Raw genomic sequence first — 72,089 nt, forward strand, 5'->3', positions numbered from 1 at the left:
GGCGTTAGCAGGGAGGTGCTAGAACCAGACAGAGATGAACTCTCAGCTCTAAACGGCATCCTATGTAGGGGAAAGAACACGGACATTAGGAAGAGTGGTTTGGAAGGGTGTGTACACCCCACTCCCTAATTGAAAGGATGTGCCGAACTCATCTCTGCTGCTACTTTTCCTATACCTAAGGGGGGAAACAAGTCCAAAGAGAGGCTGGTGGAATGTGTCTGAAAATGTGAAAATTCGCTTCCCATTACTTTCTTCAAGAATATAACACCTCATTCAGACTGGACTACTCTTCCTGCTCCAACGTATTTGACTAAGAACATCTTTCCAGAACATCTATTGCACATGTCACCATGGCCATGGGAACTTTCTTCATCAGTCTCTCTCTGCTGAGCTCTTCTTTTTGGTGCTTCTCTTACTCTGCTTTGATTGAAGTGTATCTGTGTATTTGTGTCAACCTCCATTGCCTAGTAAATGTGGCTGAATCAATGTGACCGAATAAATGCCTCCCATTCCTGTGTTTAGTTACTGTTCTAGTTGTTATAATGATTAGAATTTATTAAATGTATTTATTAAGTGCTAAGTGCATTTATTGTTCACAAAACTATTAAAAGATAGTTACTATTATTTTCTAATTTTTAGATAACATATATGTGTGTGTATATATATTCATATATGTATATGTATACATATACATATATACGCCTAACAGATTACATATATATATATATATATATATATATATATATATATACACACACACACACATATATATATTTGTTGCTTTTGCTCTTGCTATCAAATTGAAAGAAAAAAATTGTATTGGGGTTGGGGGGACATTGAGTGCATCTTCCTCGTTCCTGATATTTCCTTCTAAGTGAAGGGTTCTCCACTAGAGTAACACTCTTGGCATCTCTTCATCTGCTCACTCCTTCCCTGGAGGAAAAGTGACCTAATCTGGTGAATTTGGAAGGGAAAGTGTAGCCTGGTCCCTTCTTTGTCCTGTTTCTCTTGGAGTGAGCCCACATGTGGGGAACACAGGCTCTGTCTTGCCCCTCTAGGTCTCAAGTTTTACAGGGGCAGAATCTGTCCTGCAGGGGACCCTGCCTCAGCCCAGCAAGGTCAGTAACAAGTGGGTAATTCCCCACAATTCTGGGATTCAGAATGAGAAAACCCACTTGTCCCCAGACTAAGCCCCATCCACCAGCTTTAACCATAACAAAGGTAATATTTTGCTCTACATCTGCTTTCTTCTTCCTTCTTATTCCTCTGTTGGCTCAGAGTTCTAGCGGGAAAAGGGGTGCTATTTATGGAGTGCCCTTATGCCCTAGCATCATGCCTTGTAAAATCTTCATCACTCCGCATGCTCAGTGACTCAGGTGTGGGGCAGTGTGCGGGAGCGATATGACCCCCTCCCTTGAGTGTTCAAAACATATCTCTTGTCTCCTGAGTTTGGTTTTCCTCTTCTTTGTGTGTATGAAAGTGGACACCACCATCCTACCCCTCGCCCTCCATCATGAGCAGTTAATAGGAGCGAAGAGGCAAAGTGAGTTGGAGTGAAGATTCTAAAACAATCTACACTTGGTTTTGTCCACATCTTGATGACTAACTAAAAGAGGGGTGTTGGATCCTGCATGTTGGGGGCAGGGTGCAGGTGGGGAAACCTAAGAAGTTGCTGTGAAGGCTGAATACTAAAGATGATCTTTACAAGCTTCTGAAACGGCCTCTATCACTCTTAAGAGCAAGCAAGATGAAGCCATGCTGAAAGGGCCTTAAAGAAGCCAGGGAAGAGGGTTAGTATTCATTTTGCTGAGAACTGTTCCAGGTTCTTTATGTAGACACCATTATTCTATTTTACTTAACAAGTGAGAGAGTACAAGCAGCTTGTCCCCGTCCGCACAGAGAGTAGGAAGGAAAGTCTGGATTTGAAACCACCCCTGCCTGACTCCAAAGCCCCTGTTCCTTCTCCCACCCTAGAGGACAGGTGAGGTTGAAGGGGTGGTTAGAAGTCAAGGGGCATCCATAGGGTAAGTAGGAGGTATGTTACAATGGGGCCTCAGGAGTGGGAGGGAGACCACGGTGTCTGGACTTCTTAGAGACAGGGATGGATGGAGATGACTTCACCTGACCCCACCTCCTTGACCCCTTTAGAATTCCCTCCCCATCTGCCTTAAATGTGCCAAAATGTTGCTCCTGGCAAATGAGAGCACAGTCAAGCAGGTGTGTGTTCCACACCGTGGTTGTCCCAGGGACCTGGATTTGGGCATGACAACAGAGCGGTTCCATTTTCTTTCTTCAAGAGCTGCCTTCTGGCTCTGGGGTCTTCCACCTCCCTCCACATTTCCCTGCATCCCCCTGCAAGCTCGGGACCGCTCCTTAGAGGAGCTGGGATAAGAGTGGGGATGGAGGCGTGTGCACATGCACGCCTGTGTCTTGTGCGTTGTTGAGTCAATAAGGAGCAGCGGGGGAGACTTGGTGGGCGAGGTGGTCCCGGGCAGGCTGGTGAGGAACCGGAGAGGAGAAGGGTCTTTCGTACATTTGCATCCTGCTGGCACAGGATGACCACTTGGCTGAGCATGAGGTGTCTCGGGGGACGTTTGGTGGAGGCAGCAGCAGATTGCTTGTCAGAACTGACTTGCTGGAATCATAACCTCCCTGCCCTCTCCACCCCACACTGAGGCCTGTGCCTCCCAAAGAGGGTCCCCCTCCTGCCCGTCAGCTTCCTTTCCTGGCCAAGGAGGGCGAGGAGGCCTGGTCACCAAGGGCAGCTGTGAACTCACGGAAAGAACACTGGACTCAGAGGGAACTTGGGATCAAGTCCTGCTGGAGATTCCATTTGAGTTTGTTGTTCTTTGAAGGCAGACGCACACATAAGCAAACAATGGACAGAAAGTGAGAAAGCCCTTGGCCCTCAGGGTCAGCGTTCCCATCTCTTCAGTGAGGATTCCAGCCACACCAGGCTACAAGAATGAGTGAGAGGTACGTCCGGCCAAAGCAAGCACCCTGCTCGGCACATCCTGAGCCCTAAATGAATGCTGAACAGGGCAGCGCCGCACGGGGCTGGAGAGCTGCAGCCACACAGACTGGACTGGAATCTACTGATCCTGTCTTTATTTTAAATTTGATATTTTGTTCATCATGGAATTTTTGCATTAATATGGATTTTAAAATGTGGCATTAAAATATTATTTATCTGGATTACTGAGTTTGTGTGTGAGTCCCCTAAACTTTGTGCCTGAGGCTCCTGACTGGCCTTGTTTTTTATAATCAAGTCTCTGAATTCTCCGTGTCTCAGGCTCCTCATCTGTAAAATGGGCATAATAATAGCACCTACCCGATAGGCCTGTGTTGAGGGGGAAATGTGTTGATACAGGTGCCTCATCTTCATCTTCAACAGCTCCTTGAACCTAATAAGCACTCAGTGAATGTTAGCCATCGTTCTGGGTGTTGCTGATGGTGTCGTTAGAATTGCTAATCGTTCTACCAGCCTGAAGAGAGACCCTTCCAGACGAGGAGGTCTCCGTGGAGGGAGAGGGGAATGAGCTGCATTCTGGGGAGGACAGACATATGGGTCAGATTAGGGAACCTGGGATTCTCAGGGTCCTGACCCCGGCAGAGGTGCCCGGGAGCTTCTCCAGAGACCGGGGGGGGGGGGGGGTGGTGGTGGGGGGGGGGGGGGGGCGAAGCTGCAGGGGAGGGGCAACCTCGCCAAACCCCTGCAGAAAATGCCTGTGGTGCAACTGCTCCCTGGAGACGGCACAAGTTGCCTCCACAGCTTTTCCTTTCGGGACTCGTTTAACATTTCAAACAAAAATAAAATAAATAACTGCAGTGTTTATGGAAACCTAAGCCCGAAATGAAGGCGACTGAGGAGAAAGTGAAGTGGAAGCAGGCCAGGAGGGGGTTTGGAGGATCCCCCTTTCCTAGGAGTTAGCAGTTTTGTGCTTCCATTTGTCAGCACTTCTTACTGCACCCGTGCACTTTCTCCCCTAGCAACCCCTCCACTGACATGCACAAACACACGTGCGGACACGCGGGCGTGGCATGCATGCCCACGCGCGAGCATGGGCACACACACAGGCACCCACACCCATCTCACATCCCAGTGGGAGGCACACACTTCAGACACCATCTCACACATAGCTCTCTCTTCCTGGAAATGCTTCCACTCTCTTTCTCCCATATCGTCTTGGCTTTTAAAAAACAAAAACAAAAACAAAGAACCCCATTAACTAGTTCCGGCCAGATGGTACACATGACTTTTTCACTTCAGTACAGTGAAGTTTTGGCCTTGATCTTCACTCGCAATAGACCAAGCCAGACTTGTTTTCACGTTGGTAAGACATTCCCAAGTCATGGATCCCAGGAGGTGGGAGAGTGGGCAGAGGCAGCAGGTCTCTGCAAAGGAAGACTTGCATAATGCTTTGCCTGTGATTTGCTTATCAGTACCTTAAATACATGCAGACCTTTTTCTTTTGGTATCCAGACTCCAGCTTGGGAGAAAGGCTTTGCCAGAAGCAAGGATACTGTACAGGAAAGTGGAAGAAAGAGGTGAAAATGTAAGGATTTCCTAGAAGCCCATGCAAAATTTCCAGGCCTTTCTCAGAAAGCACAGGTCCAAAAGCCTAGCCCTCTGCTCCTAAGGAAGTTGGAGTGTTTCCAGGAATCCAAGTGTCCAGAAACTTGGGACACCTCAGCCTCTTTACCCCACTGGTAAAGGGACCTTCATGCCATTGACAACGCAGATCCCAAAAGCCCTAGATTTCCTCCTGGTTCCGGGTCGGCATCGCACCTCAGCAGGGCTCGCTGTTCACCGACAACCATCAACCCCTGTGTGTAAAGTCCAGTCTGTAGAAGCAGAGAGGGCTCTTCATGTCTTAAGCCCAGGGCCTAACATTAGTGACCATCGGGAAACGCAGAAGATACACATGGCAGTTTTGAAGAACTGAGACCTTGCCCCACAGAAGAGCCTGGGCCGGTGTCTAAAGTGCACTGTGCACCTGCAGGCGTCAGACTCCTTATTCATTTTAGCTTAGCTGGGTGACCAGCGACTTTGGGAAAGGACTTCTCTTGAGTCTCAATTTCTTCATCTATAAATTGAGAACGCCACCTCACAGGATTGTGAGGCTTACATTTAAACAGGATATTTTTATTTTTTTAATTTATTTTATTTTTGGCTGCGTTGGGTCTTCGTTGCTGTGCGCGGATTTTCTCTCTTTGTGGCGAGCGAGGGCTACTCTTCATTGGAGTGCACGGGCTTCTCATTGTGGTGGCTTCTCTTGTTGTGGAGCACGGGCTCTAGGCATGCAGTAGTTGTGGCACGCGGTCTCAGTAGTTGTGGCACACAGGCTTAGTTGCTCCACTGTATGTGGGATCTTCCCGGACGAGGGCTCAAACTCGCGTCCCCTGCATTGGCAGGCAGATTCTTAACCACTGCACCACCAAGGAAGCCCATAAACTGCATATTTTTAGCAGAATGTACCAGGGGGCCAGCAAGGTACTCAAGGTGCTTTTATTTACATTTATTTCTTTTCCTTTCTTTGCCTTCTCCCTCTTTAAATAACTGCTGCAAAGGCTTTCAAGAGAGGGGGCAGTAGATCAAGACCTTTAATGATTTCTAAACAGTGTTCTATGATGAATACATTGGTATTTTTACGTACCCTACAAAGTGAAAAAGTTGTGTTGGTCAATGTACAAAGTGTGTCCTTCCAGATCCCCAGGGACTTAGATCAACTTCCGTGTTCCCAACTCTATATTCCTTCCATCCCTCAAACCACCAGGCAGAGGAGAGAAGATATTTCTCATTAAACCCAGGGCCATAAATTTGTCGTGGGTGCATCTTTTTCCTGGTTTGAGTCATCTGTCTGCAATTAACTAACCACATGAATAGACAGTCTAATGACCTCAAGGGCAGGAGATGACCTTGCTCCTTCACCCTCACATCCCTTGAGAAGGATCTGCTCTGTACACAGCACAGGAAATACTGGACATGGTGCTTCTCTTCAACTCACTCTCAGAGATGAATGACAGCCTTAGAGAAGCACAAAAATGCCTACAATACAAGGCTGACTCGGAAATTGGGCTGCTCAGAGAACATTTCAAGGAGAACCTGGCATGTACTGTCAAGTCTGAAAAGTGAGTAACGTGTTGATATGGGTATGGATAGATATGTTTGAGGAAGCACCAGGCAGAGGGAACAGCTGGTTGCAGGGATGAGGGAACACGCTTGCCTGAATCCTCAAGTCCCTTCAGCAAGTCTTAGGAGGTAAGGCCGGAAGGTTGTTTAGCTGGGGATTTCCTTCAGCCCCTCTAGTCTGGCTCTCCACTCTTCTTGACCCTGCTCTGTGCCCCTGATGCTGCCTCTGGGCTGCACCGATGTGCTCCCTTGCCTGCTGGCTCCTGCTCGGGGCTGAGGGAGGAGGAGGGGCCCGGGGATATCTTCCCTAGGTTCCCCTCTTGCCAGGCTGCTGGGACAGCAACGCTCTCTTACGGCCGGGACACTCATAGCTGCTCCTGTCCCTGTGCACCCAGGAGTGGCAATGCCTCTGATGTTGGATATCGTCAGAGACAGCAAGAGGCTTCACCATCCCTTGCTGATTTCCTTTAACCCCGTTCTACCTTGTAGATAATCTCTTCCTTAAATTCTGTACTGTGTTTCAGCCCACACACCCTTTCTTCCTAGCAGATGGTGGTTGATACAGAGACTTTAGGGCCACATGGCTGAGGCTACTAAATGATGAGACTGGCGGCAGCACATGGGGAACCGTTTCTCTCCTCGCTGTGTTCTGGGCACAGTCATGGGTACTCAGCACATGACCAGTCCTATGGAGAACTCAAAACTCCTAGGGCTGACTTGCAAAAGAGACCTTTGGAGCCATCACCCCAGGGGAGATAACCTAGGTCAGAGAGACTGTTATGGAGCGGGTGCAAGCAGGCAAATGCAGGAGCTGGCAAAGCAGACAGAGGTGCTCCTCCTGCTGCAAGCAGGCCAGCCCAGTGGTGGTGGGGTGGCCCTCACATCCCAAGTCCCAGTGGAATTCTCTCCTCTGACGTGGCTGGTTTGACTCAGCACTGCTGGGAACCACAGACCATTCCTCATTAGCATTTATGAGCTCATTATAAGCTTCCAAGAAAAACATCAACAAAGGGTGCAAAGTTCCTCTAGAAGGGCTTTTTAATCATTTTTGGTTTTTTGGAAAAAAAGTTACTCTTGCTTCAAATAAAGCCCTAATTTATAGAATTCAGACATAGTGAGGCAGAGCCCCATTTCGCTACTTCAACTCCCTTTGAAGTAGTTTTGGGAATGAGCAAAAAGTCACACTGGGAGAAAAACTAGAGCCCATGGCCACATCTTTTCTGGCATGGCTCCAGTGCTGGCTTCTTGAGCCAGCCCCACCATACAGATGTACAGGCAGGGCTGGGGTACCAGAGGCTGCAGTACCTAGTGGAGTGAGCCAAAGACACAGCATCTCAAGGTACAGATTAAAATCCCAGCTTTCATGCTCACTAGCTTTGGGCTTTGGGGTTCCTTCCTCAATCTCTCTGAGTTTGGGTTCCCTTTTCTATAAAATGGGATGAGGGGTGTATCTAACTCACTGTTTTCTTGTGATGGGTATATAAATGGTAGCTGAACCAGAATAGAAAGTAGGAGAAATGGGGGCCAGAGAAAGAAAAGGTTTCCATATTGAATCAAATCTTCTTTCACCATAGTAGGCTATCTCCTTGTGGGAGGGATGCTGAGAATTCTCTGTGTATTTTTAATCTATAGCAATATACACCACATTGAATATGGATCATAGGGCAATTGCACTAGAAAAGCCTAGTTATTTTATGCAAAAATGACTTCCTAGCACACAACCTCTCTCTCCTTGCCAGACCACCTGCCATGTGTAGAATGAAGACAGACGGTATTCTTACCACTCATTGGCATTTCAACCTGGCCTTCTCCTTCCTAGAATCCCACTGCTCTCCAGTTGTCTGTCTTCCCAATAAAATCAATTAAACAAACATGTATGTACCAAGTCTGTGCCAAAATCTTCATGTGGTACTCCCATCATTTTCCAAAAGGTCTTTTTTCTTTTTCTTTTTCCCAATAGCTCTTAAGGTAGATGTTATTGCCCTCTTTTTAGAGATCAGGAAACTTAATATATGTCAGGTAATGAGTGACCCAGCCTCCAATCTCCAAGTGAGATCAGTATCAGGTTTTTCTCACTATATCACCAGAGTTTCCATAACTGATCATAAGACACAGGTAGTTTCTCCAGTCTGATCCATTGAATTCATACCTTACCCCTCCCCCTACAAGTGAAAAAAAAATTAGATGAAGTAGACTGCATGGTCTTTACATTAAAAAAAACCAAAAAACAAAGAACCCAGCTCCATTCTTCTAGCTAGAGCCTGGGTAAAAGTTAGAGCATGTAATAATAAATAACTCATCTTTATTCAGTGTCTACTATGTACCAGGCCTTTGTTTCAAGCACATTTTATGTGGATTATCTCATTTAATCCTCAGTCTAGCTCTATGAAATAGATGGTATTATTACCCCCATTTTAAAGATGAGGAAACTGAGGCACAGAAAGGTTAAGGAATTTACCAATTCCTACTGCTAGTAAGGTGGCTAGCATTGGAGTCCTGGCATTTGCCCTTAAGCTGTGTTCTCAACCACTCTACCATCTGCAGTAAGGTGGAGCTGATTTCATGGGGGCTCACTCAACTAGTAGAATGTGCTTTTGTTAAGAGTCCTGTGAACCCCATGGTCTGTTTGTGAGATAATTATCCATCAGTTCACCCAAATCACAGCAATAATAGTTATAGCTCCCACTTACTACATGCCTATTCAGTAGCACACACCTAAACAAGAAAACATTCATCTTCATGAAAATCCTGTGAGAAGTGTCTTATTAGCCCCATTTTCCAGATTCTTTGTCCAAAGTCATATGGTAAGGAAATGGTGAAGCAGGAATTCCAACCCAAATTTGTTTTTTCTGGAAATCTATAGAGTGGAGTTGAATCCTAAAGAATATACTTTTTCTGTATTCTTTAGTTTCCAAAGTGATTGGTTATTAAAAGCAAACCAGCAACAACTTTGAGTGTAAAATAAACTCATTTCAATTAACTGATAAATAATGGGGACTGCCCCTTTCATACATTTAAGTTATGAGACACCCCAGTATTCAGTCAATCAGTAGTTTTCTTTCATTGACCTCTTCCTTCCATATATTCTTTTCTATCTGCATGTCTACCTTAGATACAAAAGGACTTAGACCTGTCCTGGGTGTCTTTTGGAATGGTGCCTTTTCTCTGGACCAGATCCCAGGAGGCCCTGGTGAGTGCCTTTGAATAATGTGGATACAGGGACATAACTATGGAAGGAATCCCATGCAGTGCCTAAAGGTAAGATCTACAGACCAGGGTTCTTTGCGGAAGTAAGTCATCCTTTTCCAAAGTTATGCATTTTTTTCCCCTCAAAGCAATAACTGCAGGCACAGTCCTCAAAGCAAATAGCTCTGTTACATTAGAGGCATATACAGCCAATTTTCCTATCTGCTTGTCAAGCACATTTTAAAACTTTGGCCGCCAATGAAGGGCCTTCCATGGAGCTCAGAACTCCAAGTCTCTGCTCCAGGCTTCTGGGATCATGCTCCTATGTGATGTCAATACCCTTAGGCTCCGCAGCTGACCCCCAAACATGGGTAGTTGGAAGAACTGAGCTTCAGTGGGCACTAGTTCATGGTTGGAAAACCCATTTTTCTCTCAACCCTTTTTTCAGTAATGTTTAATGTTTCTCAGGAATCAGCTTAAATCTCCTGATATCAGGCATCCAATCAATCATTCCATAAGAGTCACAGCTCCTAGCCTTCAAGATCCCAAATTTCCCAGATCAGGAAGGTCCAAAAGTGTCTGAGTTCTTTGAAAGCCTGGCTCAGTATGGATGTCCAGGTCTCTCTTAAGCTTGATGTAGAACTGGAAAGAAATGAGTGAACCGTGATGAAGGTAGAGAGAGTGACAGCCCCTGGGAAGGGGTGGGAAGGAAGCCAAAAACCTTATGAAAACTTGCTTACATCACTATGGTATTCCACTTGCTTTATTTATTTATTCAACTTTTTTCCCCCACCATGACTGGGCTGGAATAAAAACTATTTAGACACTAAAATAAAATTTGAACCCAGTTCAGATTTCTTTTTTATATATATATTTTTTGTATCCACCTTTTTTTTTAAACTTTGGGTTTGTTTGTTTATTTATTTATTTATTTATTTATTTATTTATTTATTTATGGCTGTGTTGGGTCTTCATTTCTGTGCGAGGGCTTTCTCTAGTTGCGGCAAGTGGGGGCCACTCTTCATCGCGGTGCGCGGGCCTCTCATTATCGCGGCCTCTCTTGTTGCGGAGCACAGGCTCCAGACGCGCAGGCTCAGTAATTGTGGCTCACGGGCCCAGTTGCTCCGCGGCATATGGGATCTTCCCAGACCAGGGCTCGAACCCATGTCACCTGCATTAGCAGGCAGATTCTCAACCACTGCGCCACCAGGGAAGCCCCAGATTTCTAATCTCATGTTTTTTAAGCAACATCAGGCAGCCTCTTCATCATTCTCTACCTTATTTTTTCCTATCCCTTTTCTCCTTCCTTCCTCTCTCTCTCTCCCTCTTTATTTCTCTTTACTCTTCTAGTTTCTCTTCCCTATATTTTCTCCTCAGTAAGTAAATAATACAGAATGGCCATGCTTACTAAAGTTGCCAATGCCATTATTAGCTACTAGAGATGCTCCTAGGATGGTGGGAAGGTTAGGTAGGAAAGATCTTGATGACACTGGTTTCCTTCAAAGGAACATATTCATGGTAGGCATGCTATGGACACATTGCCTGTCCAGTACAACTAGCCTTGATTGTACCTGGTCCTTGGAGGATATATGGGCATATTTCCTGGCATCATCTCTCCTCCTTCTCATCTAGTGCTTGCTCCAAGTTGGGTTGAAATTTGGGCTTTGTAACATAAGTATCTCTCTCTGAGCAATAGAATAGACCAGCCCAATCCAACCTGACCCAGCTGAACCCAATCAGATGTTTGCTGTTGTGAAAGAATCTTGAGGAAAGTGTCAGGAATTTTAAATGAGTCCTCTTTATCCTTCTCTGTCTCCCCTCTCTGCCAGTGTTTATTACTAAATTGAGTTTCAAGGACAGTTTCTATCTGGCCCAATGCCCTATGCTCAATAATAGCCTGGGCTGGTACTGGGCTGTTACTATCCTATCCTTAAAGTGTAGAACACCAGGGAGTCTTTCCTTAACTTCTATTTGCTTTTTTTTTTTTAGCCCCAGCATTTAGAAGGATTCACTTGAAGAGACCTCTTCATTTCTTTTAGCTCTAAAGTTCAGTGATTCTGAAATAATGAAAGATGACTGAAGTGAACATACTGGTTTCTCTGAATCTCTACCTTAAGAATCTCAGTTGCAGCTCTTGAAATCCTTATTCAGCTTAGTATTGAACTGAATCTCCTGTGAAGCCATGTCATGTCTAGGGTTTTACTTTTGTAGTCTATATCTCAGTAGAAAAGTGTGAGAAATCCTCCCGGCCCACTTTATCCCCTGCAGTGTGTGCCTGTTCTAATCAAATTGTTGACAGTGTCATCAACTCTTCTCTAAGCAACTTGGGTTCACAACAGAATGATTCCCCTTCAATGCCAATCTAAACAAACGTCATCAACTCTCATCCTAGGGAGTATTAAAAACAGAAGAATTCTTTTGTGACTCTGAGTGGCTTTGTGACTTTCTTGGGGCAAGTGTTGGTCTCAAGCTTGTGTCTCCTAGTCATCCAAAGTGTGGGTGGGGCTTCCCTGGTGGCGCAGGGGTTGACTATCTGCCTGCTAATGCAGGGGACACGGGTTCGAACCCTGGTCTGGGAAGATCCCACATGCCACGGAGCAACTAGGCCTGTGAGCCACAACTACTGAGCCTGTGCGTCTGGAGCCTGTGCTCCGCAACAAGAGAGGCCGCGACAGTGAGAGGCCCGCGCACCGCGATGAAGAGTGGCCCCCGCTTGCCACAACTAGAGAAAGCCCTCGCACAGAAACGAAGACCAAACACAGCCATAAATAAACAAACAAATAAATAAATAAATAAAATTTTAAAAAAAGAAAAATAACAAAGTGTGGGTGGGTCATGTCCCACCACAACTGTGGTTGTGAGCTCAGAAGATTCACTCAACTTTCATCATGAAGCAATAATCAAGCCAGTTTTATGGTTCACAAAGGGCCCCCATAGTTGTCATTGTATCTGATCCTCAAAACAACCCCGTGAGCTCAGAAAGGCAAAGGGACTTGTCTGATATCACACAACCAGGAATTGATTACTTGGCATGTGATGCCAACTTCTGCACCACATGACCTTCCTGTTGATACTAGAGTGAATAAAACAGAACTAGGCAAGTATGTCTTCCCAAAGTCATCTGTTAAAAGCATGGACAGGACCTCTTGGGTTATCTGCTGGTTTAGGTTATCATGTATTGTGCCTCTTTTTACTTTGCAGGTAACTGAACGCTGAGAGCACCATCAGTCTTGATAAGCAGAAGAATGTTACATAAGGTGGGGGAAGAGCAAGGTTCTGAAGTTGGAGCGAGTCGCTGATCCTCTCATTGCTCTTGCTGTTCTACCTTGAGCAAAAGTGTATCTTATGGATACTCCATTTATGATTAAAACTAATAGCTAACCTTTATTAGGTGCTGACTATGGGCCAGGAGCTGCACTAATGCTTTATATTATACTCGTATAAAAAGCCTCAGAAGCCACAGGGTATTTGCACTTGCTGTTCCCTCTGCCTGGAACACCTTCTCCATATATACCTTGTGGCTCTCTCCCCTTCACTCCTTGTCCACATCTCTTTGAATGTTACGTGTTCAAAGAGCTCTTTCCTGACCACTCAATAAATGGCTCAAACCCTTCTGCTATCACTCTTTCTCCCTCTTACCTGGCCTTATTTTTCTTTATAGCCCTCACCATCATTATACTCTATGTTTGTCAACCTGCGGATGGTCTTTCTCCTCCCACCAGAATATGAACTCCTTGACAGCAAGGATGTCTTCCTCACCCACCAGCACCCCACCCACTGTATTTCCAGCACCTAGAACAGTGCCTGACACATCTAATTTTACAGAGGAGGAACCTGGGGTTCTGAAGGAGTAAATCATTTGCCTCAGGTGATAACACAAGCAAGAGGTGGGACAGAGCCATGAACCAAGGCAGTTTGACTCAGGAGCCCCAGCCTCAGATCCTGCTTCAGTGTTCTCCCTCAGCCTCTTTAAGTACATCCCAAGGTGCTTGGGATGCATAGTCTGTGTCCATCCGCTGTCCATTCAGAGCCTCCCAGACCAAAGAAAAAGGACCCCGCTCTCTCAGCCATCCTCCTAATGGTGACCTTGTTCTTCCCCTCCCAGGGAAAGGAAACTCTGTGTCAGCTTAAATGCCCCCTCTCTGTCGAGATCATCCACATCATCTCCCTTCCCACCACACACTGTTTACGCACATGGACCTGTGTTGATGCATATCACAGCCCCCTTAGTCATTGTTTAGCCATTACACTTTGCTGGGGTAATTTTCCATTCCTCTGTTTATATTGTACTTTTGCTTCTCTCCTCCTCCTCCACTTTTTTTTTTTTAATAAATTTATTTTATTTATTTATTTTTGGCTGCGTTGGGTCTTCGTTGCTGCGCGTGGGCTTTCTCTAGTTGTGGTGAGTGGGGGCTACTCTTCGTTGTGGTGATCGGGCTTCTCATAGCAATGGCTTCTCTTGTTGTGGAGCACAGGCTCTAGGTGTGCGGGCTTTAGTAGTTGTGGCTCACAAGCTCAGTAGTTGTGGTGCATGGGCTTAGTTGCTCGGCGGCATGTGGGATCTTCCTGGACCAGGGCTCAAACCCGTGTCCCCTGCATGGCAGGCAGATTCTTAACCACTGCACCACCAGAGAAGCCCCCTCCTCCATTTTTAAGGGCAGAGAAAGACATGTTCAGTAACACAAGCAATAATAGTTATAATTAAGATGGAAACATTTTGCCAAAAGGAGGATTTAGTTGTGATTTGTTGAATTCCATCCTGAGTGGATTATTTAAGAGTGAATTCAGGGCTCTTTTATGAGCCTTTCTGAACAAAGCAGTCTTCTGACACTTCTATCTCCAAGGGCTTTGTGCCAGCCTTGGCGGTTGGGGAGTGAGCTTGGCAAGGGAGCACATGTTTAGCAAGGCCTGGCTGCTGAAAAGCTTAAAAGGAGCCTTCAGGGGACATCCAGGAAGATCTTGCAATATCTCTTCTCTGACACAGTATCCTCTCCTGTGGTTGGTCATTGCTCTCAGTAGAGAACGGGACTAAATACCCTGCGCCTCCAGGCACCCTGTACTTCTAGCTCAGCTTCGTTTGAATGCTCCCTGACATGGGTCTGGAGTAATTTTCCATCCATGCTCTGTCTGGAACTCATTGCATTTCCCACATCCTAGGATTGGACACACAAACTAGACAGGGTGACGGCCCTAGCGATTAAGGGGAAGGTGCCCTGGATGAGAGCCTGATAGAGCTGAATTTGGGTATGAACTTGAGCTTTACTTCCAAGGCATTTTTCCTTGCAATCCCAATCTCCAGCCCATCCAGATCCCACATCAAGTTTGTTCAATGGCTGGGTGGGGATGTTGGCAGTGGGGACACAGCGGAGGGAGAAGTGGTGGTGGTGGGGGGTGCGTGTGGAACCAAAACCTGAACTTCAACCACATCTCTCACGCTTCTCAACTCTGCTTGGTGCCTCAAGGGACTGACTATTTTCAGGTTGCATTTCCCAGGCTCCCAGAATCAGGTGGCTTCCAGCTGAGTTCAGCCAGTAGAAGGCACTTGATACAGATGGGAGGGAGGGAGGAAGAGAGGAGCCATGTTATTTCTCCTTCACCTTCTTCACCTTGGGGGTCTCTCCAGTAGCAGCTGCCTGTCTTCCTGGACTCCAGATCCTACTAGACAAGTGTGCTGTGGTTCCAGCTTCTGTTTGGTGGCCCCAGCCCTTGGGTTCTGATAGTCCTATCTCCTCCTTTGTCCCTGCAGCCTACAGGCAGTAGCTGCATCTTGCTGTTGCTGTCTTCTGATTTGCCTCATTATCTCCTGTCTGACTTCTCAGCTCTTCTATCACCTGAGTAATTCCCAGTACTAAAATCACTCTGTTTTAGATACTCAAATGTGACTTTCATTATTTTTGGTTGGACATTGACTGATACAGAGAGATTTGTCTTAATAAAGCTAGGTGAGCATTTTCTTTGTGTCAATTTTTGTTTCCCCTTATCAGCAGAAGACACAGCATAATAAATATGAGCTCATCACTCTAAGACTACACAGTTGTGAAAATGTGTATGCTTTTATTTTTTCTCACACCAGAGTTTTATGAAGCAAAACACCAAAAGGTCTTTTCAAAGTAAAGGGCCTTTAAGAGTAAAGAAGTTTAAGAAGAAAAAAGAAAAAGAAGTAAAGATGGCTAAGTCTCTTGTTTTCTCCTCTTTCTTTTGAAATCAAAGTGTTTTCACTCTGTGTTTTGAATATGATTCAAACTTTCTTTTCTATCTCCAGCCCTTGGTTTGGAAGGAGAGAGAGAGAGGGTGAGGGAGAGAGAAATCAGCCCAGCAGGCAGCAAACCTAGTGTGCAAACATTATTTGTGAACACTGTGTGCTTGGGTAAGCTGGAATTATTCAGCTGAGAAGACGTGAACCCTCCTCCACTTATTTGGGCTTTGGGATCTGACCTCATTTGGGAGCTGAAATTCAAGGGAGAGAAAGAAGAAAGGGGAAGGAGGGGGACAAAGGAGAGGGGAGTGGGAGATGGAGCACATTCTCCCTTGGCGATGGGAAGTTATTCCTTTGTCAGGAAAGCAGTTCATTTTTGAAGGCCAGATGCCTTCTTCATACTCAGGTGTGAAGTTGGCTTAGGAAGTGAGTTTAGCTTGCCTGTGTGCTTTTACAAATGTGTTGGCTGCTCGGCAAATTCAGTACAGAAACATTTTAGGTAAGCAGAAGAGAAAATTATATTTTAAAAAGTTGATTTAGCAGAAGGTCAGAGTACAGAATCAAGAATGGAAAAAGGATATTCTATGTTCTGGGCTTTAAAAAAGTGTGTGTGTGTGTGTGTGTATGTGTGTGTGACACACACTAATTTAGACCAGCTGGGGTGATCTCACAGGGACCCCATGAGCCAGAGCTGTCGTTTCTCCATGGAGAGCACATCTCCCCTGGAAGTGTGTACTCAGGTGCAGTTGAAGGGTCTGAGGTCATGGCTGTGGCCCTGGCCAAGATCCTCCCAGGCTTCAGCCTCTGCTTCATCTAGAGAGCATTAGTTGAAAGCCATCCTTCAGAGGTCAGAGCCAGACCATGAGTCCAATGTGCATGAGGACAGCATGAATTAGCCTTGGAGACCAGTGGGCCTTGTTAATCCAGACGTTGTCTTTCTTCTTGGAGAAGTTGGATGCCTCTTTTCTCTCTTCCTTCTTCCCTGGTCTTTGAGAACTCAAGTGGTAAATTTCTCTGAGGTAAGTTATGAGGAACTTCTTCAAAGAAGCAGAGATAAGACAAACATTTCCTTAGACTACTCCTCCACCTCATTCTGCTTTTCCAAAGCTCTGGTGGGCCCTGGATTCATCCAGAATCCAGGGTATTGTGCTTCCTAAAAAGGCCAAAAAGACCTGCTTATGTTGGAAGTAAGGATAGGAAGAGAAAAGATAGTAAAGGAAGAGGGATTTCTTAAAGGGGTGCATTATAGGCTCCTACACCTGCAAGGGACTAGAAAGGTCATCTCAGTTGGTCACTACATTTATTCAAACAGTATTTATCTTCTTGAGTTTACCAGGGGGCTGTATGCCCTATAAGAGCTGTGCTTTGTTTCTTCTGTTTACTGCTGTATCCCAGGTTGAGCTTGGGAGATGGGAGAAGAGGTCTGGAGTCACCCCAAGATTCCAACAATACAATGAGCAAATGTAGAAAAGTACTTGTTATTTTCAAAAGGCTCACACATACTGTTTAAAAAGAATTGTGTTGTCTCTATTTAGAGAATGGTGGAAAAGTAAGGGAAAACTTACTGAACACCTACTATGGATAACTCTTAGACTTTCATCCAAGGGATTTTCACAGAGACAGAGAATCAGAGCTATCGTTTTCTGGGGCCACAGTGACCACTGAAGACTTGAAGAACTCGGCAGCTCAACAAGAATCAGAGGGCTTAGAGCATTTTTTATGAACTTTGTGCCTGCTTGTGAAAAGACACCTTAAATTAGTAAAGTGGACTGGGTGGGGACCATGGCAAAATGAATAGCACATGTCCAATCTAGAGAGGAGGAAAGGGCCTTCTTTGTATTAGACGTTGGCTCCAGGAGGAGTGTACATCCAGTGAGGCCAGATCTTGAGATGTTTCAAGACAAGACAGAAAGTTGGTATTTATGTAAAATATCCTGATTTGATATGCTGGTGACCAATTAAAACAATTAATACAGTTGACAAAATAAAACATGCTTGCAGATAGGGTCCTTCTTGCCAATTTTTTGTCTCTACACTAATGAAATTCAGGCTGCCCCATAACAGTCTACTCTGTCACAGAAATTCTTTTCTGCCATTAAAAAACATTGTTTTCCATGGAATTTAAGAAGGATTTTCATGAGTTTGGGGGCAGAAAAACTAGTGACACAAAGTGATGCTGAGGGTCCTTTTTATTTCTTGTGGCTTATGGTTGTCATCCCAATTCCCTGAGAGCCCTAACTTCTGAATCCTGCATAGTATGTGTCACTGTGCTGGGCATAGAGAGGGCACACACTAAGTATATGTTAATGAAATAAATGTGGATTTCCTCTAAGTCTAACTAAATGGGGAACTGGAAGATTTAGGGTGGGTGAAAATGATCTAATCATTAGTAGTTAAAGATTTCTGTCTTCTTTGTCTCCAGTTCTCTGAAGCTTGCATTAGATATCTATGGCTGGGTAACAAATTACTTCAAAACCTAGGTGCTTTAAAGAACAAATGTTTGTAATCTTACACTTTCTGTGGATCAGGAATCCAGGTACCTCTTAGCTGGGTACCTCTTCCTTAAGCTCTCTCATAGGCTGCAAACCAGGTTTTGGCTGGGGCTGTGGTCTCATCTGAAACATAGACCCCAAACTCACTCACATGGTTGCTGCAGGACTCAAGTTCCTCATGGACTTTTGGACTGAGGGTCCTTTGTTTCCTATTGATCAGGGGTCTCCTTCAGTTCTTTGCAATGTGGGCTTCTCCATAAGGCAGCTCCTAAAAGGGAAATTGGTTTCCATTAGAACAAACAAGCAAGGGAGAAGGTAAATAAGTACAAGACAGAAGCCAAAGTCTTTCCCTTAACCTAATCTCAGAAGTCATATCCCATCACTTTTTTCCATATTCTATTTATTGAAGGAGACTCACTAGATCCACCTCACACATGAAGGAAGGGAATTCTGCAAGTCACAGGACGGTCATAGCAACAGAACCACGAGGATTTGTACCTTGATATTTTCTTCCTGCTTATTTCTTAGCCTTTCTTTCTAACCTAGAATTGCTATGGGGTCCTGGGAGTTTTCATACAAACTCTTTCCAAAAAATTCTAGGAATTGTAAGTATTTTTTTCCTTTTCATTCAACTCAATTCCATAAAAAAAAAAAAGATCAGAGAGACAAATAAATTTTAGAATTTAAAATTTAGAATTTTGTATCTGGTGTCCAGATCAGATGATCTTTGGTCCTGTAGTGACTGAGCACCTGAGAAGTGGAAGACAATGTTGTTACAGTGTTTTCTCTGTTATATCTTAGGCATTGGCTAGTGCAATGGGCAAACCTAAGTAAAGCTGGGATCAGAACCCCAGGTAGAATCTTCATTGGAGAAACTCAATATATCTGAACAGAGTGTAAGGCCAAGAGTCTGTGTCAAGAGATAAACATTTATGAATCTGATGTTATTCCAAAAGGCAAGCGAGTAGGAGCGCCATTGGCTGAAGTGGACACCAATACTCATATCCAGACAGTCTTTTCAGGCAGGAATGATACCTTGATTACTGGAGGTTCAAGGGACAGGCCATCAGTAAGAATAGGCAGAAAGCTGGCTTTGGATGGCCTGGCAGGGACTGAATTAGAGGTCAGGGACAGGCATCCCAGATGCTAATGAGACTGGGCTTCAAGGAAGTTTCCCTGGGGAGACTGGGAAACAAGCCTGGATCTCAATCACTGAAGATGAATACACAAGACAGAGAAGCAGCTTAGGAGAAAACTAGGGCTTATGACAGAGGTTTGGTCAAGAAATAGGTAAGAACCTGATTATTGGGGAAGAAGATAGCCCCAGTCAAGTTGGACCAGTAGCAAGACAACAGCATAGACAAAAAGCTGACCACTGCCAGAAACCAAGATTGGTCTCAGAGTTTGGCATGGGACTGAGACTACTGGTTGAGATCAGGCAGTCTCACTTGCCAGAGGGGAGAGTAATGCAGGAACCCAGAGCCAGGAGAGACATTAAACCCTGGCGACCTTGTGACCAATTGCACTCAATGCCCTCTGATACCTCATGGGAAAATCAGACAAATGCTATTCTGAGAGGCAATTAGCTTTCATGATTTCCTTCCCCAGTCGAACATCAGCATGAAATTGGAGGCTTGGCTTCCAAGCTCCCATCTGCCTCTGTTCCCTTTCCCTCTTGTGAGGCAGGGTGAGAAAAAGGACACAACAGGACAGAGTGAGGGGGGTGGGATGGGGGAGTGGATGTGATATACACGGTCGGTCTTCTCTACCTCTTCACAAGCTACTCCTCCAGCTCTGGAATATTCTTCCCCTTTCTGCCAAGCCACACTCTCCACAGGATGCAAACATTTAACTCTGCTTTTGGCTTTTCCAGAAATCATCCCAAATCTTCTCTTTTCCTCATTCTCCCTTACCTCTTCCACACCACCCACGGCCCCCCCATCAACATCTGGCTTTTACTCATGATGTTTCTAATTATGCAAGTTAATTCATTTCCTTTCATATTTTCCCAACCTGCCTGTATTTTCCTACCCTGTCCCTCACTACCATGGATGGAATACTCCCCCTGGACAGGGTCATGGTTTTTCCTTCTTAAGCAAACCTCCAGTGCCTACACTGGGCTCAGCCCACAGTTAATTCTCCAATAACACAGTTTAATGGGCTCCCTGGTTGAAGGGGAAAAAAACAAAAAACAAACTGCCTTTCTGGAACTCTTTGATCTGCTTGATTTGCATTAAATTTCTGGGCACAGTAATTTCTTCAAATTTGCAGCATTTACTGTCCCCCTACACTCCTATAATACTTGTGCTTTATCACAGCAATGGAATTAGGAGTGGCTTGAGGGTAGGGGTTAGAACACAAATGTTTTCTACTGCTCATAGAAATCAGCACAGTATGGGCACACCCTAATTGCTAAAGAAGCCCTTGCTGAATGAAATGGAATTTTCCTGAAGTGAATGCCTATCCTATCTTTAGGACTGGACTTTCATGATAAAAGAATCAGGAGATTTGGCTGAATTTTCCACTATTTAACTCGCTATGTTGAGGTCATGTAGAAACAACCTTTAAGAACATAATGATCTTTTAACAAGTCCATCTCTGAAGTCAGGGTTTGTTACTAGACTGTGGGCAGACCACTGCTTTACATTATATACTTTCCTCTGTTCTTTCCAGGGTGAGGGAAGATTCTGGGGGGACAGTCTGACTCTGGTTATCTACAAAGTTGAATTATGAAACTGGCCCTTTTGAACTATACCTCTTGCAAATAAAGTGATTTTTCCTAGAATGAATTGAAATGACTGAAGAATGCCAAAGCAACCAGGGATATTTTCTCATGCGGGTCAGGGATGCTTGGAGAACACCTCACACCAGTCCTCAAGATCTTTCCTGAGATCCTCTAAGGTACTGCTGATCTGACAATGGGCAGGAGGTGGGGAGTGAACATGACGAGGTCTTGATATATCTGAACGCACTTGGCTCTAGCATGAAGCTCACACGCCAGCTTTGTGGATTGAACAGATTAAGTGTTTTGGGGAAGTGGAGGCACTGAGAGTCACCAGAAATCCCATCCCTGGCTTCTGTCCCACCTGAGTGCCTTACCCTTTCATCTGAGCAAGACATCAAGTCCTGCTGTTTGAGTTAGCTCTGCCCTGCTCCATGATTTCTGTTCTTTGTCTCTGTCCTCCGACGTGTGGGCTCATTTCCGTCCTTGGAGCACTATTGTTTTTTTGGCTTGAACAGTCATCCTGAGAAAACCTCAGTAATAGGGCCTTTGTATCATTATTTACTTTTCTAATGATATATGTCTTTCCTCTCCCAAAGGCTTGAAGACATCTAATTCCAATTGAAGTAACTGCATGGGGAAAAACAAGAGCAACAACAACAAACAGCTTCACTCTTCTGGGTGGAAACATGCAGTTGTACCAAGAGAGGTAAGGAAAAAGTGGCTCATATTTGGAGAAAGAAGTTGGAATAAGGGAGTGAGAGCAGACGGGCTACTTTGGTATCTGACGCAAGGGATATGAGAAAGTAGCCCAGTGTGTTAGTTGGAAAAGTAAGACTGTGAGGCCAGGCCCAGGGAAGGCCTTGGCATGGAGTCCCAAAGGTCTGGACTGGCTGAGATCCTCTTCTGGGACTTCTGATTTACTGTCCCATCCCCACTTCTATAACATTATGCTTTATCACAGCAACTGAATCCCAATACTTTTGGGATTCTTGAGGTGGTAGTAGCTGCTCTTGGAACTTGTCCTGCCCTGCCATCCCAGAGGCAGGCTGGGACTTTAAGAAACTAGCTTTGGTGATGAACCTGGGTTCCAGCCTTTCTTACTGTGAACTTGATTCAAGGGTTGATATATATTCCCAATCACGATGGCATTAGGCAGGATGATGCAGAGAGAGTCCAAGTGGGTGACTCAGTGGAAACTTTACCCATAACAATGATGGAAACCCCAAGGTGTGCTGCATACTGGTGGCCCTATTCAGAGCTCTAAGACCTGCCATGGAAAAAGCTCTGTTACATTCCATAGTGGACACCTGTTATTCTTACCGCCCAACAATCATCTCCCTACTTTTACTGGTACATCACCCTTATTTTCCTTTGAGAAACTATCCCTCTTCCGTTCTGGTTATGTGAAGCACAGGTAAGGCCATACAATTCATATCTGGCCAATCAGCTCATCCCATGATTCTGGCTGTACTAATTATCTCAGGGATAGTAAAAGTACACAGATTTGTTGATAGCAAATTTGGCCTTCGAGTTTTGATCATGGGGATAAAAAGATTCCTGATGATATTGTTTGAGCACTTGGGTCAAGCCATGCCTGAACTTTTCAATTACATGACTCAGTGAATGTCCGTATTCATTTAAGTCAGTTTGAGTTGCGTTTCTGTCTCTTGTAACTGAAAGAGTGACATGTGTTCATATTAAATACCAGCCAATGATATAGTCTATTCCCTTTTCCAGGCCGGTTCTCCTTCTTTCACATAGTACTGAACAGATGGTAAGTTCTCCATACCTGTTAGATGCATACAAGAGCCAATGAACAAGAAGTAGAAGACATGGCAGCTAATGTCTGGACTATAATTTTCTTGGTTCCACTGACTTTATGTGGCTGTGGTCTAGGAAGTGGAATCCAGGTCCTTTTAAGCCCCAATTTAATTGTGGCTCCTGAGGGAGAGTTTCAGGTCTTAACCTATCTCCAGTGGGCTTAAGGGAGGCTGGGTGGTCCTTGTAAGCCCTCTGTGGGAATACCCTTTAAGTATTGGTTTCAGAATGTACAGCCAAACAGGCAATTGGATTAAAGAGGGCCAATAGTTTTCTCTGAAGTCTACTGAAGACACCAGATAGAAGCACCTCACGCCAAAACATTTTTTACTATCATCTTTCAGAGGCTAAGTTGACACCACAACTGATGATCCCCAGGCTGAAAGGAATGGGTAGCCTGGCTGTGATTTTTGGATACGTGGCACACTTCAAGATTACTGTGTTGTTCAAATTAACCTGTTGGAATGCACCTTTCCTCGACGACATTTCCTTGAACTCCGAATGAGAGCAGTGCAGGAGGATCCCCAACTTAAGGACTGGCTGTATTTCAAAGGTCATCTCTAAGTCTGAATGTTTCCACAAGATAAAAAATTCCAAGATATTCTTAAGTCCAATATTATAAATAGTTATTAGTTTCGTAGATAATGCATTGTTTCTCGATGAAGCCTTCTCTGATTATTTTAATCAAGAGTAACTTTTTTCCTCTTGTATGTCACACAAATGTTATGAGGTTTTAAAAAAATTTTATTTCTTAATTTAAAAAGTCTTCTACTCAAGTAATTGTACTATCTGAGAGTGTTTAGCTTATTTATGTGATTATATGTTAACAAATGGAAGCAGAGGCTACAAGTTGCACATTGTTCTATTTCTCAACATTGTTTTCAGTGTCCCACATAGTAGGTGCTTAATAAATGTTTATTCAATAGATACCCAATGTTCCACCATTTACATCTCATCTTTTACCCTCTTGTGGAAAACATGGTTCCTGGGTTCCACTTTGTGGTTTGGAAATGAATTTCCGCTCTTCAATCTAAGCAGTTCATGCCCAACTTTCATCCAATGAATAATTACTGGGTATTTTTCTAAGTATCATGTACTATTCTAGGACCTGGGGACCCAAAAGTGAATAAGAGATATGTGGTCCTTGCTTTCAAAGAGGTTGTAATTTCAAGTCACGGAACAGTGGACCACAGGCTCATGTCTCTCCTGCTCCAATCAAACTGATCCCTCGGGTAAAAGGACTTGCACAAGTCTTCACAGTGAGTGAAGGAAGATGCTCTCAGGAGTTCTACTCTCATTTCATCATCGTTGGCTCTCAGCCAAGCTTCACCCTCCCCTGAAAGGTTCTCCAACCTTCCTCAGAGGCTCCATTAGGCCTTCGTCAAGACTCACGTAAGCTACCTGTTTTCCTTGTTTACCTAATTTCTCATTTATTTGTGAATATTCACTCCTAACCTTTCTAAATAGAAAGTCATTGTTAATTTTGCCCCCTAGGAAGCTGACGCAGTGAGTACGCTCCAGGGGGGAAGTTAGGACATGTCAGTCAGGATCCCAGAAGCTCTATAGTCTGGGTGGACCTATGATGTTTCCTCAAAGGAGTGGCTATTAAGACTGCCTCACCTCAGCCAGGCATGAGGCTGACCTTACAAGCAACCTCAGATCTCCTCTGGGACTAGAATTCTGATGAACATCATTGACAAATAGGGCCTGGCTCCATTTGCATTTTCCTGAGACTCTTTCCTCCTTTTTACCACAATGTTGTTCTCACCTCACCAATAGCCAATTGTTTCCTGACCTACTCAGCAACGCTACTGGGTTGAATGGTGTTCCCCCCAATTTCATGTCTACCCAGAACCTGGGATTGTGACCTTATTTGGAAATAAGGCTTTTGCAGATATAATCAAGTTAAGATGAGGTCATACTGGATTAGGTTGGGCCCTCATCCAATGACTGATGTCCTGATAAGAAGAGGGAAATTTGGAACCAGAAGCACACAGAGGGAAGAAGCCAGAGGTTGGAGTCATGCTGCCACAGCCAAGGAACACCACGGATTGCCAGCAAATACCAGAAGCTGGGAAGAAGCAAGGAAAGATCCTCCCTTAGAGCCTTCAGAGAGAGCATGGCCCTGCTAAAACCTTAATTTTTAACTTCTAGCTTCCAGGACTGTGATAGAATAAATTTCTGTTGTTTTAAGCCACTTAGTTTGTGGTAATGTGTTATGGCAACCCTAGGAAACTAATACAGCAATCAATCACTAATTTCCCCAAAACTCTAGCACAGGAGAAATAGACAATGGGAATCAGAGGGCATTTGATTTCTTTCTAGCTGACCTTCTTCATCTGCTCCTCGATTTCTGCTATGCATTAAACTGATGGTAGAGAATGAGTTTTAGGATTTTAGGAGCATTTTAGAATTGTCTATCATCTGAAAGGTCATGGGCTATTGGTACTTTGGAACTCTTAGGAGTCAGGCTGAAATTGTTAATTATATAAATAAATAAATAGATAAATATTTTATTTTATATATATAAAATATATATGTATATATATATACACACACACACACTCACTCACACACACACACATATATACACACACACACATATATATATATATATATATATATATGCATACATAATCGCCTAATGTCTGTTTCTCTGGAGAATCCTGACTAATAAATTATATATATGTGTGTGTGTGTGTGTGTGTGTGTGTGTGTATAATTACATATATATGGCAGAGATTTATTATAAGGACTCAGCTCATGTGATTTTGGAGGCTAAGCAGGCCCAAAATCTGCAGTAGGCAAGCTGGAGACCCAGGAGTGCTGACGGTTTAGTTCCAGTCCAAGTCTGAAGGCCTGAGAACCAGGAGAGCTGATGGTATATATTCTAGTCTGAAAGCTGGCAAGTTCAAGACCCAGAAGAGCCAAGGTTTCAGTACTGGTCTGAAGGCTGGAAAAGACCAATGGGCCAGCTGAAGAAAGCAGGAGTAGTTCCCTCTCACTCAGCCTTTCTTTTCTATTCAGGTCTTCATCTGATTGGATGAGACCCACCCACATTAGGGAGGGCAATCTGCTTTGTTCTGTCTCCAATTCAAGAGTTAATGTCATCTGGAAACATCCTCACAGACTTACTCAGAATGATGTTTGGCCAAGTGTCTGAGCACCCACCAGTGGTCTAATCGAGCTGACAGATAAAATTAACCATCACAGCAACATATATATACAAGATCAGATCCATGTTGACTTTGGGTGACTATCCTCAAAAACATATGATTATCTTAATCAGGACAAAGGGTCAAAAACATAACTTTCCTCAGTGCCTTAGCCCGGGATCCCTGGGAAGTGTGAGACAAATACTTGTGTACAGGGAGTTTCTTTGAGAGTGTTATCCTAGGGAGCAGGAGAACAGGGCAGGGAAGTGAAATGTGGAAGGATAAAAAGCAATTCCAGCATGTGTTAAGGAGTTGGCCACCACTACAGGTCACTGGTGCTTGGTGCTACTGAGACATTTGGTAGAATCTTGTACAATATGTCTCAGAAGGACCTTCTAGGGGACAAAATAGAGAAGAGTTATTTCAACTCCCATTCCTTTTTGGTCAAAGGCAGTCCTGCATGCATTAACTTTCCTGCTCTTCCAGCATGTCTATGCTCCAGGGAAACACAGGTTTGCCATTGCCCCACCCCCGCAGTGCCAGAACAGCATGTGAAAGGCAGGTAGCACAGGGCTGAGACAACTGTGTCCACACAAAGGCTTTATGTTGCTGATGAGCATAGCAATGGCTGGAGGAAGAGGTGGGGTCAAGTAGGGGATTTGGAATGGTGTGCCGCAAGTGCCTAATATACCTGGGGACACTGTGGTAAACATGTGCCATTTTGTGTGGCTTCCTTTCTATTTTTGGTAAGAATGTCATCTTATAAGGCCAAGCCTACCTCTTGTTACAGCAGCTGAGAGTGTCAACACCCTAGAAACTAAGTAGGCTGGGAAAACAAAAGAGAACATCTGGGCCCATGTGCAGATGTCAGAAGGAGGACCTACCCCAGGCCTAGATGTAACAAATAAGAAATGTCAAGATACTGTTCTGATGTCAGAAATATTGATACAAACAGGTCTCAGGTAGAACAGGGAAGAAAATCACTCTTCTCCCCTGGGTGTCCTGCTCAGTTGCTTCATTTTCTGTTGTTTCCTGATAGGGTTTCTCTGTACAGCCCCATGTACAGGATTGCCTGGCTTAGGTCTAGAACCCAGCACTACATTCCCTCTGTAGCTCTTAGCACTCGTTCCTGATACAAAGCTTCTGATTGGTCCATCTATTATTTTGAGTCAGGCTACAAGTCTCTCTTTAGCTCATGATGGACTGCCCTTGGGTCAAGGGGCCATTCTAGCCCAGTCGGTTATATTTGGGAATGGGGTCAGAAGGCATTCCTATTCTAGAGAATAGAGGCTAAGAATGGAGATTCCCTCAGAAGAGAGGGTACAGAGACAAAACAGAATATTCAAGTAAAGTATTTGTAGCTGAATATTGTGGTGTGGACTGGGAGTCAAGAGACTTGAGCTCAAGATCTGCTTTTGTCACATGCCTCTGTGAACCTAGGGCAATGAGGTTAAGTTCCCAATCTTCAAATCCTTCACATAAAAAAAAAAAAAAAATACAGGACATGGGTCTGCAAATCTCTAAAACCCCTTCCAACTCTAGGATCTGCAGGACTCACCTAGAACCAAACTCGTCTCCTCACGGTGGAGGCAGAGCTGTGTTGTCACAATCTTGGCCTCTTTTAAGGAAGAGGGATTATCAGAAGCCTGGCACAGGTCCAGAGAAACCATCTTTCTCCAGGAGAGCTCCTTAGTAAAAATCTGTCAGAAGCTCCTCATCCACTTCTCCAGGACTCAGAAGACCTCACTCTTTTCTTCTTTCTTCCTCCTTAGAGGCATAAACAAGATGCAGAGAGCTCTGTTATTAGTAATTCAGGAAGACTTCAAGATGTTCCAGCTTAAATCCAGGTGTCCTCAGCTTTTAAACTCATTCTGAAGAAAATGGACATATTTGCTCTTTTTAACAGTTGCTACCATTTTGGCCATCAGTGAAGGTAAATTCATAGAAGGGAAGCCTCTTGAAAGAGGTGGGAGCCATGGCATTGGTGAGAAAACCTGACATTGAAGAAATCATTATCACTGTGTTCAGACTGTATGTTTAACTACTCCTTAATTATTTCAACTTGGAATGGGCCCTTCTCGCATTCTGCTATTGCTGAAGAAAGTCTTGATGAGGTTGTAAGACTCAACAAAACATTTTTCATGAGAAATTCTCTCCTTTAGGTAACAGCAGCATAGAAGTCATCTTGCTTCACTGTCTGACCTCAATAAGAACAGCACACTTCTCAGCTTAAAAGCAGGAGTTGACCCTTTTCCCAGGAAAGATATTCCCATGGTCACTTGAGTCTAGCATCTAAGTCACGTAACCCCATCACACAGAAGGCCATAACCTTGTTTTGCCATTGATTCAGGTCATATCTTCTTTTTCTGATCTTTCATAAGGTGGAGGGACCATTTATTATGCTCTTTACAAAAATGCTTAAGGCTAGAATCACAGTGTGCTCTGGTTTCTAAGCCTGGGCTACCTACATGTGCAGCTACAGGGGTCAAGTTGTCTCTCAATCATCCCTGCTATTCCTAAAACTGTTCTTTAAGTTTCTTAGGTACTTCATGACAAGGAATTGAGTGAATGAAAATTGCTCTTCTAGAAACCCGACCATTAGGGAGGGAGCTTAATTTACCGCATCTACTGTTAGCTCCAAGTGGTGCACACTCCCTCCCACTAATAATTCCAGGAGGTCCAGCTGGCCCCACAAAGGTCTGCATGGACAATGGACACTTCCTTCAAGGGTCCATTGTCCGCTGAGTTCCTGTCTCCAGGGACTTTCTGGGAAAAGGTCGTCACAAGTCACAGGGGTCTCTGTGAATTGTACCACCCACACAAGGTCTCAAGTTGTCCTTGACTTTCCCACCATAAGTTCTAAAATAAGAGGAAAAGCTACCAGGAAATAGGTCTGATGAGCTGTCTGACTAAGCAGAGGGGCAGAAATTGGTGGTGAGGAGATAGAGGGCAATAAGCATTGTCTCTGTTTCTGCTCCACCCTGCTGTTCTGGCTGAATGGACAATCTCTTCCCCAGCAAAGTGTAAGACTTGGGAGGATCTTGAAGATCAAGTTCATCTTCAAGTTCATTTTACTAATATGACTCTGAAGGCTCCCAAAATTTGTGTTCATGGCAGATCCTTGAACACAAATGGCAGCTTGCAGTTCAGGTCCAACTCAGGTATAAAATTCTATTACATCACACTGCCCTCTGTACCATGACACCTGCTCCCAAAGGAGAAGGAAGATTGGACACACAAAGCAGCTCCAGGAAGACTCTTTCTAGCTGTTGACTCTTTGTTGACAATGATCAGCTTGAAACTTTTTTCTCAACATACACTGTTATATGTTTGTAGGTCCATAAGACTAAGCCCAAGTTTGGGAGCCATTTCCTCAGCTCTTTCTACCATCCTCCCTTCCTCCACCTTGATCATCTTTTTCCAGGCATTGGTCTATTCCAGTGTGGAGGGAAATGAATCTTGGTGGTAGGGGCATTGGAGTTGTGTATGCAGGGCTCTAGGACAATTTTGCCCATTTCACAATTCTGCTAAACATAGAACATAATTTTCACTCTAATTTGTACCCTCCCTTTCCTATCTACCCCACCTTTGTTAGTGCCAAGGAATTGATCTGATGACACCTCATCTCTTTTTGTTTTCCCTTGTAACATGGACCTTATCCCCAAGGAAAGACTTAAGTAGCCTTTCCTTTTCCAAACCATGCCAAAGAGAGTAAAGAGAGACTAGCAAGTATAAGAGGGAAACTTTAATGAAAAATGGGATAGAATTGGAGATAGTGTCTAGTGCAATTTCATACTCTGCTGATGAAGAAACTGAGACCCTGAGATGTCATCTGAATTCTGATATAATTAGCAGAGCTTAATAGTTCTCTTTGTACACAGAATGAAGTATTTTAGAGGTAAAGAGGCTATTTGTTTCTAGCACAGGCTGAGAAGAGGAGGTGGAATATTAGGCCGCCACTTTCATATTTTGAAAAATTCTAAATGTCTCTTCCATTTTCTCTGACATCATACTTTAGAGTTATTTTTTATATCACAAACATGCTACAGGGAAAACCAGGTGGATAATACCAAGAAAATGAAAAGTTATCATTCTTAAGGCTCTTTAGTTTGAAAATATAGTGTAATTATTATTATTACTATTTTATTTTTTTGGTGGAGGCATGGTGAGGGCTAGCCTAAGAGTTACCATGTGAACACATTGTTCCCAGTTGAGATAGGACCATTAATTTCTTTGACATGTCAACATCACTCTGAAAAGAAGGTATTAGTCCATGGGGCTGGCACTGCTATTAAAAAGAAGGTCCTGAAGCCCCTGATTGGCTTGGTCAAGATTTTCCCAGTTGGCATTTGGGCATCTTTCTAGCTCTGGGTGACTCACCAGTGTTTAACACCTAATTTGGCCAACTGTCTGAAGTGAATATGCCTGATTTGAAGCGGAAAGTCAATTTATTATTTTACCTGCAGAAATGTAAGTACCAAGCAGGCCAATATTTCTGTCTTGGCATAACCAGGACATATTTAATAATAGTTTATGATGTGAGCAGCTCTTTTCTAGACATTACAGGGAATGCAAAGACATGTAAGGCATGGTGTGTTACAAAAAGAGCTGGACATTCAGTAGCGCAGATGAAGAGGTTAAAAGCACAAGAGTTGAATAGTAATTATGGTAACATAGTCATTTGAAGAATGACACAAGAAAATAGAAAATAAATGAGACATTGCAGGGAACTGTAGGGGCTAGATGGTTCATGGAGAAAGTGAGGTTTTGGCCGGGTCTTTGAAAATAAGTAGACCACTGATAAATGCAGTTGCAGGGAATAAGAGGAGTGAGAGGTGGAGGGGAAAGTAATTGCTCTGCCATGTAAGACTGAGCTGGATGAATACAATGGTCTGATCCTTATTAAGGAAGCTGAAAATTTCATCTTCCATCCCTGCAGAGCTAGAGCCTTATCTGAAGAACAGAGAGGGAAATACATCAGCCTGCAGGCTCAATCACCATCCACTGTGAGGTTAAAACAAAAACCCTTCCCTAGGCAAACCAATGCTATGATAAAAACAGGGCCATCACTCTGGCCCCCTATCCTTCTGACCTCTTTTTTGGCTTTCCAGAAATTTAGGAACTCACTCAAATTGGGAAGTTTGGAGACCTGTGCCTGCTGGCTGGTCTGGCACAGACAGGCAAGGAAGGATGCTACCTAGAATGCAAGGTAGAGTGGGCTGGTCCATTGGGGGCACTGGGTGCTTCTCAACAAACTGTAAATGAATGAAAGAGGCTCCAAAAAGTCTCTAGTAAAGATGGATGGCGGAAGGGTCTTGGACAATGAGTGTCATTAATCCTTCATCTTTTTCTCTAAGGCCAGGGTCAGCAGCCCAAATAAACATGATGCCCCACAGAGATGGTCCCGCAGCTAAATGGCTCTCAGCGGCTTGACTCAAAGTCACCTGGACAGGCCTGATGGAAATGCAGGACAACCCAGCCCTTCCCTAATGGGTTTTCCAGAGTCAATCCATCATTCTTCCCAGAGAAGGGGAGAATGAAAAATAGATCAGGTGCCACAGGACGGTGACCTGTGTTTCCTTGGAAATGGAAGCAGGTGAAGGAGAGAATGATAGAGTTGGGGGCCCTGGGGGATGCAGGCGACAACACATTCCCGGGTTCAAATGAGAAGGCTGAGATACCGGCCTGGAGGAAACCTGGCACTGACTGCCTCCAGGCAGGGCTCTTTCTGGGCACTGGGCAAGGCCCGTGGCTTTGGGAGCTGCCCTGGGCTGGCAGTGGTGCCAGGGCTCTATTCACCCTGTGAAATGTATTAATTAGTAAGTGGTTTTGGCCCAGAGAAGGTTGCCGTGGCTTCGGATGTGTATAGCAGAAAAGAGGCAAGTCCATCTACAGGCACCTCTAAGAAATTTCAAGCTCCTGTATGCTGAGAACAGCTTCCACTAGAGAGAAAGTGAGACCCTGGCAAAGTTGGATGGAGAAAATTCAGATGGCCATGCAAAGTAATACCAGTCCACCCATGCAGGACAGTAAAAACACCAATATCAGCCGAACAGAATCTGTGCTGCAGATAAGTAAGTTCATGGGAACAAAATGCAAAACAAAACAAAAAACCCTGCAAAGGGGGCTTCTCTGATCTTCTGCTCTCTGCTTCCACTCTCTTTTATAAAATGGCTGCAGAAAACATTTTGGTCTGGTTTAGCCATGGCTTGTCAGAGCTAGAAGACACCATCAAGACCTTCAGTCTCACTTTAACTGTCAGAGGGCAAGCTGAGGTCCAGAGAGCAGGATGGACTTTTCCTAGACCCTGTAACTGGCTAATGGCAGAGCTGAGAGGGGTGGGGTGTGGAAATAAGTCTTCATTCCCATCCCTGGATTCTTTTACCCACCTCACATTGGTACAATAAATATGTTCAAATTTACCTGCCCAACCGTGCAAACACAGTGGTTTCCAGAGTAAGTAGGGCAGGATCTCAAGAACTACTGGTCTGAATGTGTTCCTGAACCTCAGGGCTGGGCAGACTCCAGCTGGGCACCCCTCCAGCCCCTCTCTCTGGGTTCCTCCTGGGTCTTGCCATTGACATTTTTCAGAACATCTGCCTTAAACTTGTCTTCCCCTCAGAAGAGGCAACTTCCCTGGCATTCAGGCCTACCTAAATCAGTCCAATTCAAGGACATAGATCCTGCTGAAAACTCTGGCAGCATCTTTATGAGTAGAGAGTAAAGGTTAAGGGAAAGGCAGGGAATTAAGTTATAAAGAAGGAAAAAAGAGGAGAGGAGAGAAACAAAGAGAAGAATGCAAGGCAATTCACATTCACTGTACACCAGACCCAGATGTATAGATATTTCATTTACTCCTCAAAATAATCCTATTGTCATGTGCATGATTACAGTTGTAGTTGTATAATTTACAGAAAAGCTCACAGCCAGAAAATGGCGAAGAAGGACTTAACAACCAGAGGTGATGGCTTTCTGGGTCTAGTGCTTTTCGCAATAACAAGGAGGAGAGGAAGGCAGACACTTTGGAGCTAGGACTAAGGCAAGAGAGGACCGTAGGAGAGAGGAGTGGGGCTTTGGGGCACCTGGGCTCTGAGACTGACCTCTACGTCCTTCCTTCATGTGTGGTATGGATGTTGTCACATGTCTACTATGACCTTGACTCTGTTCTAGGCATGAGGGTTACTGTAGAGACTTAGAGTGATGCTGATGGTGGGAGAAGTCCATCAATATAGTGGCCTGAGTTAAAGAAATAAGAACTTCAAGTCAGGGTAGTGCTGTGAAGAAAACAAAACAGGGCAGCGTGCCACAGAGAGAGCCTGGGAAAGGGTGTGGGATCACGTTTGGAAAGGTTGTTGGGAGGGACCCCTGGGAAGGTGACATTTGACCCAACATTTGAGTCATCAGAGTTACTGGACATGTGATGTTGCATCAGAGAATTTCCTTGGAAATGGAACAACATTGTAGCCTGACCCTATTTGGGGGCCATGCAACCTATCCTGGCTGATGAACTTGGGTAGAGGCATACTAGGTTGGGTGGGGAGTGAGATGGGTCTTCCACAGGTGTGGGCAAAAGGGGAGCCTGGTCTGCAGAGAATTAAAAATCGGTCATCAGTTCTAACACCGGGGATGATAAGGTATTCCTCCCACCACCTGCTCCATGGAGGAGTGGAGAAGGGGCCACTTGCCTTCAGGGGCAGCCCAGGGAGCAGGAGCTGGTACCTGGGGCTGCTTTAGAACCTTGGAAAGGGAAAATTACTTAGGAATCTCCCACCCCTTTTTATACCGGGAGGGAAGATTCACTCAAGGCCAGTGAGCCCTAAGGACCCTCGGGAATTGCCTCCACAATGCTGACCAGCCTCTAGACGAAGGCAGGCCACAGAACTGGTCCCTTGGGCCCATGGCTGAGGCCCACCTGCCCATGCTTCCTTCTCAGCATAACTGCTGTGAGAGGAATTTCCCATTCATGAGAGGAAGTCTATTTCTCTTTTCAGACGTCAGTGTAACCGACGTGTGTTAAAGGTCCCTTGCATCAGTTCTCTTAAATAGCAATTAAGCACTTGTCTGAGCAAACCAGAAGCATCCGGAGCACAGGCTTCCCTCAAACCTTGGGACCTGGGAGAGGCTGTGAAAAGAAGAAGAACAAGGAGGGGGTTGAGGGGAGGGGCCGCGGCTTCAGGAAACTGAGCAGAACTCCCTGAACCGTGAAAGCAGAAGTGTCAGCAGACAGAGGGGGCCATACCATGAATGCCTCAGTGAGGTGGCCGAATACCAGACTTTGCCCATCACCTGCAGTCAGGTTGTCCCTCCCTCTGTGGGCCTTGCCCTCCCCTCTCTCTCTCTCATTCTGTTTCTCTTTCCTCCTCATTCCCTCTCCCTCTCCTTCCTCTCTCATCTTCACTCTCCCCCAGATCCTGTTCTACCAATTCTCTCTGGCATTATCCTCTGGAAGCGTCCTGATCCGGAGGGGTCTGACCACCTGGATTTAAATGTCAACTCCACCACTTTCTTAGCTCTTGGTCTTAGAATAATTTCCTGAGCTGCAGTTTTTCTCATCTGAAAATGAAGAAAATCATGCCCAGCTCAGGGTATTGAGTTTGTTGGGAGGAATCAAACAGATAACATTTACAAACTGTGAACCACAGTGCGGCCATCCACAGTCAATGCTTGTTGATGATAGCCCCTTTCCTAATAAGGCTCAGGGAAGTGTAGCACAGCCTTCGAAACCCAATAAGCATTCAGCGCAGCTTCACCAAATTCCCATGAGGGAGCTCGGGATCTTGTCTCCATTTTATGGATGAGGAAACTGAGGCTCAAAGACGTTAAGCACCCTGGACAGGTACTTTATATAAAGTCTATTTTTAAATAAATAAATTCCACCTATGATATCACCAGCTAAGGTGCTTAGGGAGATGTCTATGCATTAGGCTCTATTCTGCTTCCCTGATTTCTTCCCCCAGACACCATTTTCCACATATCCAACATTACAGCATTTCAATTACAACCCCAAGTTATGGTAACCTAAGATCAGCCTCTTCCAACTCCTGCATAATTCTTGAAGAAGCTAAAAAACTCAGGTTTCTCACTGGTAAGAAAACTCAGGAAGTGAGCCGACTTCTCACGCGTCCCTCTGTCCCGGCCTCCTCTTCTCCAGGCTGACCCAGCTGACACCTCCGTCTTTCTCAGAGACTCTTCTTGGACAATCCTTTCATCCTCTTTATGGTTTCTGACCCAATTTTACTTATTTTTTTTTAAATTTAAAATCTTGATTAAATCTTGCAATTGTTTATATTGTTGCACAACCAAAGTTAGTCACAATTTAGGGAGCTGATTTCATGTAACTGAATTCTATGGTGTTTATTACTGTTAAGTACCTTCTTCCAGAAATTGGAGAGATGCTCCATTCTCCACGACACACACATCCTCCACCCTGTTCTCTTCCTGTGTAGCCCAAACCACAATTTGTAACTGAGTGTTTATTTTGTGTTTAATGTTTATCTCTTCTCCCATGCTCTAAGGCACTATGAGGGCAGGGATCACATCTGTTTTGTCTCCCCCAGCATTAGTTGTATACCCAGCATCTTATACTCAATAACTCAATCGTCTGAACTCTGGCTGCACATTAAATCATCAGAGGAGTTAACAAGTAAACAAACAAGAAACTTACTGATGCTTGTCCAGACCTTCTGAACCAATCAGTCTGGGAGGCACCTGGGCATCTGTAATTTTAAAGGTCCTGTAAGTGATTCTTGCTCAAGTAGAGCCACTGGTTCTAGGCACGGTGACTTGCTGCTCTGTACATTTTGTCTACCTGTCTCCTCTCCCCGGCACCAGTTTCTGTTCCCGTGTTGTTGGCTCTGCCCAATCCCTCATGCGCCCGCTTTGGCCTGACACGTTCCTGAACCCACCCTAACACATTCCTCCTTTGCTTTAAACCACTGTTTACAGCTGCCTACCTCCAAGACGCAGCTCCCGATGAAAACTGTGCAGACTCTGGGTCTCCTGTGTAATTCCGAGCCTGGCCCACCTCCTTAAAATTCTTTTATATTATTTTCCACAAGTATGTGCTTCTGTTGACAGTTTCATAAGTGCTACTGATCTTGAGTTCCTTGACCTTTGCTGTGGTCCAGAGGCTAAGGTGGCAGGAACGGCTTCCATTCCCACAGTTTGAAATGTGTAACTTGAAAGTGGGACAGGAGGAGACTCTGGTCAAACCTCAGAAACTAGAGATGGGAGAGCAGGCGGGCAGAGTGGGTGTCTGGATCCGGCCTATTACAGATGATGTGCCAGAGGAGGCCGAGAAAAGGGTGGACAAGAAAAGGGTCTTCATTGCCCTTTCCTGGCTTTGAGGATTTAAATCCAGCCTATGGAAGATCAAACTTTCAGCCTACCACCCAGGAAGATACATCCGATCTACAGGGTGGATGCTATGGGGGCAAACTCAGCTCAGTGAAAGGAAATACCCTATTGTCAGAGCCGTCCTGTAGGCCAGTGAGGGTTTCCCAGAACCAACCATTTGCAAACCAGTTTCTTGGTTTGTGCCATATTTCTGCACCACCTGTGCTATTATCTACCTAATATTTTATATTTATCTAGTATTTTCTTTAAAGCAACTTTAAACCAATCTGCTTTGCTTTATTTATTCTTGTCTTTAAAAAATACCTATGGAATCATAGGTTAGATGTGTACGTGACTGATACATACATACGTATAAGGTAATATACACATATATGTTTTTTCTAAATGTACGGAAGGTGATACTCCAGTATAGATACTGGTGGACTTTGATGGGAAATATGGTGGCCTTCTTTACTCCCCTCGTGAACCTGGGCCAGTGTGATAAGGTCAGATGAATCACTGATTTCTAGCTTGGGGACGTTCCTCAGCGTCCCTGAGCTTCAATTTTCTCAAACGCTGTATTCATCTCATGGGCTCTTGAGAGGATGAAAGGAATGAATACACATGTAGCAGGTATCGGTTATTAGCCATGCCACTCAGAGCCCTTGCTATTCCTCACTTTCTAGCTCAGATTAGGAGAAGGGTGAGGGGGTTCCTGCAGGGGGAGAATACATTTCTGGAGCTGGGTCTGGTGGGAGTATAGGGGGTCGAGAGCAGAGATTACAAACCAGCCTCCCACCTTCCTCTCTCGGTTATACTTCATTTGGCTTTAACTGTACTTTTAAAATCTCGGGATGTGAATGCATGCCTGTGGTCTGGGTATGCACCTTCCTCCTCACTGCCCTCCCTTTTCCTACTGTCTTTACGGGGGTTGCATCCTTCCTGGACACCCAGCCCTCATGAGGTGTGAGTGTGCTTGTGGGATGTTTCTGTGTGTGGTGTGTGTGTGCACAGTCTCTGTGTGGTATGTGTGTGTGTATGTGGTATGTGTGGTCTGTGTGTATGGTGTGTGTGTGTGCTCTGTGGTGTTTTTGTACATGTGTGTGTGCATGGTAGGTGCATATGGTATGTGTGTGTAGTGTATGTGGTGTTTAGTGTATGTGGTGTGCTGTGTTTGTAGCAACTCTGGGGGCAAAATCCCCTGAAGACACAGTTTCGGCCACTCCTGGGGCCTCTGGCCTCCCTTAGTCCGAAGCTCTTCCCAGCCCGTCCTCCTCCGCTTCTCCCACCTCCACCCCCAGGACTGCTCCTCTTTCTGCTTTCAGCCCCAAACCAAGATTCTCTTTCACAGGCCCTTTATGTCGCTGGAGCAGTGCCTCTCCTGGAGCCCGGCCCTCCCTCCTTTTCTGAAGGCCCTCAACCCCTGGGCAGGGTGTCAGAATTTCACTGTGATCTGTTGTTCCCTGGAACCAGAATCACTTAATCTCATCAAGGGGAAAGTCAGAAAGTGTGCTGTTTACCTAATAATAATAATTAGCTCTGAGGAGCTGCCATCTACACACACAATTGTTTAACCCAAATACAAGACCATTTTGCTGGGGGTCCCCCAGACAGGAAACATGCTTTAGGGCATCAGCAGGGCCAGGCATGGGGAGCGATTTGCCAGGGTTTCACTTGGGGTTAATAATTCCTCCACCACCATGACCAGGGGTGCTGGCTAACCTCAGGTTTCGATCCAGATGTTCTCCAAACTAGACCCCCATTTGTCACTTTCCCTCCCTGAGCTCTATGAGTTTGTGTTGCTGTTTCTGTGTTTTCCAAACAACTTATTCATGAACTATGTGTACTTTTCCCCATGAAATGCCAATAGAACTGTGAGGACAAAGTGAAGAAGATTCCTCCCGTTTGGATTCTGGGCTGTAAACCAGGTTTCTGTAGAGGCCAGTCATTTAGGGGCGATTAAGTGTGTGTGTGTTTAGAACCTGCGCCTTAGCTAAAATGATCAATTAACATAACTCCTGGATTTCATGGTGTCTGGGGGAAAGCTGAAGTCAAAAAATGTTCCACACACAAATGCCCAGTACTTCGGGGCTACAAATAGTTTAAAGACTTTCATTACAGCTTTTGTGAACTTCCAGCCTGGGGTCTCTGGCTTGTGACCATGGAAGAACCATTGGGGATGGCCCTGGGAGAAATTCAGCTGAAAGGACAAGGGCTCAAGGGAGCTTTCCTGTATCTGTCAGGAATCAGAGGCTCACTTGCTCATTAACTCCTTGGAAAGCACTTTGGGGAAGGATTAAGAGTCAGGTACTACAATGGCAACCATATTGCAATATATAAATTATCAAATCAACATGTTGTATACCATAAACTTACACAATGTTACATGTCAAATATTTTTCAATTATAAAAAAATGTAAAAAAATGTCAGGTGCCCTGTGAATACATAGTCTTGGATCTCACTGGAGAAGATGTGGAAAGCGCGAGATGTCACTCAAAAATCTGGATTTCTGGCTTCTTTTTAAAAGTCCTGAAAGTCAAGCCCCCCTGGTCCACATTCCCACTCACACCCCTAGTAAGATTCCCCCTCCAGCCAGGCATGGACCTGGGGTTTGCCTTGGCTCCCACCCTCCCTCCCATCCTTGCTCTGGCTGGCTCCTCTCCTGGGAGACTGAGGTCCTACCAGATGAAGCTGACGGGACATCCCCCCCCCCCCCCCAGGATGAGAGAGTGATGGAAAGTTGTGAGTATCAGAGGCTGAGCGGGGGGGTGTTGATGCCCCAGGAATGAAAGTCAGATGTTAAGAAACCACTTCCTGCAGCCAGAATTGTGACAGCCTGTGACGGAAGGCTAAAGGAAAACTACTGAGGGCTCCATCCCTAAAGAAACTTCAGAAAGCGGAGGCCAGCTGTCTGATACGGTCACAGGGAGGTCTTGCCCCGAGGCAAGAATAATTCCTCCCAGTTCCTTTCAGCCATAGGGTTCTTATTCTAAGAGAAATGTTGAGACAGGCAGATGAGAATTTGCTCTGATTCCTTTAAGAAGTAAGCTGCTAAATAATCCTTGGTCCCTACACATTCTTCCCTTTTGTGCTCAGCTAAAAAAAAAAAGACTTGATTTTTTCTTCCAGAAAGTGCAGTTAGTATCACACTGTGAGGGGGAAGAGAAGACTAGAGGATGAAGATGGGGCAGAGGAGAAACCATCATCAGGATACTCTCAGGGAATGAAACCAAGCAGCAAGAAAGGTAGGCGTCTTTGCAGAGAAAGCTCTCTCGGACAAAGCAAGTTTTGTGTCAATGCCAGTGAACGCTGCATATTCATTGAAAAAAATATGACTTAATTAATCTAGGGAAGGAGTATGGACTGACCTGGCCACCAACTCATTCAAAATAAGACTGTACTATGTTTTCTGGGAGAGCTGCTAATGTCCAGGTGGAAGGGAGATGGTGAAGCAGACAGGTCAGGCATTACACGGATGAAGATGCTTGAGGGTTCCACAGTGGGGTGGTCTCCATGACTTGCGAAGAAACCAACAGATATTTGGGACAGCCTCCCAGCATGCAGACTGGAGCACAACGTCAGTTTAAGGACTTCCATTTTTTTTTTTTTTTTTTGGAATGAGACCAGGCTTTGAAAATATAAGAAAAAAGAAAGAGAAAGAAGCAGAACATAAGAATGTCCGTGGGAGCTGGTGAAAACAGAGCGTGGTGCTGAGGCAGGACTGAGATGGAGAGCATTTGTCCCAGGGCAACTGTCTCCACGTTCCCACCTGAGATATTTGTAACTATCTCAAGTAGTTGCAACCAGATACTGTGGTCTATATATACTTTTCTTGTGATTTTTTTTTCCTTCTTAGCTTAAAGGAATGCACTCAGAGTGATGCAGATAAACTGATAAGCAGAGTAAGCACTTGCTAAGGGTCACCGAGTAGAAATAGAGACGGGGGGAGCCTAGAGAGAGGTGGCTGACATTTCAGCCTTCGTTATACGATTTTCAGGTCAGATCCTTCTAGGTCTTCCTGTAAGGCTGGTGCCTCCTGGGCTGGCAGGGGCAGATGAACCAGACTCATCAGTAAGAAGGGGCACCTCAATGTGGGGAGGATGGCACAGCCAGGGCAAGAGAGGCCCTGGGTACTTCCCAGGAGGCAGGGAAGGTATCATTCATTTTTTTTTTAAGATTTTTTTTGATGCGGACCATTTTTTAAAGGCTTTATTGGATTTGTTGCAATATTGCTTCTGTTTTATGTTTTGATTTTTTGGCCACGAGGCACGTGGGATCTTAGCTCCCTGACCAGGGATCGAACTCACTCCCCCTGTATTGGAAGGCGAAGTCTTAACCACTGGACCGCCAGGGAAGTCCCATATCATTCATTTTTAAGTCCAGTTAGTCTATGGTTGAAAGGGGGCCCCAGAGATTTGAACTAATATGTCTAATTCACGTGGCTACTTGAGGCCAGGGCAAATGCAGCCTTTTCGTTTGTGGAGAAGGTGTTCTCTGAGCGTAACACAAGTGATCTTCCATATTGAGAAATGCACTGAAAACCATCCTTCTAAAGTTTGAGGTCCTGGAAGGGTCAAGAGCTGAGAAAGTCCTAAGGACTGTGGGTGCTGCAGCCCCTTTTTCTAAGGACAAAGGCCAGAACTTGAAAACTTTCTGGACTTGGGACAGGACCACACAGAGGCCGAGGGTTCAAGGCTAGGAGCTTTTGACTTTTAACTCTCCGTAGGCTGACTTATGGGTGGGGTGGAGGTCTGAGGCCCCTCTCAGCTCACAGAGGCAGTGGTTCTAGACTTCTCACCCTCTCCAAGCCAGCAACACTGTGTGTCCTGGGAACGCAAGAGTCACTCTTGTAGGACTGGAAAAGAAGACACCTGTCTTTTTCTGGCACGATCTTTAATAAATAGACTCAGGAAATTGGGTATAAGTCAGAGTGCTGGTTCTATGAGCTATGTGACCTCAGGCAGGGGACTAGCATCTTGGAACTCAATTTCATCAGACACACAAAGAAGGTGGGTTGAATGATGTCTAAGCAACCTTCTGACCACAGTATTTTATGATTCTGTGTTCTGTGACCCCTGTCTTCCTTGGGAGGCTCTTCAATCATTCTTTTCATTACTATTGCCTTTGTTCATATTAATAATTGCTTTTTATTATTACTCCTCAGTCTGCTTGACTGATTGGAGCACAAGGACAATCAGTCCTTATGACAAGGACAGCATCCAGGCATGGTTTAAGCAGTCATGGTTGAAACAGAAATTCTGCAAGAGCTGAAGTGACAGTCATTAATGCTCCCACCCTCCAGGGCTCATCCAGCAGACTTTTTCTCCTGGGTAGGGCAGGAGTCTGGGGTGATCCCAGGTTGCATGAGGGAGGCATGACTTTGTCATTTGGGGAAAAAGGGTCCAGTGTCCTGTTTTTGCTCAGGGGAGATGGCAGCTCTTTTAAATTTTATGCTTAAATTTAGTGCTGATTTGAGAGGATTTTGAAGAGGCAGCATGGAGTACTGGATAAGAACACGAGCTCTAGAGGCAGAATAAAGGATTGCATATTCCAGCTCCCCTACCTGATTAACTGTGCATACTCAGAGAAGTTACTTCTTCTCTGTGTCTCAGTTTTCTCATCTGTAAAATGGGCATAATCCCAGGTCCTATTTCACAGGGCTATTGGAGGATTGAGTTAATACATGTTAGAGCAAAGCCTGACTAATAGTGACTATTGTGATGATCTTCTCAACCACCTTGTTACACAAATAATAGGAGTGAGGCTAGGAGAGAGAGAGAGACAGACAGAGAGAGAGAGAGAGAGAGAGAATGAGAATGACTTGACCATGAGTACATGGCCAGTGGTGGCAGAGTTGGATGAATGTTTTGTTCTCCTGATTTGGTGGTGTTCTTGAGGGTCACGCTACCTCCCTGGATTTCCTATAATATACTCCAAACAATCTTTCTAAACGTGTGTCCCCTACTCCCAGCACTGATCGCAGCCAGCCAGCCCGGCTGTCCCAGTGTTGCCTGCACACATGCAGCAGTCCAGCTTCCCCATCTCTACCCTGGGATTGCCTTCCTGCTTTTCTCTACCACTTTCGGGGAGCACATCCAAGCCACTCCTGGAAGTGTGGACACTTCCCAGACTCCTCCAAGGCACAGCCCCCTCTAAATGCCCTTATTCCTATTGCCTGTGCTTCACCTTAAGGTATGGGTCACCTTTGCATGGTCATTGCCACCTGGTCCCTGATGTCAAGAGCTTTGTGGGCACTCTCATTTGGGGCTTAACACTTACTGAACTTCACCCTCTCTTGCTGGAAGCTTCCCTCCTGCACTCCCATGACCTAGTAGCCTGCCCTAATTCTCTCCTTCCTCTGCTGCAAATGAGACGGGTGGTGGCAGAGCCCACTGCTCTGTACTCCTTTTCACACTGAACACTTCTGCTTACTTGCTGATGAAAATCCAGCCAAGTAGCCCCTCCTTCATGAGCACAAAGAGAAACTCAACTAATGGAGACGTAGACATAGAGAATGGGCTTGAGGACATGCTGGGGGAGGGGGAATCTGGGGCGAAGTGAGAGTAGCAGCGACATATATACACTATCATGTAAAATAGATAGCTAGTGGGAAGCAACAGCATAGCACAGGGAGATCATCTTGGTGCTTTGCGACAACCTAGAGGGGTGGGATAGGGAGGGTAGGAGGGAGACACAAGAGGGAGGGGATATGGGGATATATGTATGCATATGGCTGATTCACTTTGTTGTACAACAGAAACTAACACAGTATTGTGAAACAATTATACCCCAATAAAGATCTATTAAAAACAACAAAAAAAAAAAACTAGGGATCTCTGTGATTCCAAGACAGCCCAGCGCTCATGAGCCCTTATAAGAGGAAATATTTACGATAGGGTTGGAATTAAAGTATTTTCCCCAGCACACAACTATGTGCTGACTCTTTTCAAAGAAGCAGGTTAAGGAGCAAAGAACTGAATTTCTATTGTAACTACTGGTTTGCAGTTGCACAAGTCATTTTCCAAACTCTTCTTTCTCTCTTTTTTTATTTAACATCTTTATTGGAGTATAATTGCTTTACAATGCCGTATGACAAAGTGAGTCAGCTATATGTATACATGTATCCCCATATCCCCTCCCTCTTTCATCTCCCTCCCACCCTCCCTATCCCACCCCTCTAGGTGGACACAAAGCACTGAGCTGATCTCCCTGTGCTGTGCTGCTGCTTCCCACTAGCTATCTATTTTACATTCCGTAGTGTATATATGTCCATGCCACTCTCTCACTTCGTCCCAGCTTACCCTTCCCCCTCCCCATGTCCTCAAGTCCATTCTCTATGTCTGTGTCTTTATTCCTGTCCTGCCCCTAGGTTCTTCAGAACCATTTTTTTTTTTTTTTAGATTCCATATATATGTGTTAGCATATGGTGTTTCTTTTTCTCTTTCTGACTTACTTCACTTTGTATAATAGACTCTAGGTCCATCCACCTCATGACAAATAACTAAATTTCGTTTCCTTTTATGGCTGAGTAATATTCCATTGTATATATGTGCTACATCTTCTTTATCTGTTCATCTACAGATGGATGCTTAGGTTGCTTCCATGTCCTGGCTATTGTAAATAGTGCTGCAATGAACATTGTGGTATATAACTCTTCTTGAATTATGGTTTTCTCAGGGTATATGCCCAGTAGTGGGATTGCTGGGTCGTATGGTAGTTCTATTTTTAGTTTTTTAGGGAACCTCCGTACTGTTCTCCATAGTGGCTGTATCAATTTACATTCCCACCAACAGTGCAAGAGGGTTCCCTTTTCTCCACACCCTCTCCAGCATTTATTGTTTGTAGATTTTCTGATATGGTCATTCTGACTGGTGTGAGGTGATACCTCATTGTAGTTTTCATTTGCATTTCTCTAATGATTAGTGATGCTGAGCATTCTTTCATGTGTTTGCTGGCAATCTGTATATCTTCTTTGGAGGAATGTCTATTTAGATCTTCTGCCCATTTTTGGATTGAGTTGTTTGTTTTTTTGATACTGAGCTGCATGAGCTGCTTGTATATTTTGGAGATTAATCCTTTGTAAGTTGCTTTGTTTGCAAATATTTTCTCCCATTCTGAGGGTTTTTGTGTGTGTGTCTTGTTTATGGTTTCTTGGCTGTGCAAAAGCTTTTAAGTTTCATTAGGCCCCATTTGTTTATTTTTGTTTTAATTTCCATTTCTCTAGGAGGTGGGTCAAAAAGAATCTTGCTGTGATTTATGTCATAGAGTGTTCTGCCTATGTTTTCCTCTAAGAGTTTTATAGTGTCTGGCCTTACATTTAGGTCTTTAAACCATTTTGAGTTTATTTTTGTGTATTGTGTTAGGGAGTGTTCTAATTTCATTCTTTTACATGTAGCTGTCCAGTTTTCCCAGCACCACTTATTGAAGAGGCTGTCTTTTCTCTGCTGTATATTCTTGCCTCCTTTATCAAAGATAATGTGACCATATGTGTGTGGCTTTATCTCTGGGCTTTCTATCCTGTTCCATTCATCTATATTTCTGTTTTTGTGCCAGTACCATACTGTCTTGATTACTGTAGCTTTGCAATATAACCTGAAGTCCAGGAGACTGATTCCTCCAGCTCTGTGTTTCTTTCTCAAGATTGCTCTGGCTATTCAGGGTCTTTTGTGTTTCCATACAAATTGTGAAATTTTTGGTTCTAGTTCTGTGAAAAATCCCATTGGTAGTTTGATAGGGATTGCACTGAATCTGTAGATTGCTGTGGGTAGTATAGTCATTTTCACAATGTTGGTTCTTCCAATCCAAAAACAGGATTTATCTCGCCATCTGTTTGTATCATCTTTAATTTCTTTCATCAGTGTCTTGTAGTTTTCTGCATACAGGTCTTTTTTCTCCTTAGGTAGATTTATTCCTAGGTATTTTATTCTTTTTGTTGCAATGGTAAATGGGAGTGGTTCCTTAATTTCTCTTTCAGATTTTTCATCATTAGTGTAGAGAAATGCAAGAGATTTCTGTGCATTACTTTTGTATCCTGCTACTTTACCAAATTCATTGATTAGCTCTAGTAGTTTTCTGGTAACATCTTTAGGATTCTCTATGTATAGTATCATGTCATCTGCAAACAGTGACAGCTTTACTTCTTCATTTCCGATTTGGATTCCTTTTATTTCTTTTTCTTCTGTGATTGCTGTGGCTAAAACTTCCAAAACTATGTTGAATAATAATGGTGAGAGTGGGCATCCTTGTCTTCTTCCTGATTTTACTGGAAATGGTTTCAGTTTTTCACCATTGAGAATGGTGTTGGCCATGGGTTTGTCATATATGGCCTTTATTATGTTGTGGTAAATTCCTTCTATGCCTACTTTCTGGAGGGTTTTTTATCATAAATGGGTGTTGAACTTTGTTGAAAGCTTTTTCTGCATCTATAGAGATGATCATTTGGTTTTTCTCCTTCAGTTTGTTAATATGGTTTATCACACTGACTGATTTGTGTATATAAGAATCCTTGCATTTCTGGGATAAATCCCACTTGATCATAGTGTATGATCCTTTTAATGTGCTGTTGGATTCTGTTTGCTAGTATTTTGTTGAGGATTTTTTGCATCTGTGTTCATCAGTGATATTGGCCTGTAGTTTTCTTTTTTTGTGACATCTTTGCCTAGTTTTGGTATCAGGGTGATGGTGGCCACGTAGAATGAGTTTGGGAGTGATCCGCCCTCTGCTATGTTTTGGAAGAGTTTGAGAAGGATAGGTGTTAGCTCTTCTCTAAATGTTTGATACAATTCACCTGTGAAGCTATCTGGTCCTGGGCTTTTGTTTGTTGGAAGATTTTTAATCACAGTTTCAATTTCAGTGCTTGTGATTGGCCTGTTTATATTTTCTATTTCTTCCTGGTTCAGTCTTGGAAGGTTGTGCTTTTCTAAGAATTTGTCCATTTCTTCCAGGTTGTCCATTTTATTGGCATATAGTTTCTTGTAGTAACCTCTCATGATCCTTTGTATTTCTGCAGTGTCACTTGTTACTTCTCCTTTTTCATTCCTAATTCTATTGATTTGAATCTTTTCCCTTGTTTCCTTGATGAGTCTGGCTAATGGTTTATCAATTTTGTTTATCTTCTCAAAGAACCAGCTTTTAGTTTTATTGATCTTTACTATTGTTTCCTTCATTTCTTTTTCATTTATTTCTGATCTGATCTTTATGATTTCTTTCCTTCTGCTAACTTTGGGGGTTTTTTGTTCTTGTTTCTCTAATTGCTTTAGTTGTTAAGTTTAGGTTTTTTATTTGAGATGTTTGTTGTTTCTTGAGGTAGGATTGTATTGCTATAGACTTCCCTCTTAGAACTTCTTTTGCTGCATCCCATAGGTTTTGGGTCATCGTGTTTTCACTGTCATTTGTTTCTAGGTATTTTTTGATTTCCTCTTTGATTTCTTCAGTGATCTTTTGGTTAGTTAGTAGTGTATTGTTTAGCGTCCATGTGTTTGTATTTTTTACAGATTTTTTTCTGTAATTGATATCTAGTCTTATCACATTGTGGTCTGAAAAGATACTTGATAAGATTTCAATTTTCTTAAATTTACCAAGGCTTGATTTGTGACCCAAGTTATGATGTATTCTGGAGAATGTTCCATGAGCACTTGAGAAGAAAGTGGATTCTGTTGTTTTTGGATGGAATGTCCTATAAATATCATTTAACTTCCTCTTGTTTAATGTGTCATTTAAAGCCCATGTTTCCTTATCTATATTCATTTTGGATGATCTGTCCATTGGTGAAATAGAGTCTTAAAGTCCCCTACTATGATTGTGTTACTGTCGATTTCCCCTTTTACGGCTGTTAGCATTTGCCTTATGTATTGAGGTGCTCCTATGTTGGGTGCATAAATACTTACAATTGTTATATCTTCTTCTTGGATTTACCCCTTGCTCATTATGTAGTGTCCTTCTTTGTCTCTTGTAATAGTCTTTATTTTAAAGTCTATTTTGTCTGACACGAGAATTGCTACTCCAGTTTTCTTTTGACTTCCATTTGCATAGAATATCTTTTTCCATCCCCTCACTTTCAGTCTGTATGTGTCCCTAGGTCTGAAGTAGGTCTCCTGTAGACAGCGTATATATGGGTCTTGTTTTTGTATCCATTCAGCTGGTCTATGTCTTTTGGTTTGAGCATTTAATCCATTTACATTTAAGGTAATTATCAATATGTATGTTCCTATTACCATTTCTTAATTGTTTTGGGTTTGTTTTTGTAGGTCTTTTCCTTCTCTTGTGTTTCCTGCCTAGAGAAGTTCCTTTAGCATTTGTTGTAAAGCTGGTTTGGTGGTGCTGATTTCTCTTAGCTTTTGCTTGTCTGTAAAGATTTTAATTTCTCCATCAAATCTGAATGAGATCCTTGCTGGGTAGCGTAATCTTGGTCATAGGTTTTTCCCTTTCGTCATTTTAAATATGTCCTGCCACTCCCTTGTGGCTTGCAGAGTTTCTGCTGGAAGGTCAGCTGTTAACCTTATGGGGATTCCCTTGTATGTCATTTGTTGCTTTTCCCTGCTGCTTTTAATATTTTTTCTTTGTATTTAATTTTTGATAGTTTGATTAGTATATGTCTTGGCTTGTTTCTCCTTGGATTTATCCTGTATGGGACTCTCTGTGCTTCCTGGACTTGATTGACTATTTCCCCTCCCATGTTAGGGAAGTTTTCAACTATCATCTCTTCAAATAGTTTCTCAGACCCTTTCTTTTTCTCTTCTTCTCCTGGGACCACTATATTCAGGTGTTGGTGCATTTAATGTTGTCCCAGAGGTGTCTGGGACTGTCCTCAATTCTTTTCATTTTTTTCTTTATTCTGCTCTGCAGTAGTTATTTCCGCTATTTTATCTTCCAGGTCACTTATCCGTTCTTCTGCCTCAGTTATTCTGCTATTGATTCCTTCTAGAGAATTTTAAATTTCATTTATTGTGTTGTTCATCATTGTTTGCTCTTTAGTTCTTTTAGGTCCTTGTTAAACGTTTCTTGTATTTTCTCCATTCTATTTCCAAGATTTTGGATCATCTTTACTATTAGTACTCTGAATTCTTTTTCAAGTAGACTTCCTATTTTCTTCATTTGTTTGGTCTGGTGGGTTTTTGTCTTGCTCCTTCATCTGCTATGTCTTTCTCTGTCTTCTCATTTTGCTTAACTTATTGTGTTTGGGGTCTCCTTTTTGCAGGTTGCTGGTTCATAGTTCCCATTGTTTTTGGTGTCTGCCCCCAGTGGTTAAGTTTGGTTCAGTGCGTTGTGTAGGCTTCCTGGTGGAGGGGACTGGTGTCCGTGTTCTGGTGGATGAGGCTGGATCTTGTCTTTCTGGTGGGCAGGACTGCATCTGATGGTGTGTTTTGGGGTGTCTGTGAACTTATTATGATTTTAGACAGCTTCTCTGATAATGAGTGGGGTTGTGTTCCTGTCTTGCTAGTTGTTTGGCATGGGGTGTCCAGCACTGGAGCTTGCTGGTCGTTGAGTGGAGCTGGGTCTTAGCACTGAGACAGAGATCTCTGCGAGAGTGCCCGGTGATTGATATTACAAGGGGTCGGGAGGTCTCTAGTGGACCAATGTCCTGAACTCAGCTCTCCCACCTCAGAGGCTCAGGCCTGACACTGGCTGGAGCACCAAGACCCTGTCAGCCACATGGCCAGGTACGTGGGGAGTTTCTTGCCTTTTGGGAAGTCTGAGGTCTTCTGCCAGCATTCTTTGGTGTTCTGTAGGAGTTGTTCCACATGTAGATGCATTTTTGGTGTATCTGTGGGGAGGAAGGTGATCTCCACATCTTACTTCCTGGCCATCTTGTAGGTCCTCCTTCAAACTCTTCTTTCTATAATTAGAGTAATACAATGGACCCTCTCACAATGGTTTGCAGCATTTAGTTTGTTTTTATTCACATAAATATTACTCATGAATTTTAATTGTGTAAGAAATCATAGTGGTAAGGAAAGATAAGTCATGTGAATATATTTATTTCATTATATTTTTTAAAAAGTGGTAATTTTTTAAAAGCAGTGAATTCCTGGGTCGACCTAGTAGCAGAACCTGGGGGGTCCTCTGGTCACCAAGTACACATCTATTTCCCTGGGTCCCTGACTGCAGAGTGACCTAGGTGAGTCCCTCAATCATTTTAGGACTTCATTCCTTCATCAGTAAATGAAGTTGATGACACCTGCTCTTCTGATTTCCCCAAGCAACTATAAAGATAAAATGAAATGGGCTGCAAATCATAAAGCACTAAGCTATGATGCTATGATATTTAGTACTGTTTTAGTCCACTAGCTTGCCTTCAGTCCAGTTATGTATACTTTTTTGATTGAGAGTGTGACAAGTTTGAGTCAGATCAGTTTGTTTCTTTAAAATATGTACAGACATACATTGTTTTCTCCTTTTGGTTGTACATATCTCCATGCATTTTAAAACTTTCTAAATTTCTGAATGACCTATGTTTAAATTTTTGTTTTTATATACCTGAAATTATACAAATTTTGTGTGTGTCAAGAACTTGTTCCGTACAACTGTGGTATTGAAAATAATGTGAATAACTTTTGAAATTATATAAACTATGCTTAATTTGTATTAAGAACTGGTACCACTATATAATACTTTTTTTCCCCTGTATTAAATCTTTTAAATACCAAGAAAAAAAAAAAAAAAGGGACAGAGTATAAATCACAATTGTGATGTTAAATTATGTCTCAAATGTCATGTATAAGGGACAGAGTATAAATCACAGTTGTGATGTTAAATTATGTCTCAAATGTCATGACTTAATCTTCAGGACCTTTCTGCAGGGGAAATCTGAGACAGCGGTTCTATTGCCTGTTTCTCTTCAGCCTTTGAACCTGCCCACCTGCATTGTCTCCTTCTAGTCTTTCTGCCGCTGCTGACACGGGTTTGTGACCTCCCACCGCTGGGTGACATTATTGATTTCTCCTCACATTCTTTGCCATGGGCTTGCAAATACTTTCATTTGTCTCAGGGGCTCTGAGCCTCACCACCTTGCTTCTCATTCCTGCCTCCTCCACCCTTCAGAAAAGCTTTGTCTGTGAAACTGGCCTCTGCTACCCTCCCCAACTTTTTCATTCATGGGCTTGCTGGGCCCATCTCCTCTGATGTGCCTCTTCTCCTCAGTGGGTTCTTGTTGTCTCAGCTGCTTGGGATGCTTGTGTGACTTCCCTGACCCGGGACAGACTCCACCTGCCTTCTTTCCTCTCCCACGCTGATGAGAGAACCCCCATTTTATCCTGCTGGGGGTGCATCCCAGCCAAAGCTCAGCAGGCTGAGGCTACAGACCCCACTCTGAAGAAGGAGTCCTGCCTCTTCCTATCTTGGGCCTCCATTCGGGGAAGCCACCAGGAAGGAAAGGGCCAATTGGTGGTTTTTCCCCTCTTTTCTTTCCAGTTTAACCTGCTAGTGTGCTGGGAAAGAAATCAGGCCTTCACCTGCAGAACGAATGAAATGAAACCCCAGGCTGCACATTTCTCTGTGGAAGACCAAGATAGTTAATATCAGAAGGGAATTTGGGGAGCATCTTGTTCAGCTACCTCATTCCACAGGTGAGAAAGTAGAGACAGGAAGTGAAACGGCCTGCATGAGGGCGTGATGCCAGGCCTGTGCTAGTACTGGGTATCTAAGATGATCAACATATGGTTCCTGTCCTGAGCTGCTCACACTCATGGGACAAGGACACATTTACTATATTGAGTGGAGAGACATTGCTACCTGCTGATTAACCAGTCCTCTCTCATAGCTTCCTTTTAATGAAGTCCTCTACCTCTCCAAAAGTAATCTACCATCTCCCTGGAGGTCTAGCTCCCAACCAATCTGTGTGTAGATCTCAAAGTGTCATCAAAGGGATCTCCAAACCATGTCCTTCTCACCCCAGGCTGCTCCTTTACCCTCTGCCACACTTCTCATTGGGGTTTGTGAGGATCTCCAGTGGGGATAGCATAGCTGAAGAAGACACCTCTCTCCTGCTCTTTGCAAGGACTGAAGACCCTCTCACTATTCCGGGCACCACAGGAAACTCCCAGCACTTTCGTCAGCTCAGGACCTCTGGAAGTGAAAAGAGGCCTCTTTTTCCAAAAATTGATTTTGCCTCTTTGGTCTATAATGTTACTATGCATTGCTTGGGAGAGCCCAGGGGGTACCATAAGTTACCGGGAAAGCCCCTCTCTATTCTGGTTTTCATTTCATGAGCCCTTATTTCTTCTACAGGAGAGATGAGGAGAAGCTGGTTAGAGATGTCCTTGGAGAGGATGAGAAATTGGTAGGAAAATACCTGTGGATCAATCATTGAGCACTTAACTTTTCAGGATCCTACATCAGTTATCTATTACTGTATCTATTACAAAACTCAGTGACTTAAAACAACTACTTTATTGCACATTGTTCTGTGGGTCAGGAATCTGGACAAGGCTCAGTGGGATGACTTATCTCCACTCTACATGGTGTCCCCTGGGACTGCCCACCTGGGGCTGGAGGATCCAAAATGGCTTCATTTTTGTGTCTGAGGCCTTGGCTGTTTGTTGGGGTGCCTCAGTTTCCCACATGGACTCTTTCTCCAGCAGGATAGTCTGGAATTCTTTACCTATTGGCTAAGTTTAGAAAGGAAAGCTTCTGTGTAAGAGCTTACCATGCCTCTGCTTGTGTCACATTTGATGTCATCTCTTGACCAGGGCAAGCGACATGGCCAAGCTCAGAGTCAGTGTGATAAGGACTACACAAGGAGGCATGATTCTTTGGGGACCATATGCTACCCCTAAAATACACAGTTGATCACCAAACAGTTCCTTGTGGCAGAGACTGTAGCTATGCAGTTCACTTATCCTCACCCCAGCTAGCAAGACTTTTTGAATCTCAGCCCATCCACCAATACCCACTCCCCTCTTTTACCCTGTCTGCTCACATTTCAGATGGCATCCCTGTACTCTGTACTACAGCAGGTTACTTAGTTTCCAACACATGTCAGCAAGCATGAGTAAAGAGGAGCTCTGGCCTTTTAAGGTGGGTTTAATAAACACTCTTCTCGAAATAAAATAACCTCTAGATTTTCCATTAGTGGGCATAGTCTGTGCAGAGGCTCAGGGTGAGGTACAGAGATATGGGCACCTGGCTGTGCCCTGGCTTCAAAGGGCAAGGATATCAGGGAAATAATATTGAAGCCATCTAGTCACATGGAGTGGGTAATTGGTCTTGGGTTGCCAAGGGAGAGTGATTCAGAGTGTGATGCTAGAGTCAGTCCTCCTGGGACATGTGATTAAACCATACTTAGTAACTCTGGAAAAATTAAGTACCCTCTCTGAGCTGCAGTTTCTACCTATGGAAAATAGGAACAATATATATCAATCAATCAACCAAGATTTTTTTGAAGATCAAATGGTAACACATGTCAGATATTTATCACTATGCCTATTACATAGTAATGTCTCGCAAGCTTGACTATTTTTATTGACACTAATACAAACTTACTCATCTCCCCACTATTCTCCTTAAAAAATGAAATCTAAAAATATGTATATCCTAGTGCAGAAGAATAGGAGAAAAAAAGGAAGAAAAAAGTGAGGAAGGAGGATGAGAGAAAGAGAGGGTAAGAGACCAAAATAAAGGGAGAGAAGACAAAAAGAAGACAAAAAGGAGAGTGGGGAATAGGAGAGAGACGGAGACAAAAAAGAGATGACAAGGCTGTGCACACACATGCTTTAAGACCAGAGATCATTTTCCAAGAAGGACTCACATCTCTGGGGTTACCCAAAGCTCACTTGGCTCCTGGCAGACCTAAAGCATTTGCCAGTGGGAGAGGCAGAGGGGTGTGTGTCAGAGAGTAAATGAATGTTGCCACCCTAGGTGTCTGTACCAACTTGAACAGGATCATATGCAAAAAAAGGAAGGTAGTGGGAGTGGGGGAAGGGAACTATTTCTCAGAGCAAGGCTGAGTGATTGGCTGGGAATTCAACCATGAGACCTGGCCCATTAACAAGTCTGCAAATAATACATACAGCTCCTCCCTACATTTCCAGATCCCAGAGGAAAAACAGAACAGCCCAGCTCTCCACGTGCTTTTCCAGACCAAGTCCCTTTCAGTTTAACCCTCCTGCTTTGCACCTCTTTGGTCCCCTTCTTCCACCAGGGACCTAAGGGCTGGGTGCTGGTATGGATGGAAAGGGAAAATCTTGCCAAAGATGAGCAGGAGCAGAGTGACTTGAAGGTCCCATCCCTGATCCAAGATCCATTATCTGTCATGACGTGACTCCTGGGCTGGGATTGCAGACTCCGTCCATGTGCAGGTGGAAGAATTACTGATGACTTAAAACCGGGATATGGATGGTGTGAAAACACCTTCTCTAATTTATGGAGCTCAAGACTTGGGATGATAAAAAGTGCTCCCCTTTGCAGGCAGGGTCACAAGAACTCTCTCTGGACATCAGCATCTCCAGATCTCCCCTTCTGGTTTATGTCACTGACCACAGTGCAGGCTCAATCACTTGAGAAGGACCCTCCTCCAAAATTGTTTGTGATGATATATTTCTTTCTTTCATGTATAAGTATCTTTTAATAACTACTTAAAAAGATTTAGAATTAAGGGTAGAACATTTAGATAATAAATTCATATTATTAATATTTTTGTATTTAGAAATCTGTGCATTTTTGGTACTTTATGTTCTTATCATATTTAAGGGAATTTGGTCTATTAGAATTACAGACTAACCTTGTAACTTCAATTTACAGTAAGTAATTGAATGATTAATTTAGATATGAGTTTTGGTTGAAATCTTAGTTTATATCATATTCAAATAATTAAGAAAACTTAATCACTATTTTAAAAGGTTAATTTATTAGATTTATAAGAATCATTTAAGTAATTGAGAAAATTTATTGGACAATCAAAGTTCTTTTAAGTGAAATCAAATATATTAAATTTATCAATGCAGCACAGAATGTTTTCTTTAATAAGTTTGTAACTGGGATCAAATCTCCTTAAAAAGTGATGGTTAAACTCACTAGCTCCATAATGAGAACTGTAAGATTTATAAACCAAAAGTAATAGATTAAAGAAGAACTAGATTTTTGAATGTGGACCCTTAATTAATAGAATATTTTTTAAATTTAATTTTAAAATGACCTCTGAATAACGTTTTCTGCTCATAAAAGCTACCTGGAAAACATAAAAGACATTACATTAAGATTATTTTGTTCATGGTGATTATCAGTGTATTGGCTTTCTATTGCTGTATTAAAAAATTACCTCAAATTGAGCAGCTTAAATGAATGCCAATTATTTATTATCTCACAGTTTTCATGGGTCAGTAATCCAGGCACAAATTCACTGGGTCCTTGTCTCAGGGTTTTACAAGGCTGCAATTGAGATTTCAGGCAGGGCTAGGGTCTCATCTGAGGATCGAGGTCCTCTTCCAAGTTCACATGAGTGTTGGCAGAATTCATTTCTTTGCAGCTATAGAACTCACAGTGGCTTGCCTCTTCCAGGTCAGCAAGAGAAAGCATCTCTAACTTCTAAACCCTGTTTTATTTTTAGTTTTTTATTTTATATTGGAGTACAGCTGATTAACAATGCGGTGATAGTTGCAGGTGCACAGCAAAGAAACTCAGCCATACATATACATGTATCCATTCTCCCCCAGACTCTCCTCTCATCCAGGCTGCCACATAACATTGAGCAGAGTTCCCTGTGCCATACAGTAGGTCCTTGTCATAAACCTTGTTTTAAAGAGTTCATCTGATTAGGCCAGGCCCATCCAGGATAATCTCCCTCTTAATTAACTCAAAGCCAACCAACTGGGTGAAAGGAGGAAAGAAGTAAGTGAGGGAGATTAAGGGATAGAAACTTCCAGTTGCAAACTATGTAAGTCATAGGTATGAAATGTGTAATGTGCGGAATATAGTCAACAACTATGTGGAATCTCTGTTTGGTGATATATTGTAACTAGAATTATCATGGTGATTGTTTTGAAGTTTATAGAAATATCGAATCACTATGCTGTGTAACAGGAAATAACAGAGTGTTGTAGGTCAATTATATTTCAAAACAAACATACAAAAAAATTCATAGAAAAAAAGATCAGATTTGTGGTTACCAGAGGCAGGGGGTGAGGGAGGAGGAATTAGATAAAGGCAGTCAAAAGTACAAACTTCCAGTTATAAGATAAATAAATACTAGGAATGTGATATACAGCATGATGAATATAATTAACACTGTATGTTACATATGAAAATTGTTAAAAAAGTAAATCCTAAGAGTTCTCATCACAAGGAAAAAATTTTTTCTGTTTTTTGTTTTTTAAATTTCTCTATATGAGATGATGTTCACTAAACTTATTGTGATAATCATTTCACGATGTATGTAAGTGAAATCATTATGCTGTACACCTTAAACCTATACAGTGCTTAATAATATGTCAATTATATCTCAGTAATACTAGAAAAAATAAAATAAAATAAAACATTTAAAAAAGCCAACTGATTAAGGTCCGTAATTACCTCTGTGAAAGTCCATTTACCTTTGCCCTATAACGTAACATAATCACAGGAGTGACACCTCATCATATTCACAAGTCCCACACACACTCAAGTTGGGAGGGATTCTACAGTGTGTGGATGCCAGAGGGCGAGGATGTTGGGATCTTCTTAGAGTTCTGTCTGCCACAGTTAATAACAGTATCTTTCTTTCTTTACCATGGACCCCACAGGGCATCACGTCTACCACGCTAATAGCTTCCTCACACTCACCTCTCCTCCTCACATCCTATCAATCAGAGTATGATTGATGCTGTGTCCCCGTCATTTCTTGACCACATACCTTCTTCTCTAGAACCACTGCTTCTACCTGGGTTCATTTAAGGCCTTATCGCTTGCTGGCCTTTCAATGTTACCAACCTGGTTTCCTTGTGTCCACTCTGACCTCCTCAGTCCTTTCTCCATCCTGTAGCCAGGGAGATCTCCCTTCAGTGTAAATCTGATCACCTCATTTCTCAATTTACAATCTGTGGTATGATGGTTACATTTCAGACTTCTTCCTTGAATGTTTTTTCCCAGTCCAGCCCCTGCCTTGTCTCTAACTTCACCCCTCTACAATCTCTCTTCTACAGCCTACTCCCTATGCATTTCTTATGTTGCTATCATTCTAAACTGTTGCAACTTCCCACGTGGGTCAAACCTCATACTTGTTTTCATGACTCTCTCTGCCTGGTAGTTCTGTCCCACATCTGTAGTGGTAGGTCTGTGTCCATCTGGTAGACCCTCAAAGACTTGGCATGAGGTTCAACTTCTCTCTAAGGACTTCCATACTCTCTACTGGTGCACTTGACCATTCTTTTTTTTTTTTTGCTCCAGTCCCTCATAGCCTGTATAGACATTATGACCCTGTAACACTTTACTGCATATATCTGTATAATAAAACTATATCTATCTATGTCTTTCCATCTTTCTCCTAGATAACAAGGCCCTTGGAGACAGAAACAGTTTCTTTTTTATTGTGGTAGCCACAGTAATTGACATGGTGTTAAGGATATAATAGACAATTTACGCTTTTTAATAAAGGAAGGAACCAAAAAGTAAACGCCTCAATTCTCAGAACTTTAGTTTTCTTAATGAAGGTGATATGATCTATAACCCAGGGCTAACATTAAGTACTAGGGTTGTCTCAAAGTCTGTCTTTGTTGCCAGTATAGCTCAGGGATGGCAGGAAAATTGACTCCATCTGTATGTACTGAATCTTTTAGAATTATATGGCATGGTTTGGCATGATAAATTAGCAGAATTGTAACAGTGTGACAACAGCTTTCTTCATGATAACAAAATGTAGCTGTGGTGGCCATGTGGCTGTGTCTCACAGATCTCCTGCTGTAGGAAGCTTAGTTGACTGAGGGCCTCGGATGCCGCATTCTAAAATCCATCACTGGGGCTTCCCTGGTGGCACAGTGGTTAAGAATCTGCCTGCCAATGCAGGGGACACGTGTTCGAGCCCCTGGTCTGGGAAGACCCCACGTGCCACGGAGCAACTAAGCCTGTGCACCACAACTACTGAGCCTGCGCTCTAGAGCCCACGAGCCACAACTACTGAGCCCATTTGCCACAACTACTGAAGCCCGCTCGATTAGAACCCGTGCCCTGCAACAAGAGAAGCCACCGCAATGAGAAGCCCGTGCACCACAACGAAGAGTAGCCCCCACTGCCACAACTAGAGGAAGCCTGTGCACAGTAACGAAGACCCAACGCAGCCAAAGATAAATAAATAAAATTTAAAAATAATAAAAAAGAAAATTCAGTTGAGTAAAATTTAAAATAAATAAACAAAATCCATCACTGTCCTTGCTCCAAGGCCAAGCCTCCCACACGTTGCTCCCAGCTAATGGTGCAGTGCACTGAGACTAAGACAGATCCATTTCTAGGAGTCCCAGGATTGCTCTGTCAGCTCATTTCGGCTCAGCGGTTCCCAAACGGCTTTGCCAAAACTTTCTTAGACTTCAGGACAATCTAGGATGCTTTACCCCCAACACTCCTTTCCTCTCTCCTTCACAAAGAATTAGACTTGCTTTCTGGTCTGCAGGCTCTCCCAACCTTCTCTAGGTCTTTTCTGATTTCCTTTCACAGAGGCATTTCCCCTTATAAAGTCCTTGCATGTTTAAACCCATCTTGGCATCTTCTCCTTGGAGAAGCCAGACCAAAAAAGCAGTATACTATAAGGACATTTTTGTTTTCCGTGAGTTAATGCTTAGCAATAAAAGATAGTGTCCTTCTGGCTTAACTGTGGTCAGAGAAATGAGGAAAGGACTTTTGTCCTTACTTGGGAGAGAGTCTTAAAAAGGGGGAGAACTGGGAAAAAGCATGTTAGTGGTCATGTAAATCAGTGAAGGAGGCTGTAGGGGGGAAGGACACAGGATAGTGTTGGGACCGACTGCTTTTCCTCACCCAGAGAATTTCCTTAGAGAGCACATTTCTACTCTGACCGAAGCAAGCTTGTGTTCCCCAACGATAGCACATGCGTGCATGCGTGCATGTGCACGCACACACACACACACACACGCACACACACACACACTCCTTGTACCATTCAAGGTCCAAGTAGGAAAGTATAATAATAAAGGGAGAATTTAAGAAAGAGCTGTTTCCAGAGACCCTGGCATGATTTTCAAAAGTAGTGAAGAATGGTGCCGTATCTTCCAGGTTAGTCATATCCAGGAGTGATGAAGGAGCAAGGGAAGGGAGTGGATACTAGAAAACAGAGGGAAAATAGCCTTATAGGAGTTACAAGCTTTAATGGAGAAATACAGCTGTCTACAACATTAAATACCCAACTATCACTCTGCTCTCTCCCTCTAATCTCCTGTTGATATCCCCAATGGCTAAATCCAAACAGAAGCCAGCAAGCATAAGGTAACTGATGCAGTCCATACATTTGAGGATGTATAAAGCAGAGTAGAAAAGAATGGGTACTATCTATGGAGGACAAAAGGCAGATATATCTCAAACACCCCAAATAAAAGTGTAAAATTTCAGAGGGCATGCCTGGAAGGCTCAAAAAGAACAAAGAATGGAGTTCATCCTGGGTTGCTGTTATGTCCACTTTATTTTTTTAAACGTTGAACAGCAATTGTCTGGTAACCACATTTCAAAGATTTTAATATGAAACTTTTGCAATGAAGTTGAAAATGCATGGATTTGGTTCCACTCTCTGGGTTGACCCCTACTATCTGTGTTGACCTCATTCTCTGGTGTACAACATCCTGTGTGTTGACCCTCACTCTCTGGGTTGACCCCCACCCTCTGACCAGGAACAGCTGGCTGGCACCCCACTCACTTCAGTTCCAGAGCAGATCTAGCAGTCCTTACCCTTGGCTGAGAAAGAGCACAGCTCCATGCATCTGGAAGGGGTGACCCTCAGCAACGACTCTTTTTAGAGCATTGCTAAGACCAGTCACCCGGCTTCCCCAGCATGGCTCAACAGCATGACTCATCTTCATGGTTCACTGAAGATGGTGGAGGAAGAAGATGTCACCAGCCTGATAGATATCGCAGTCTTTTCACCCACATGGGATGCCAGCAAATCTAAAAATAAATATGCTTTCAGGTGAGCTGAGATGACGCAACCTGCTGAGACCTGAGCCCACATCACGATTGGTAATATCCACCTACACACCCCAGGTGGAACCCACAGCTCCACTCAGGCCTGGACACAGAGAGCTGGAAGGGACCGACATTCATGAACTAGAGGTGATGGTAGAGGGAGTCCTCTCACAGTGAGGTTTCTCTGAGTGGACCTGATGGACTTGGCCCGAGAAGGTGAGGAAAATATTCACCAGTTGCTAGAGGGGGATAGGGTTTGCAGGTTCATTTTGCTGCACAGGTTGCCTCCTTGGGCCAGGCCCTCTGAACTCTGATGTGAGCAACACTTCCCTCTAATAAAGGTTGTGTTGTTGCCCCTCTGTGCCTGCCCTTCACTTAGGGTTGTGATCTCAAACTCTGCAGCACATTAGAATCACCCAGGGAGCTATTAAAAACCCAGTGTGTAGGTTGTACTCTACACTAATTGAATCAGAATCTCTGGAGTAGGACCCAGGCTCCATTCAGTGTTTTATAAAGTGCCCAGGGGATTCCAGTGTGTCATTAATGTACTGAGGTAGGCCCGTCAACTTTGAAGTTTCCCCAGATCTTCCCTTCTTGCCCCAATTCACTCACAGCTAATTCGCATTCCCTGAGCTTCTAAGTCATTCACTCCCTGACCAGTCTTCCCATCTCATTTAGAGCCCACATCTAGGTTTATGCTCCTTCCACTTCTTCTGAATTTCAGAGCCAGAAGTGATCCCTGAATCCATTTGACCTGAAGTCTTCATTGAATGAATGGAAAACTTGAGGTGCAGGAAAGGAAGGTCAGGTGGTTTGGTAAAGTGAAGAGGGGCCTGGGCCACTTCCTGCTCTAACTACTTTTCAGTGCCTGGAAATCCCCTCAATGGTCACTGACCCCCTCTGGGAAAAGCAACAATCTGTTGGATTGACTTTCTGGAAAGGCAAGCTGTGGTCAGATTATGGGAAGACTTATGGAGGGAAATCCACATCAAGGATTTATTAAGAGTTAAGATGGTAGGCAATGGGGAGCCACTGAAGATTTTAGAGTATCAGAGTGCCATGCCTGGAGCTGAACTTTAGGATGATCATTCTGACAGTGGTGGTTAGGATGGAGCAAAGAGAGACTGTTGGCAGTAAAACAAGTTAAGATAGAAAGCCAAGGCAAAGCAGAGTCAAGCAATTCTGAAGGAGGTGAGAAGCTGAAGGAAGGACAGACATGAAGCGTACTAGGGAGATAGATAACCAATAGGTATGCCTTTGACCTCTTCTCCATTTTGCCAACCGAGTCATGACCAAGACCTGGCTTCTGAAAGGCCAGAGTTGGCCTGAACCCTATAGTCCTTAACAGACATCTGGAGCAAGGCATGAAGACCTAATGAGGAGAGAGAAGATAATGTTCTTGTACACAAACATGTGAGTCTTGGACTCTTGTGCTGACATCTCACTAAGGGCAGGGGCTGGCATTTCATTCTAGAGATGGCTGGTGTATAGTGAAGCTGGTGAGTGTTGGCCCATGGACTGATAGGCTGAAGCAGGAACAACTGAGCCATGTCATCTCTGGACTTTTCCAGAGACTTTCAGCTTAATCCTGAAGCCCTGTATGTGGATCTGGATGAATCTAGAGGGCATTAGGAGGAACTGACCAAACTTTCAGGCTGCTCCCGGGGTTGTTCCTCCTCAGCTTGGCTTGGCAGCCTGACTCCTTCCAACCTGATGGAAAGGGGAGGGGAAAAGTAAGAGAAGAGAGGAAAAGATATCTGCTAAACTCTTCAAATTCATGATTTTCAGCTATAGATGCGGCTGAGACCACAGTACCTTCTAAATTGGCTCATCACCAGTTTTATCAGGAGATAAAATCAAGTGCACATTGTTAGAAGTGATCTCATGGGTCAAAAATCTGACCTCAAAAAAAAAAAAAAAAATCTGACCTCAGAACGAGATTTTCAGGACTCTGCTCTTGAAGCCCAGGGCTGATAGTTTGGGGGAACCGACAGAGAGACACACATTGCAGTTGTTCAGAGTTCCTGGGTTTGAAATCTGACTTAGTATCTTTCTAGCTGCGTATCCTGGGACAAATTATGTAATATCTCTGTGACTAAGTTTCCTTACCCAAAAAATGGAAATAAAAATTATATCCAAATCATTTTTACCCAAATCATCATTATGGAAGATGAAATATATTGAAACAGTAAAGCACTCAGAAGCATGCATGACACATAATAAGTGCTCAATAAATATTAGCTATTACTATTATCTTACCGTTCAGGGATTTCCGAGGTAGTATGTCATAGCAAAACATCATTGGACTGGGAGTCTGGGTGCCTTGGTTCTTGTCTTTGTTCTGCCAGTGACTAGTTTTCTGAACTTTCAAGTCATGTTTAACTTCTGTGAGGCTCAGTTTCTTTATCTGTGCAATGGAGATAATCATAGTCTACGTTGCCATGTGACTGTGAGGATCAAATGTGAAAATGGATGGGGAAGCATCTTGCTAACTAGAGAACCCTACACCGATCGAGGGGTCCATTCTTATTGATTTGCAATCTGGGCCTTAGCTGACTTCTCTTGTCCCTACCTCCATGACCCTGCTCCCAATTGTACACAGAGCTGGTTGACCAGAAGAGGACCACCTGGGGCTTTGTTCTCCCACAGTGGGACCCTGGACAGGAGGTTTATCCTACAAATCTTCCGTCTCCTCTTTATTCACTCCACCTCCTGGTGCCCATCTTGGGTCTTTTACTGAGGCTTTTTGCTCTGTTTGGAAAATATCTGACATTTAACCAGAGTAATAATTAGGAACCAATTTAAAGTCATGTATTCTGCACACCAGAACTTTAAGTCTCAAAAGGCTACAGCTTTTATGATGGAATTTGGTCCCAGGAGACTGCTGGTATGGTGATCTGCTCACCTGGAATGGTCAGAAGGCTTGGATTTGAGTCCGGTCCACAACCCTGACTTTCCCTGGGATGTCATTTGGGAACTCACTGCATTGAATGGGTTCCCTGGAAGATGAAGGGGCTAAATTGGATTCCCTCTAACTTCCATTATAAGTCTTTTATGTACCCATGACTCTAAAACTCCAACAAAATCAGTTATTACAAAGAATAGGTATTTCATCTTAATTAAAAAGAAGAGTATTCTGATAGAGTTGAACAAAGATGGAATGAAAAACTATGAGTTCCCTATAGCTAGAAGTTTTCAAGCAGAGGCTCAATGACTCTCTGCAGGTAGAATCCTGCAGAAAGAATGGGTGGCTGGATTTTAAGGTCTCGGCCAACTTGGAGATCAACGGATTATGTGAATTTTAGGAAATAGGAGGGACCACTAAAATACCTAGTGAGAAATATTGAGGAATGGAGTATTGCGGCCCTCCTCAAAGCTTGCCCTGCTGGGGACTACATACTGAATCTCTTTGAAAGATCATCCTTGGTGAGGAGACTCCCAACCAGGAGGAGCCCTTGACTTTGAATGGACCTCCTTGAGGAAGAGGGGTGGAACCTGGGCTGGCCCAGCTGGCAGGTCCTGTGTCAGAACAGGGGCCCAAGTGCCAAGAGGAAGCATTTTTCCCCACTTAACCTGGGATGGAGATTTCAGAGAAGGCATCATGGGCTGTTGAGGGGAAGAAAAGAATCAATCTTTGAAGTTATTTTCCTGTTTCATGGAACTCCAAGAGGAACACTTTTTACTTATTAGCCTGTCTAGACATAGGACCTCACCAACTGGGCTGGCTTCTTCCTCTTATAATTATCCTTGCTCTGTCACTCTTGCTGAGGATGGGGAAAAATATTGAAAGCTGATACCAACAATTATTCAGGGACAGCACAGAGGCCGTTCCATGGATTCCAGATTTGAGACTGAGATGGATCCAACACCACGTTCTTGAAGATTTCTGACTCTAGGCAGAGGGAACAGTCAAGCTGAATGAAAGCTGGGAATTTAAGAATACGTGTGGTTCTACTTGGACTCTCTGACACATGCTCCATTTCACCACTGACATGACTTATCTGAGGGTGCTGTAAATAGGACTGTTTGAATGTGCTGTGATGCAGAGCTGTGGGCGGCCCAGGGCAAGTGTCACATGTGAAGAGCATTGACTGGTAGAAAGAGCTGTCTTAGTCAGCTTGGACTGCTACATCAAAATAGCACAGACTGGGTGGCTTAAACAACAGACCTTTATTTCTCACAGTTCTGGAGGCTGGGGAGTTCAAGATCAAAGCATTGCCAGACTCAGTGTCTGGTGAGGCTTGTAGACAGCCACCTTCTTGCTATGCCCTCACATGGCCTTTCCTTGGTATGTGGGCCTGGGGGAGGAAAAATCTCTCTTTCTTCGTCTTCTATAAGGGTGCTAATCCCATCATGAGGTTCCTATCTTCAAGACTTAATCCAAATCTAAGTACCTCCCAAAGGCCACACCTCCAAATACCATGACCTTAGGAGTCAGGGCTTCAACATATAAATCTGGGTGGCGGGGACACAAATATTCAGCTCCTAACAAAAGACTTGGCCATCAGATTCCCAGAGTCCTTCTGGCCAGTGGATCCCCCATTACATGAACTCTTGCAGTGCTGGTGCAGTGACTAAGCCTCTTCTTACCCACTTATACCCAGGGTCCCATGCAGCCCAGAACCATTATGGTCTTGGAGAACAGGCTCAAAAGCAGGAGTTAGGAAGCAGGAGCTCTGGCTACTTTGTTGTTGTACAGAGTCATCGTCATGGAGAGACAACAGTGAAATGTATAGAAGGACAGCTGGCTTCTCCATCTCACAGGAGTTAATGATTTGGAGGGGAAGCATATTTGAGCTCCTGTTAGAGCCACGTTATACATGAATGGTTACTGATCCATCTCTAGTCACACTGATTTGGGTCAGAAAATGGACTGAAATTGCCAAGCAGCTGTGGTGAAGGTGCAATTTGGGCTTTCTAGACAGACCACATGCCAAGAACCAAACTGGTGTAGAAGTAAAAAGTATTCATTAAACATCCATTTATAAGATAGGTACTCTGGGGCTGAAAAAAGATCACTGAACCGAATATTAACCCTAATTTGGGTACTGAAGAAAAAATTGTCTTGCACATAGCGGGCATTCAGTGAATGTTGAATTGAAGAATGTAACTGAATGGTGATTCAGCTGAGGTCTAAATAGAGGAAGGGAGACCCTGAAGCTCTTCCAGTCCTGGAATCAGATAGCAAGTAAGGCTGTAGAGTGCAAGACTGGAGCCATAGCTTTCAAAAACAATTGAAATGTTATACAGTTGAGACACAAGGGGGGAAGAAACAGCTTTTTGAATCCCTAATTGTTTCCGTCCTTAAGAGAGTAAGTTTATCTAACAGCATGGAGCTCTGGATGGGGAGTCAGGAGAACTCTTCCTTCCTTCCTTCCTTCCTTCCTTCCTTGCTTCCTTCCTTCCTTCCTTCCTTCACTCATTCATCACATAATTATGAAGCACATACCGTAGACTAGGTGCTGGGCTTAGCACTGAGGCTAGAACAGCAAATAAGATAAACACAATTGCTTGTCCTCATGAAATCTCTAGCCCAGGGAGGAAGCCAAACATTGAAAATGGATGTTTCAAGTGTGGTGAATGAGTTATGGGGCAATGCAAGGTGCTATGGATTGAATTTTTCATGTAATGAAATTTTTGTTAACTCAAAATACGGTTCAAACAAAAATTAAATGTTGTCACAAACATGTTGTGGCCATGACTTGTCAAGTGAATTTTAGTAAGCATACTGATACTTATATGAGCATATAAACAAGTGTTTTCTCCAACAAAGACTCACTCTGAAAGCGCATGTTCATATTTCAATGATACTTTTCTGATTACGGTATGCATTTCTTATTTTTAACTTGCATTAGAGGTTGGATACATTCTCCTGACTATTCTTTTACTATTTATCCTTTGATCTTAATTCTGGCTTCTAGAGTTGCTGTGAGTGGTCCTGGCTTTGTTTCTGCTTAGCTGCTTGAGCTTGGCTAGTTATGTGACCTTAGTTTTCTGAAGAGCAGAATGCTGTCTGTGATTTCATTCTGTTCATACTGTTATCAACCTGGTGTCTTCTTTCGGCACTCCCACCATCTGAGCCTACAGACTGTTGTCTGGGAGGGGACGTCTCTGTGGACAGTAGGTGTCATTCACCTCTACTATGCTGGGCACCTGTGCTGTATTAGCTAATAGAGGGAGTGGCTCTTTTCCACCTTAGTTTTTCTGATAATTACAGATGCAGACTTTATCATGTTTGAGACATGCTCAGAGTGACTGATACTTATCAGTGATGGGATCCTCCCCAGACTCACAAAACAGGTGAGGCAACTGCTATTTGTGATCTTAGCCCAAAGACATGGCATTCCTCCCCAGGCCCCTGAGAAAATGCAGACTGAGATCCACTTGGCTGATGTGCTGAGGGTCCTTGGACCATAACAGGAAATGAGGTGCTGAGAGCCTCAGGGATCAGCTGGGTGTGCCTTCTCAACGGTCAAGCATCATGTCTGTGCATTCCATTGACCAGGTCGGGCACGGACGACCTCAGAATATCGGAGCTGGTGGCAGGAGGAGCCTTGGAGGTCATCTGCTCCCATCTCATCACGTGTAGATGAGGAAATAAGTTAAGAGACATTTTTGAGATCACACAGCACATCAGCAGCTGCTGGCTGTATTGAACTCAAGTTCTCCTGAATTGATGCTCTCAACTGGTTTCCTCTCCATCACTGATCTTTAGGCTCTCTGTTCAGACATCTGAAATTATTACCCAATGCTGCATGCATTCAATTAGGAAGTTTCAACATGGAGGCCTATGGGCTGTACCCCGCATGCATATCTGATTTCACTTGTCTGCCGAGTATAAAAATTGAGATACTATTTTAAAAACCATGACACATTTACATAAAAATCCAGAATTTTAGCTTCCCTTGAAAATATAGAAAACTCTGGAACATCAACTCAACAATCATGAGGAGCCAGGTTTTACACTCTCTCCAGATTGCCCGTATCCCCACACTCCCACAATTGTGCTTATTCTCTCATAAGAGTTGCACTAATAAGAGTTATTTGATGGCCCTGTGGGACCTGCTTGATATTGCCGTATAAGTGTATGCTTCAGGGCCCTCACCAAACTTCTACCACACCCCCAATCCAGCTGTCCTGACTCTAAATGATGCCAATGCCCCACCCCCTGAATCTAGTCAAGTCCATTCACTGCCATCCCCGATGCCACTCTGACTGGTCCTCTCCTTCTGTCCTTTGTAGAGTGACTCACATTCCCATTTGTAGAAGATGTTCCCCCTTCTAATGAATATTTCTACCAAACTGCTTTTTCTTCTTCAGAGTCCCTGGTATGACTTTGGCAGAGGATATTACACTTGGATTCATGGATAATCCTCCAGAAGACAAAAAATTCTCAGAATTTGTACGCAAAATTTTGAGTGTGTGTGCATTTTTAAAGGAAATTATCCATGGTTTTTCACCTTTTTTTACAAAGCCCTGCAAAATACTCGTTTTCTTTTCTCTGCCTGTCCTTTCTTTGTAGGTTTCTTCCCCAGTAAGCAGGCTCTGTGGTCCTAAGGGCAGTGTTGCCAAAGGTCGGTGAAACCGGGAAGAATGTGGTTCTTGCTACATAAACTGAGAAGTTTGCATGTTTGCTTAAAACCTAGAATAAGACTCTCCAAATACTTTTTTCTTTTAATTGTATAAAAACACCTTACTTTTTGATTTAGGGTAAATCTTTTCAGAAGAATTATTAGTGCTGCTTCATACCCATCTATATTCCAGACATGGTAAATCTTTTAAATTCTCCATTACAAACCCAAGAAGTGAGAGAGAAAGAAGAGAGAGTTTCTGCACTGTTGCAGAGTAGCAGAGAGCAAAACTGAAGGAAATAAATATTTGTTTTGGTAAATTGTAGACTACTAATTAAGAAATGATAAACCAAAAAAAAAAAAAAAAAAAAAAAACCAAAAACACTACGGTCTCTCCTAGCTCTGACAAGCTGCTTATTTTATGAAGGAATATTCACCTGCAAGTAGCAACAATAATAAACACATCAACAGTAGCCTAAAGGATGGACAGTTATTGTTTACTTTTGAGATAGATGTTCTCCAGGTTTACTTGGTAGCTCAACAGTGTCACCAAGGACCAGGGCTCATTTGATTTAATTCTCCAACTTGCCACCTGATGGTTGCAAGATGGACATTGTATAATTAAATATCATGCCCTTAAAGGTCAGAAATAAAAGAAAGGGGTACAAAACTGGGATTTTCTTCTTCTTTTTTTATTAAACACTTAACATGAGATCTACCATCTTAACAAAATTTCTGGTGTATAATAGAGTATTGTTAAGTATAGTCACTGTGTTTTACAGCAGATCTGTAGAGCGTATTCGTCTAGCATAACTGAAACTTTATATTCATCAAACAACTCCCCATTCCCCTTCCCCCAGTCCCTGGTAACCACCGTTCTACTCTCTGCTTCTATGAGTTTGACTATTTCAGATTCCTCATATAAGTGGGATCATGCAGCATTTGTCCTTCTGGGACCACTTATTTCATTTAGCATAATGTCCTCCAGATTCATCTATGTTGTCACAGATGGCAGGATTTCTTTTTTTTTTTAAGGTTGAGTAATATTTCATTGTCTGTATATTCCACATTTTCTTTACCATTCATTCACTGATGGACAGTTAAGTTGTTTCCATATCTTGACTATTGTGAACAATGCTTCCATGAATATGGCAGTGCAGACATCTCCTTGTGATGCTGACTTCAATTCTTTTGGATATATACCCAGAAATAAGATTGCTGGGTCATATGGTACTTCTAATTTTAATTTCTTGAGGCAACTCGGTACTATTTTCCATAGTGATTGCACAATTGCATTCCCACAAATAGTGTACAAGGGTTCCAATTTTTCCACATTCTTGTCAACACTTGTTATCTTTTGTTTTTTTGATAATAACCGTCCTTATAGGTATGAGGTGATATCTCATTGTGGCTTTGATTTGCATCTCCCTGATGATTAGTGATGTTGAGCACCTGTTTATATACAAGTTGACTGTATGTCTTCTTTGGAGAAATGTCTATTCAATGCCTATGTACACTTTTTAAAATCAGTTATTGTGGGGTTTTTTGCTATTGAGTGGTAAGAGTTTCTTATATATTTTGGACATTAACGCCTCATCAGATATAGAGTCTGCAGATATTTTCTCCCTTTCCAAAGGTTGACTTCTCATTTTGCTGACTGTTTCCTTTGCTGTGTAGAAACTTTTTAGTTTTTTTCCTTCTTCTATTTCTCTTTTCTCTTACCAGGAAAGGAAAACTTTACCAAAGTTCCTCAACAGACTTGCCCACTGGCTATGACTGGGTTCCATGAACACCTCTAACTAACTGCAAGGGAAGCTGGGAAAATGTGGCCTGTGTTTATCAGTCTCTCTTGTAGGATTAAAAAAAGGGAGGGGGGATATACATAGCCAAAGCATGGCCAAACGGCAGTGTGCACGACAGCTGCTGATCTCTCTCTGGGTTAGCCCACAGGAGAACTAGGATCTCAGTTAGGCATTAGTGACAACAACTTCTTCATCAGTAGGCTGGTCTCTCAATCTCCAACCCTTTCCTTGACTTTGTTCCATCAGGAATCAATGACTTAAAAGGTCTGCTTACATTCTCACCCCACCCACTAGATTCCCTCCTTGAGGGAAAGAGCTATGAGTTATTTAACACCCAGAACCTGACTTATGGGAGTTTTTTTTTTTTTTTTTTTTAAGGGAGGGAATCACAACTTCATTGATAAATATTCATTAATAGAATAAATTATTTAATTAATTAATGGAGGCTCCCACTGACAGAGACACAATATTACCAAAACAAAACCTTATCCTTAGGAGTGCTAAAACTGGAAAAGTAAGATAAAGACATAGTAAACAGTAGAGGGATATGCTTAACAATTTCAGAGGAATAATCATTTACATGTTATTTGAAGGAGAAATTCTTCCTATCCTCTATATTTTTGCCTTCCTTGGCACCCAGGAAAGGGAAATGGTGCCAGACATTTTAGAACTGATTCACGTAAAAATACTATATGTGATTTATGGTTTTCCAAAGCAATATCTTTTTTGATCTAAATAACAAATGTGTAACACAAGCAAGCAGAATTTAGAGGTCTCATATTTAATGTTATGGGACAAAAATTAATGACACAAGGTTAAAAATCAATAATTTAGGATTGTTTGCAGACCCATTCTTTATCCAACCTCACAAAAAAGAATTCTGTATATGCTAGTCAAATTTCTACCTCCTATGCTCTTACAAGAGGGAAGATCTTTTTGCTGGAAGAAGAGATAAATTGATCTAGATATTACAGTACTCAGAGGTGGGAAGGGAGGATGAAAATGACAGAAAGCTTTATGAGTAGGGAGTGAAAGAGGAAGTTTTTTATTTTCCCCCTGGAGACCAGAGCCAGAGAAGCTATGTTAAGAAAGTAGGTTAGAGAGGAAAGAGAATTTGAATGTGTTTCTGAAAACCATGTATTTTCATCTCCTTTAATGTCTTCAGAGAGTCATGAATAATAAATGAAATTTCATCTTTATTACTTTTAATTTTGGAATGTTGCTTCTTAAATCTGACACTTCTCTGAGCCTGAGTCACATGGGTCTCTGAGTTTATTAGGGTTGCATATCGGTGATCAAAGGAAGACTCAGAGAGGTTAAAAGACTTGCAACAAATCACTTATGTAGGTAGTAGAACATAACTAATGTCTACATTCCTATTTCATGCTTTATCCTTCCATTTAATTCTACAAAACAAAAGTGTATACATTTGATTTTTCTTGTCGTTGTTGTTTCTCTTTGTGGTTTTTTCTGGTTTTTTTTTTTTTTTAAAAAGGGGTATATTTCTGTGCCCTGCTTAATTCATGGAGACTTGTCAAGTTTTCAGTTTGCTTCTATCAGGCAAATGCTTTGTAGGATCAGGAATTTTTATTTCTTTTTTATTTTCCTTATTGTTGACATCTCACCTGAGACCTGTGAGTCTTTCTGAGCTGTGTGTCTCATGTCTCAGAGTGAAAATTGCATTTCTCAGGGTACAAGTTAGTGGGAAGTCGAGTTTGTGCTATTTGGTGGCACCACCTTGGTGGCAGACTTGGTTGGTATCTCTGTCTCTGGGCATCCCCACCCTCTCCCAGGTTGAGTCACAGCCAAAGTCTTCACACCAAAGCGTGAGGGAATGAGGATCCAAGGGTGATTCGCTAATCAAAGGTTTAGGATTAAGATACACACTAGTTATTTCCTGACTGCACTATCTACCCTGAGGTTCTGGGTAAGGTTAGCCTGCTTGCTCACACCTTGTTAATTCTGACTGATTTAAGGGAGAGGTATAGAAATGTCTTCAGTGTGTGTTTGTGCTTTAGGTAAATCAAAGGTGTTTGTCCCTGTCTGTTTAATAGAGTAAACAACTGGGTCTGGATATAGCCAGGTACAGACTGTGGTAGAGAGATTTGGATGCCTGGACTCCTATCTGAGGAAAGGCATAGGCCTGGGGCTGGGACTCAAACAGGGAATTCTTTTTTTGGTGTGTGTGTGAGGGGGTGTCATTACAGTGGTTAGTTGATATCTTGAGGAACTGACTAAGGATAAGGGTATGGGAAAGATATATTGGCTACTTGCCCCTCTCTACAGTGTTTTGTTTTGTTGTTGTTTGTTTGTTATCTAAATCTGAATGGTGGTGGGGCTGGCGGAAAAGTTACAAAAGAAACAGGAATTTCCAAAGAGCATGAAGACTTAAAGAAGTGGAGGGGGGGAAAAAAAGAAAGAAAGAAAGAAGGGAAAAATTGCTGCCCTAAGAGGAGAGGTAATTTCAGAGCACTCAGGGAAGACCTGGAGGAGACTTTTGCAATGGTCCAGCTGTGATATGACGAGGTCTGAAGTGAGGCCATGGTAGGGAGGAGGAGGAGACAGAATGAATAGAGAGAGGAGGGAAGGAAGGGAATATGAGAGCTGGAGACTCCTCCATGAGCATGGATAATTCAGATTGGGGCTGCTGATGTTACTTATCATGATTTATTGTACCTGTGTGGGTGTTCACACAGGGACGTGCACTCACTCCATACTCCTAGTTCCACATAATCTGGACTCCAATCTAATGGATGTCTGACAACAGCAACAACAGCACAGCCAAAGCCACAGGAAGCAGGATCCCTGGAAGTTCACAGAATCTGTCTCCTTCATGTGGAGGCAGAATGTGGGAAATGGGATTGAAAGTAATGAAGAGTCAAAAATTAACCTTTACATTCACAGGCTCTCCAGGTTAAATAGGACCATGGTCCATTCCTGTAGGTAAAGCATTTTTATGTTTTGTTTGTTTTCTTTCTAACTGAAAGATGAGAATATAAAATGGAAAGGAGTGCTGAGAGATCTTGGGATGTTCAGAAAACTGCAAATAGGTCTTCATGGATAAGAAGAAAGTGTGTGGGGAGAGATGTGGCTTGGGGGCAGAGATGTGGCTTGGGGGCAGAGAGAGGCTAGGCTGTGGAGGACCCGTAAGTCATGGCAAGGATGTGTATTTTACCTAGTAAGTTACAGGGATCCATTGATGACTTGTGAGAAGGAGTTACATGATCAGATTTGCATTTAAGAAAATCTCTCCAGGTGCAGTGTGACAGGTGCAAAAAGGGATAGCAAATGAGGGTGAACAAGAGGGATTCATCTCTATTCCATACCATTGAACTCTGAACTGCTCTAAGGTTCTAAGATTGGGCTTGAGTCTTTCTTGGGCCTGAAATACAACCTCATTCTGACTTAGATGGATCTCCTAGAGATGGGGTTAAAAGCCCTTCTAAGTTCCATGTCCATATATCTAAGGCATGTAGGTAGAATATTCTTGGAAATCCAGCCAGAAATAATGATTAAGAAAACAAGGGTTTCAGGAAAAGCATGTCTGGGATTTTATAGTAGAGCTCTGGATTCTGGAAGAAACTGGA

At 43.3% G+C, this 72,089-nt stretch overlaps 2 long non-coding RNA genes across 4 annotated transcripts; one reads left to right on the forward strand and one right to left on the reverse strand.

Moving 5' to 3' along the window:
- The first annotated feature begins 6,040 nt into the window (after window positions 1–6,040).
- Window positions 6,041–23,260, forward strand: LOC132368689 (uncharacterized). Of its 2 annotated transcripts, XR_009504148.1 has the most exons (7): window positions 6,041–6,132; window positions 9,246–9,391; window positions 12,521–12,576; window positions 20,791–20,908; window positions 21,329–21,438; window positions 22,470–22,506; window positions 22,895–23,260. It is a non-coding gene; the product is annotated as an uncharacterized LOC132368689 (long non-coding RNA). The 2 variants fall into 2 exon arrangements; XR_009504149.1 differs by lacking the exons at window positions 6,041–6,132; window positions 9,246–9,391; window positions 12,521–12,576 and adding an exon at window positions 13,683–13,721.
- On the reverse strand, window positions 16,585–35,716 carry LOC132368690 (uncharacterized). Of its 2 annotated transcripts, none has more exons than XR_009504150.1 (3): window positions 35,659–35,716; window positions 18,159–18,275; window positions 16,585–16,668 (listed from the first exon to the last, which is right to left on the reverse strand). It is a non-coding gene; the product is annotated as an uncharacterized LOC132368690 (long non-coding RNA). The 2 variants fall into 2 exon arrangements; XR_009504151.1 differs by lacking the exon at window positions 35,659–35,716 and adding an exon at window positions 19,777–19,862.
- Between the last annotated feature and the right edge of the window lie 36,373 nt (window positions 35,717–72,089).

Source organism: Balaenoptera ricei, chromosome 7, assembly GCF_028023285.1.
Source record: "Balaenoptera ricei isolate mBalRic1 chromosome 7, mBalRic1.hap2, whole genome shotgun sequence".
Classification (NCBI taxonomy): Eukaryota; Metazoa; Chordata; class Mammalia; order Artiodactyla; family Balaenopteridae; genus Balaenoptera; species Balaenoptera ricei.